The sequence below is a fragment of the Rattus rattus genome, chromosome Y, assembly GCF_011064425.1.
Source record: "Rattus rattus isolate New Zealand chromosome Y, Rrattus_CSIRO_v1, whole genome shotgun sequence".
Classification (NCBI taxonomy): domain Eukaryota; kingdom Metazoa; phylum Chordata; class Mammalia; order Rodentia; family Muridae; genus Rattus; species Rattus rattus.
Window position 1 is genome coordinate 453,403 of NC_046173.1, and position 72,089 is coordinate 525,491.

General features: G+C 37.5%; 1 pseudogene; it reads left to right on the forward strand.

The window, feature by feature from the left end:
* Positions 1 to 18,084: 18,084 nt before the first annotated feature.
* Positions 18,085 to 42,298, forward strand: LOC116889618 (annotated as a pseudogene).
* The last annotated feature ends 29,791 nt before the right edge of the window (positions 42,299 to 72,089 follow it).

Here is a 72,089-nt window from a genome sequence, read left to right on the forward strand (position 1 = left end):
TAAGGTTCTTAACTCATGAACTACATTAAATTATATATCTTCACATAATCCCAAGTGTAGCAATGTTTTTGACTTTCATTGAACTTGAATATGCACTTTGCTACCAACGCAAAATCTCCATTTCCTTGTTTTATAAAGACAGTTGACTATTACAATCATCGTGTTGGTTTCTTCTATTATAGTTTCTTGCCAGAATTATTTTAATTTAAAACTATTTTGGTTCAACTTTATAGGAAGTTCCATAGTATAATAAAATAATTCATGAATATATAGTTATATTTAAAATCCCAAGAGGATTTGACACATTTGTAACCTTTGAAATATACAAGATTTACTTCCCCCTTTTAATGGTATTCTTTCATTACCATGAGAATTGGATCACTTCCTGGGTGTTTTGTCTGCTTTTTAAATTAATTTCAAGTAGTGTATTTAATGTATACTGTGTGATGGTATCATCCTATGATACGTTCTGTACCTATCATTAAGGAAATTGGATTTAATTGTTTTTTTTAACCTTGTCTAGGTTTTTATTGAACATGAAAAAAGATCATGATTATTGACCCTTTTCCATAATTTACTGACAGATCTCAATTTTTCCTCAATATCTGGTTAGTTTTCATGATACCTCCTTACTAATCTATGGCAAATTAACTGCATTTTTCTTTGAAATTTAAAATGTGTGTCCTTAAAATTTTTCACATGCTGAATATAAAGATGAAAGCAGAAAGATGATGTAATTAAGATGCTTGGTGAAAGAATAATGAATATGATTAAGGTCAATTTAGGGTTGACTAAGGATGACTTGTAGAATATCTGTCAACCAGTAATAATTTGTACAAGAAGGCTCAAAATTGTAATGCAGACACACAGATAAAGATTTATTTACCAAAGAAAGGTACTGATTATATGTTTAAAAATCAGGTTTCCATACAGTGGATCTAAAATTGAGTCCCAATAATGGGCCTTCACGAAGAGAGAAGATCCTGGTGACACAAGATTTATAGCTCTGTTGACTCACCTTTCCACAAGAAGGTAAACACTGAGAGTTTTACGATTTTACCCTGTTAGGGGCATGATTTGAAATGACGGCAAGACCTATGATTATAAAACAGACAGAGGTAATAAACAGTCTCTGCTCCTCCAACATTCTACTGGTGGACAGAAGACCAAAGTTTTGATTTGTGATTTTTTTCCCTACTCTACAATTATACACCTTTATTAGTAAAGAACATAGTTTGATATCTAAACAATGATATTAAAAGTTGAATTTGTTTTCTTAATTAAATAACTATGACATTAGTCCATTGTTCCCTACCTCAAATTACTTGTAAAGTTATGAACATGTTTTCTATTCTTTACTAATTTACCTTTGTCCTCTCAGTTCCATAGCATTTCTGTTAACGCAATGTATGTGCATGGTGGCTCAATTTCTTAACCTTTCATTTCACAAACAGATTGCTTTCAGAGATCAAGGCTATTCCATTCTATATACTTGGTTAGAGGAAGTAACCATGTATAAGCAGAGATGCATGAATTTTTTTCCTGTTTCCTCTGTATCTCTCTCTCTCTCTCTGTCTGTCTCTCTCTCTGTCTGTCTCTCTATCTGTCTGTCTCTCTCTCTGTCTGTCTCTCTCTGTCTGTCTCTCTGTCTCTCTGTCTGTCTCTGTCTCTCTCTCAGAAACACACACACACGCACACACACACACATACACACACAGACAAATTCAGTTTCATTTATATTGTAACTAGACAGACTCTATGGACAGGACTAACATATACAACATTGTGGTATGTTGGGAAATCTACCTATAACTCTGTATATGTTTTGAGTATACTTTGGTTAAATTTACTATCTTTATTTACTTTTGAATATCCTTTTTTTATTTTGATTTTTTTCTGGGTGTTGTGATTCAATTCTAAGTCTTTAAGCATTCTGTGCAAGTATTATATTTATGCTATATCACTAGCCATATTTTGTTTAAATTTACTTTTTCAAACTTATTCCTTCTCTCCCTTACTGTCTCCTACCCAGTCACTCATTTCCGTAACCCTTCTATTAGTCCTTTTTCATCTTCTTCTCTGATTACCCATATACCCTACCTGATCATAATCTCATGTTAATATTTCAAATCTCTGCTAGGCAAGGCATTTTCTCCCACATTGAAGCCATAACAATCCAGTTTTTTTTAAATGAGTATATATCCCACATAGAAAGAAGGCATTTTGGGTGGTCTCTACACTGATTGTATCTGCTAAGTGTGTAGAAATTTAGGTCCAGCCAGTTTTTGGTTGTTGGTTCAGATTTAAGAGACACAAGTTTGTACAAGAGACGTGTATCTCTTGTTTTTCCTCTTGAATTCTTCTCCCAGAGCACAATCCTTCTTCCTATTATTCTATAAGTACCATTCACTGATCAATAGTTAAAATCTGTATCTTTCTGAATAACTTTATGTGGGGATTCTCTCCGAATATAACTTGCTCATGTCTGCATTTTTATTATCATTATAATGAACTAATTTATAGGAGAAAATGCAACTTAAGGATTTTGGCATCCTATACAATGTTTAAAGAATTAGAAACCTACTGCATTCCTCCCTATTTTTCTTTTAATGCTGCAACATGATAAAGATGTAATATCTAAAGAGAAAGTTACCTTCAAGAAGCATTAGAGTATTTTTAGGAAATCTGTTCAAAAAGTTGTAATTAACATGGAATTTTTTTTTAATTTTTGGCAAAATATAAGTGCTTTTTTAGATATGGATGAGAAACAGCGTGTTGTTTGGAAATAGAAAGAAGTAAGAACTTGAAGCCTAGATACCTCAGAAGACATGGGATTAATCTCTTCATTTCTTCTGTTTACCACATAAATGTCACAACTTCAGGGAAGGATGCCCTAGAAAACTTTGTTCAAAATAGCCCCTCTATTGTCGCTGTCTTTCTGCTTTACTAAGACTTCTGTGGCTTTTCATTGCCATATACCATTATTCATTTGTTTGTATTCTCATTGTTGAGAAATAAGAGCAGAGAGTGCTCAGTGCCTAGGATGAGAGCTGCCATAATATGTGAAATCACTGAGGACAAGGAACCAGCACAGATTGAGTTATGGCAACCTTTGTAGTTAAGGGCAGGTACAAAATAGAGTTTGATAGGTAAATCTCTATGATTGCATAACAGAGTCATTCGAGAAAGGAGCAACAAATTAAGCTAGTATTTTGCATTTGAAAACTGTATTTATGACTGAGTTAGTGAGGTCACTTGTGAAAATTTTGAAATTATTCTTAGATCTGCTGTTTATATACTTGAAAAAAGTAACACTTTCTTTTCTCTGAATACTAAAGTGCATTTACCAATTAATATGAAGCTGGCAATCATGATACAGAACACAGCAATGCTCTTAGCTTGACCAGTCACAGTCTGCAGTGTTAAAACAAGTGGACGTATTGGTCTGCTAAAATGTTCAGAGAAATATGGCTCAAGTATCAGATGTATTTTGAACAAAAATATGTTAGCCTCAACTTCTAGTTCAATTGGCCTCCCACTCAGATGCATTTGAAATTTTTCCTACAGATTTATTTGTACTCATTTCTGGTTCTTGATAGTAAAAATTTATGATAGCATCACTGAAGTCTGAACCTGACAGAAGATTTTGAAAAAGTGATTAGATATTTGAGTGAAGGGTATTGGTTGCTTCCTAGTTCCTCATCCACCAACATATCTTGGTTAGGGATTCCCTGAAAAAATATTTGTTACAGAGAGTGTTTGCATTGGTGTGTTTACAATTTATAATTTCTGGATAACTACTGTGATTTCATTTCATGCCTAGTATCTTACCGTTTCTACTGTCATACATCAAATGGGACAGCAGAATATGCCCAGTTATACCTGTTCATTATGTACATTTTAGGACCCTATGGTAAGGTCCAAATAGTTATGTATGAAGAATTCTCACTCACTGAGGCAGCTTTAGATATTTGAAATCTGAAATGACTTAACACAGGAAACATAAAATTCATATAGTTTTTCAAAAAACATTGGATGTTGTATTTGCAGAATATTCTTACAAATGTAAAAAAGTGAATAGAGCTAAAATATTAATGCTTTGTAAGGTTTTGGTCTGATTATTTATCTTCTCTATGGACAGTAGCATGACTCTTGGTTAGTGTATTTGTTTATTTTGGTGTTATCTATTTACCAGTGGTTTTTTACCCATATGTTTGCTAATATTCCTATTGAGTCTGTGCATGCAGACTACTCAAATCACGTGAGAATAATTGATCCTGACCCATTTTTTGTAGTTGCATTGTGACAATTGTCAGCATCTGTCCTGACAGCTACTTCAGTTTTATCTGCACTATGGATTGATCTTGGGATGCTTTTTGCCCTTGGGATTTGGAGGCAAGTTAGTGCACAGACAATGACACAAACTCCAAGATCATGTTAGAAATGTGAGCACTACCCCAAGCTCCTTTAATACACTCTTCCCATGTTCACATTAATTTCAATAAATTATCTATTCAAAACAGACTATGGTGACTAATTCACATTATTTGTAAAAGAAATTCTTGTTTTCTCCAGCAGTCCTCAGTTTGGTTCCCCTGCAGTAATGCTTATGTCATAGGCTGTCCTCATTTAAGTCCTTCTCAAAGAGATGGTTTTGCCGCTGCAGAAAACCCACCATTGAAATAATGCAGCCCTGCCATTCATCCTAAACTTCAGATGTTGTTCATGGTTTATAGATTTGTTTGAGTTCTTTTGATGTGACTTTGGAACCCTTTGTTTACTAATATCACGAACGTCCATCTGTGACATCTGAACATGTTTTTATATCAAATGTTTTTCTCTAAAATACTATCATGAAGCATTATATGGATTGCTTGTATTGTCTGGTATGTGTCAAGAATGGCAATGACTAGCAATGTGCTTGTTAGTTCTCACAGTTTGTGTTGTGATATATAGGTAGATTTGGTGACACCTAGAATTAGTAATTTTTCGATCCATATCCTTCCCTTTCTTAGAAGTCTAAATCACAGCTTTCAAGTTCCATGTTCTTTCAAAACACAGAATCTAATCCATTGCCAAGGCTTATGATGACTGATGTCTCCAGTATTCAGTAAGATCATGTTAACTCAGACATCAAGTCCATGCCTTAGGAAATAAAAATGTCTCATTTGTTAAGGCCACAGTATGCTTTTTCAAACTACCTAAGTTGGGTTTTCAGCACTGCTTCTTTTAAAACAAGAGACTTCCATTTCAGTATATCAGAAACTCTCTTCTGGAGTCTGTTACCATTGCATAATATGACTTGCACAGAAATACATATATCAGTTAAAACACTGGCACACATTAAAAAATATAAAAGAAATTTACTTGTGAAAATAAATGTAATGCTTCAGCCATGATTATGTTTCATGTGGAGGGCAGCTATGCCATAAGGTTTGTGATTTTTGATCACTTTGACTGCATTTGATTATTTTTTCAACAGATAAGACTTTTGTTTCAAGCAATGTATGAGAAAAACTACATATAGGTCCTCTTAATTCCTTCCTGTGGGGATAAGCATGGTATCTTCAAATCTGCTTCATCATACTCATGACTTTGCGATTTTGTGTCCAGTATGAGTATATGGAAACATTTGTGGAAGAAATGTTCTGTAGTAAAACATCACTAGTTTTGTTCATGGGACTCTTGGACAAGGTGTTAAATTTTCTATGGATCTAAAACAATGCATGAAGATATTTCAATCACCTTGTATCTACTGAGGCCTCTTTTGAGACCAATTATTTGGTCAGTATTATGAGAATATGCTATGAAGTGCTGTGAAGATTATATATCCTTTTTTAAGAAATAATTTTCGTTATAGAATTAGGAAGAACAATTTTCAGATTCATTTGAAAAAGCAACATCTTAGGAAAGTGAAAACTATTCTCTATGATAAAAAAAAGAACTTTGGGAAACTGCTTCTCTGACCTCAAGATATATTAAAAAAAAAACAATTGTAATAAAAATTTGAATGGTATTGGTCACAGACAGCACGTGGACCAATAGAATACCATTAAAGATTCAGAAATGACTCCAACTAACAATGATCACTTGATTTTTGCATAGGAACTAAAACTAGACTATGGAAAAAATAAAACATTTTCATAAAATGCTGCTGGTTGAAATGGAGGTCAGCATTTAGAAGAAAGGAAATCAAGCTGTTTTAGCTACTTGTACAAAGCTCTAGTTGACATGGATAATAGACCTCCACATAAAACCAGGTACTCTGCAGTTAATAGAAGAGAAAGTGGAGAAGATTCTTCAACACAGGCATATAGCAAGTTTCAATGTCTCACAAAATCATAAAAAATTTCAAAGATAGAGTGAAGTATTCATAGAATTCTTTCAGAATTTAAGTACCTGCATTTAGTGTAAAGCACCTACGTGGAATACATCCTGTAGCATGCCCCAGAAAATCAAAAGGAGACATTTGTTCTAAGTGTAACACTGTCAAACTTTACTTACAAAGTCTATTTCATAAACATTTGAGTGAATTCTTGTTAGTCTAAGTATTTAAATATAATTCAGTTTAAAATATGATTGACTAGCATTGCCTGTCAGAGTTTTGCTCACCTGAGAACTACATGCTGAAAAGTATGATTTCATTTGTTTAATTTGTGTAAACAACAATTTTATTTTAGAATACAAAGGACAATTAAGGACTTAAAGCAACCTTGCTTGCAATAATATTCAAAAAGTGAAGTTATCTTTCACAGTTCATGAAGGATAATATCCCCTAATATTTCTTTTCTGATAAAAGTCATATACATCTTTTGTACATTCTGAGCATACTACATTTGCAGCGACAGAAAACACACTGTATTCATAGAATGTACTTTAATGAATCCAAGGAAACAAGAAAAAAATGCTGTCAATATCCCCCATTTAGATCTCAGAATCAATTGTTTCACAATTGTGTAGTTATTTTTACATTTCCTCCTTTTCTCTTTTAAAATATTTACTTATTTATTTATTTATTTATTTATTTATTTATTTATTTACACTCCAAGAGATGACCCTGCCCTGGTCCCTCATTTATTTATTTATTTATTATTTATTTTTGTTTGTTTGTTTGATTGATTGTTTTTTTTATTCACTTGTTTCTTTACATTGATATTATATTTACTTCATTTCACATGGTATACTCTTTGAAATTTTCCCCTCTGGGATCACCCTATCACTTCTACATTCTGCTTGCCTCTCCTTGAATTCTCTAATCCACTCATCAACTGCCTCCATCTCTCACCCTGGTACTCTTTTATAGGGTGACTCGAACTGTCACAGTTTCAAGGGACTATCACTGATGACTGATAAGTCCATTCTAAGCTACATATGTGTCTGAGCCATGATTCCATTCATGTGTAATTCTGGCTGTTAGTTTAGTCTCTGTGAACTCCAGGGTATTTGACTCATTGATATTATTGATCTTCCTATGAGTTTGAACACACACTCACTTCCACAGTGGTAACACCAGCTTGGAAAACACCAGAAATGCATCAGTGTTGTTTTTCTCCACATCCTTACCATCATCTGTTGTGACCTGAGGGACAGGAAAGAAATGGACTTAGTAGTTATCTTCTATTGAACCATAATATTTTCTTCTAAATAGTTTTATGCTTATACTTAAATACAAAACAAAATTCCAAAATCCATTTTTTTAGTTCCAAAGTGATGTTCAAATTTTACTTCTTAACACATGGAAAATTTCATTTTTCTAGAGCTGCCTTAGAAAAGTAGAACTTGATGCACTTTAGATCTTTGTTCCAGAAACAAAGAATGATAATATTTAAAATTGGCATGTTCTACAATCCAGGATCTGTGTGTAGGAAAACACAAAGGGGTCTCTGGAACTTCAAAGACATTAAAACATGCATTACAGTAGAAAATGCAATCTTCACCCATTAATAAGACTTCTCCTTTTGTGAGTATTCAATATCTATACCTATGCTGCAAATAAGGATACAGTATGAAAGGGATAATATACATTGTCAATGCATTTAATACAGTTCTAGAAATTCAAATCTCCTGATCAGAATGCTCTGATATTAGCCTACATTTTGAATTCCAAATTCAGAAATGAGCTCAAATACATCTGTAGAAAAAATTACAACTCCAGCGTAGTGATAAAGAAATTCTACCACAGCATCTGATCCCAAATTCCCAGGGACTAAAGTCTTACTTATCACTGAGATAGATTTCCCTCTACATTCCAGCAGACTAGAATGTCCACAAGTCACACATTTCAGACTGTGCCCTGCTTGGGAGTAAACAAGAAGTACAGAATTCTTCGGTTGCCTTCTCCTAAAATGGCAATACCAATTAATTTTAAGTCTATACTAACCAGCTTAATCTACTCTCTGGGCCTCACAGAAAATACTGCCTGCATTTGTTTGGAGCTCGTGCCCTGTATTCAGGGTTCACTTAAGCAATAGCCACTAACATCCTATACACTGACCAGTCATTACCCTTATTTCTCAGCAATTAGTCTGTCCATAGAAACATAATTGTACATGGTCCTGAAAAGTCACAGCAACCTTGATAAGGCAAATGAGCAGTGACAATAAATCCACTAATATTTACTAAATGTCCCTCTTTCTTAGGGTCACAGTTATAAAAGGAATAATACTAGTGTGAATAACATAGGATGCTTACAGGTAGTAGTCTAGCATTACTGTCATCTGAGAAGATTCATGCTGCATGAGAGATGCAGATACCAACAGTAAAACAGCATTTGGGACATAGGATTATTATGAAAACAGGAAATTCATTGTAGCCTCCAATAGGATAGAAACTTAGTAATAACACTAACAGAGTGACTTATCTTGGACATTTCAGCCTTTAAGAGGTTGAATGACCAATCAAACTGCATATACATGTGAGACAAAGCCTTTCTGCATATATGTAAGAGATGCCTAGCTTGGTTTTCATGTGAGTTGTGAAAATGTAGAGCATGGGTTACTCTAACAGCTGTTCCCTGAACAGGGGAGATGTATTTACAACTAAGTTGACTTGTATTTCTGCCATAAATGGGATGGCACTAACATTGAAGAGACTTATTGTTCTGGGTAGGCAGTTACCCAGGGCTGCACCACCTGCTCAGTAAAAAAATTGGGAGGGTCATTTGAGGAATAGTTTGTGTGAGGTGGTAAACAGGAATTCACACTTAACAGCACATAAAGTGTACAATTAAATAAATAGACTTGGGGTAGAGTGCATACCTAGGATTCTTAAAGTCCTAGGTTTTATTCACGAAACAGAGAAAAATTATCAATAGAAGAAATAAAATAAACGCAGGAATTTAATCAAAACAATCTCCAGTTGACAGTCACATGTCAGTTATACACCATGCTATCAAAAAAGATGTCAGTCATGTCCCTATAGTTTATAGACTTGTGGGTTTTAAGTAACTAAATTATTTTTTTATTCATTGAGGCAGAATCTCTATTTTGTAGCATTACTTCCCCTGGCACATATTATGTAAAATTCACTGGCATTCAAGTCAAAGAGTTTCTTTGGAATTATCACCTGATAAAAACCAAAATGAATGCTATTCTTGGGCCAATTTCAGGCTGACTCAACAATTACAACACACATTTGTTTTGTTCTGTACAGAGTTTCCAAATAAGAAAGTTTGTACACAAACCTGCAAATTTATAAAAGGAAAAGAAAAGAAAACTGTCAGAAAAGGAAGAGGGGGCCTGGAAGAGATCTCTATAACCACCCGCAGTTTCTGCAATAAGTAAACCAGGGTGTCATTATACCTGGAGGTAATAGTTTTAATATTAGAAATGAGAATAATTTCACTTTAATTCCCCTAAACTAAAATAAATATCTTCCAACTACTGTCTTATACCTTATAAAGCAATAGTTTCATTCTATATTCATAGATCAGAAGAGACAAATCAAATTTGATTCCCTCATAGGTTAGTTAATATTAAATAGAAAATATCAATAGGTCTCCTTTTAATATACATGTTTGTATAGGGTTGTGTGTGTGGGTAATATTTTCTATCTGTATATGTTTACACATATGAAGGATATCTTTTGTAGTTTAAGGTTAAATCTAGATTTGGGATTTTAATATCTACTTTTACCTGAGATGCAGGAATCTAAATCAGATTGCCTAAACTCATTGAAGAATCTTATGTTTCCATATATACATATTTCTTCTCAAGGAATCTGTTGCAATGTTTACCACTTTAGTTTTCTAGGGCTTTTTCATGGTGACAACTCAACATTATTAGCTGACATCCCAAACCATAGGGTGGGGCACACATTATAGAATCAAGAGAGACCACCACCCCTCATGAATTCTAATTTTGCCATTCATAATGCTGCTGTCATCTTTAAAACAAGATATTTCTGCATTAAGCAAAAGGATGTCTATTACATCTGGCCTCAAAGTAACAACATTGCTCAATACTATTGAACAATCATGTACATGGTAAAGGTCAAGGGTCATGAGCAGAATAGCTATGTTCATGGAAAAGGAAGGATAGTAAAGAAGGCAGGGCTGGTTTAAGTGCAAGGACTAATAGGTCATTAAATATCCATCTGGTCCATCTGACTGCAGATTTTTTTCTTTTTTAGAACTGCCTCAAATATATGAAGTATGGTTTTAATTGCCTCATGTTCCATGCTGATTTTATCAACATCATTGACAAGCAAATCAGTAGCTTTCATGATGTGGAGGCAGGATATCTACTCCTGTGCAACAGGCTTTCAAGGGTTAAGCACATGTTTTCTATGAGTGAATCTACTATCTCCCGTATGAAATTTCAACCATACCTGCATTCATTATTTATTTATTTTCAACTGCTTGGACATGTTTGGGAGGTGATACTTCCTCCTCAAATTTGATTAAGTGTAGTTCTGAGTAGTAATTAATTTCTGATGTTATTTAAGAGGGAGTGTTTTCAGGAAGATTGAGATATTCCTAGACAAAGTTTGAAAAGTGAAGATATAGTCACGATTTTGGAAGAGTTACAGTGTCTGAAGAAAGTCTCCTTAAAAGGACACCTCAAGTTGTATTCAATACTTGTAGATTATTTGCACAGAGGCAAAGACTCTTCCTCATCACAACTGCAGCTCCTAATCTTGATATTCCCTTGTATCCTGGAGAATTCTGAGCCTCTACTGTGGTGTCACTAGTGTTGAACAAAGTACTCAAAGACCATTCAGATAGTAACTATAAAGATTTTCTATAGATGGAGTCGTATACTTGGAAGAGAATTTGGGGCATAGAGAATTAGGAGAGGGACTGGAGAAAGCTGGACATCCATCTCAATGTAAACCAACAAAGACAAAGTTGCCCTGAGGATGACAAGTGTGTAGTGTGAATGGGAAAAGGAGCTTCATGCAGAAGGTTGACTTGACCTGACATTTGAAGTAAAGGTAAACAGCAAATAGAGATTTTGCTAATGTAACATACTTTCTTGCTCATCATAATTCTGAAGCACATGGATCGTAGAATATTTGTTTATTTGTTTCCACAGTCAGAAGTTGGCAAGACCAACATTATCATACTGCCAACTCCTAGCTTTCAGTTTCATTGGGCATTAGGGGGTTAATATGTGGACAGAAGGAGAAAATATAGATTTATACTTACCAGTTCAGGGCAGAGCATCACAGCACTTTACAATCAATTGATTATTTTAGGTGCAATGCCATTTTGCCATAATCAACCTACAGATTAAGTATAATCCATATTAAATTTTCAACTCAATTATTATAAATGGTAATTTGCAAAATTACTTGGAATAAGATTAAATGCAGGATAACTAAAACTATCCTCAAAAAATGTAAGAAATTCTGTTGTAAGTATCATTCCTAACCTAAATCAATATCACACAGAAAAAGTGATAAAAAATGGAATGATATTGGAATAGAGACAAACAGTTACATCAAGGGAAGATAATTTAGAACCAAGAAACTAGCCCAAAGTCATATGGTCACTTCATATTTGAGAAATAACCTAACAGCAGTGGTGAATAGACAGTATTTTCAAAAAACGGTATTGCTTCAACTGGAAGTCAGCATGTAGAAGAATGCAAACCAACTCCTTCTTATTGCCTTGTGCAAGATCATGTACAAATATTTCTTGGAGTTTAACATTAAACCAAATACACTAAAACTCATAAAAGAGAAAATGGGGAAGAACCTAGAATATATGGGTACTGGGAAATTTTGCTTTAACAGAACACCAGTGGTTTATAATCTATTTGCAAAAATCAAGAAACAGAATATCAGAAAATTATAAATCTTCAGTAAGGTAAAGGATACTGTCAATAATATAAAGTGGAAACCAGCAGATTGGAAAGAAATCATAACCAATTCTACATCAGATAAAGGATAATATGCTATGAATAAAAAGAACTCAGGTAAGACTCTGAGAATCAAATAACACTTTTAAAAATGGGATACTAAGCTACACAAATAAATCTCTACTGGGAAGTAACTGAAGAAATGTTCAACATCCTAAATCATCTGAGAAATATAAATCAAAACACACTATGAGATTCTATACCATACCACAGACAATGTCTAGAATTAAAATCTCAGGTACCGATCAATGGTGGCAAGAATGTGGAGAAGCAGAACACTCTCCCATTGTTGATGGACCACCAACCAGTCTTTCTGGAAATCAGTCTGGAGGTTCTCTGAGAATTGGACATAGAACTACCTGAAGACCCAGTTATACCACTCCTGGGAATATACCGACAATGTGCATTAACATATAACAAGAATTCATTATCCAATATGTTAGTAGCAGTCTTATTTTTAAGAGCTAAAACCTGGAAAGTACCCAGATGTCACTCAAAAGAAGAATGAATACTGAAAATGTGGTATATTTTCAAATTAGAATACTATCAGCTTTGGAAAAAAATGACTAAATCAAATTTTTAGGCACATGGGGGAACTTGAAGATGTCATCCTGATTGAGGTAACCAAATCACAAAAGAATACACATGTGATACATTCAGTGATTAGCAGATGTTATCCCAAAATCTAATTTTACTCAAAGTAAAATGCTCAGACCACATGAAGCTCAACAAGAAGGATGCCAAATGTGTAGAAGCTTCTGACCTTGTAAGAACAGGAGACAATAATACTCACACAAGGTAATATGAAGACAGAGTGTGTAGCAGAGACAAAAATGTCATCCAGAGACTGTCCCCCAATGGGGATACAGCCTTTATGCAATCACCAAAACCAGACAATATTGCTGATTCCATGAAGGATATGGTGACAGGAACTTGATAAATCTATCTCCTGAGAGTTCCTGCCTATGGTTGAGAAATACAGAGTCCTGTGTTCTTAACCAGTGTACTGAAAACAGGAACCCCAATGGAGCAGTTTTAAAAAGCGACTAAAGAAGCTGAGTGGGTGTTCAACCTCCTAGGAAGGACAACAATATCAACCAGACTCCCCAGGAGTCCGAGATATAAAACAAAATAACTAAAAAGTACAATTGGTGTGACTCTGACTCTAGCCACATACGGAGCTGAGGTTCGACTTCTCAGACATCAGTCACTGCTTCAATCAAACCCTAGGTCAAGTCAAAGCACTATGTCCAAGTCTAGGAGAATGCATGGTGAGTATGTGCAAGGGAATGTGTGGGTGGGCGAGTTAGCAACATCAGAGAAAAAGGGAGGGACTTTGTGATGGGATGGTAAGTTTTGGAAGGGGAAACAAGAAATTGAAATAACATGTAAAGTGAAATAAAATATCTGAAAATTAACTAATTAAATTTCAATTTTTTAAAAAGAATAGTAAAAAGAGAAATGTATATCGGTGTGTGTGATCTTACATACTCACAACTCTTCTAACCACCTCTCACTTAAGGTGGTTCATTTAGCCTCCTTAGTCAGCTGTAGTAGGCGTCAAACATCTCTGAAATGTACCCAAATAGATCACATGTGCTGTAGATTAGATTAAACATTGGATCTTTGCTAATATTTGGGTTTTTGTCTTTCGGTCATGTGAATTGATAAGTATTTTATCACATTCTCTACCTGCATGACTTTGTTATCTAAAAACGTGTATTTTTGATGATGTAGTAGAATGTCTGGGCATCTCTACACTACCTGAATGGTTGTGTATTGTGTGTCATTACCCCAAGTTTCTTAAAACATAGGCTCAATTGTTCTGAATCAAGTTAGACCCACTAAACTTGTCGTATGTCTTGAGAGGTTAAATCTCTCGATCATATAAGCATGTGTTTGGAGACAAAGGAGATAAATGTTGATGTTAGATACCCAACTACATATAGAGTATTGTGCAATCTGAGATCAACAGGAAAAATTCTCAAATATGGGGCAAAAATCTTAGGTTGGTCACTGGGTTACAGTTATGTTTTCATTCTGTTTGGGCCCCGAGGTAGCCTATTCATCATATACACCTCTCACTATACAAATTCCCTTGTGTTCTCCTAGCTATACAGGATGTTGTATAACCACTACCAGAATTTACCACTAAACTGGTGAAGAAGTTAATGGTGGGAATAACCACACAGCTCCAGCTGATTACGTGTATTAGAAATGAGCTTTGTTGTTAATGTTTTACTAGTAGTTTTGTTACGATGTTTTGCTGGAAGGACAAAGATAACTGTTCCTCCTGCTTCTTGTGCATTATGTACTATTTACTCTTGTATTTCTTCTGTACCCCAGAGCTATTCTTCTCTCTCTCTCTCTCTCTCTCTCTCTCTCTCTCTCTCTCTCTCTCTCTCTCACTCTGTGTGTGTGTGTGTGTGTGTGTGTGTGTGTGTGTCTCAATTTCTTTTCCTGTCACTTTGTTTACATCTCTATCATATACATTTGTGGGTATACATTTGCATGTCTGTTTGTAGCTCCATATCCTGGGAGTCATGTATCACTGTTTTGGCCTGAGTATCTTTCTATCTTCCCTTCAGAACTGTGCTAATTCTGAGGCCTAGAACCACATTTTTAAACACCACTCCTCCTGGACCATGTGATCAGCTTGAAGGAAAATTGGAGTTCCTTTAGCAGTTTATAAAGCTCTCCTTCTGATGGATTCCATACCTGGAATTTTATGCAATATATGGTTCTGAAGTAATATTTTGCCAGGGTTTAGGATCCCTTCTGTGAAAACTGGATGTATAAGACCATGTCGGTGTTGTTGTGGTGGTGGTTTCTTCTGTTTTTTGTTCTTCGGTTTTCTTTGTTTGTGCTGAATTAAGAAGGCTACTGAGGGAGTTCACACACTCAGCATACCTTCTACCTGGACATCTAATTTCTGCTGTCATTTCACCAGGATATGAAATTTTTTAATCACTATACTGTCCCAGGACATAGCATTATCATACCTGGGGTCTGTGAGGACACAGTCTGTGTATTTGACAATTCAGATCTGATTCTTGGTTTTCTCTATTCATGAAGTCAGTCCATACAACAGATCAAATTATTTCTCTGAGAAGTAGGCGATGGTGAACATGTGGTGCATGGAGTGTGAGAACACAGATATCATAAACTACCTGATGGACCTAGGAAAGGGACCATTTTCTATTGCTAATTTCCTGCTAGGTAGCCCACAAGTTAAGGAATAGGCATTTCTGCAATTTCTTTTTTCAGGACTACAAATATTGAAGCTCTGAATCAATCCATTCTCCCCACAACCCCTCAAATTGCCTTGACTCTAACAGCATAAGAATTTTATTCAGAATGCATTGTACCCTAGTACTTTCTTACCCACATCCAGAACAACCTGATTGAAATGAAATACATACCAAAAGATGCTGGTCATTGTGCTGAAACTTATGTATAGGTAACATTTGTTGTTTTTCTATTAACTTAGGGAATCAAAGACAAATAGATTTTTCTTTTTTTCTGGTTTATTTTTGTAATAAGGTTTTTTAATTTACATATCAAATGATATGCCCTTCCCCCTTTTCTCAACATAAGCTCAAATTCCCATTGCAATCAACTTATTCTTGAAGGATATTACCCCTCCTATTCCCTAGACATAGGACCATCATAAGCTATTGTCTGTATAAAGTTTCAGCCCTAACAAGCAGACCAGACCTGTTGAGGGATAACCACACTAGTTCTAGTTCTGTAGGATTAAAAAAGGGTTAAAATATCACACACAGAAGCACACACACCTACACACACACACACACACACACACACACAAGTTGGTCTTTCTTGCTCTGTGAATGAAGTGTGTGTGTGTGTGTGTGTGTGCATGTACATGTGCACACATGACCATATGTGTACAGACATGTGCATTTCATGGTGCACATATGAAGGCCAGAGGAGAATCTTGGTTGTTGATGCTCACTCATCATCTAGATTGAAAAGGTTCTCTTTGTTTACTGGTGGATGTGCCAAACTAGCTGGTCATCAATATCCCATCTTGCAATATTTCTGTTGCTGAGATAATACATCATGACCAAAAGACACTGGGGAGGTGAGGATTCATTTCAACTTGCAGTTCCATGGCACAATCTTTGGAAGGATGTCAGGAAAGGAAGACAAGGCAGGAGCCTGGACACAGGCAACTGAAACAGACATCATTGAGGATCACTGCTTACAGTTTGCATACTGTTGCTTGCTCAACCTGTTTTTTTTATATATACCAGAGTAATTTGTTCAGGGGAGGCATTGCTCAAAATGGGATGGGTCCTTCCCCTCAATCACTAAATTTGCCCCACGGGTTTGCCTATTCCATGTTTAAGCTGAAGTTCTGCATTATTAGATGAATTTGGCCCAGTTGTTCTCAACATGTTGGCCATGATCCATTTGGGTATAACATATTATATATCCTGCGTATCAGATATTACACTATTATTCACATCAGTTTCAAAATTACAGTTATGAAGTAGTAATGGAATGATTCATTTGCTGAGGGTCTCCACAATACATGGAATTGTATTAAAATACTGCAGCATTAGTTTAGGACCACTGTTCTCGCTCTATCAGGCTGAAAAAATACCTAGCTTAGGAAAACATAGGAGCACTTGAATTAGAAATATGCCTCACCATTACGTGTATCTGGGCTCTGTAGATTCCAACTGTGATTCCCAAGCTTTCATAGCACGAGTTTTACCCACCTGGCTATTTCCCTAGCCCACACTGAGCATTCTTGAGCAGAAAATCCAAAATGGTTCACAATCTGAAATATATCAAACATTGTCTTGCTGCAAGTGAGAAATTTCTACAACTGGAATCCAAATATCATGCCTGTGTGAAAGATTATAGGTGTATTAGAGAAGTATATCTCATGAAAATGGTGGCTGTTACACTTGTTGGGTTCTATTCTAAAAGAATATATCATGGGTATGCACATATTCCATATTCTGTGTAAAAACAAAACCTTTTCTAGTTTCAAACAGTGTTTCTCTCTCTCTCTCTCTCTCTCTCTCTCTCTCTCTCTCTCTCTCTTGCTGGGTGTGTGTGTGTGGGTGTGTGTGTTTCTGTGTGTTGTATTTGTGTTGTGTGTATTGTGTGTGTGTTGTGTGTGTTGTGCATGTGTGTGTGAGTACGTTGTCTCTTTGTGAATGTTTGAAGTGCGATATCATAGAATTCAGTGACTAGACTCCACTAATTAAAATTAATATTGTTACTAATAATTCATTGCTAATATACATCAAATATATGGAGGTTTATATAAGGACATGATATGGGTTGAAGGACTTTGTTAACACCCGAAGATCTAAAGACTGTGGATGAGGGAGATTCTTTTCTCTGAAATGTGTAAACGAGGGTCCATTCATCTGACATATTGTCCACTCCCACAGTTTTTGCTGTTTCCCAGAGTCTAATATCTTTTTCCTACACCTTTAAATGTATGCAAGTTGGAGTATATTGCTTCATTGAGTAAATCTTGAGAGTGGGCATGGTTTGAATATGTTCACCCATGTGTTTTCATGAAATCTCTTACAACCCAGTTTTGTACAATGAAAACTTCATCTTCCTGGCAACATAGGTAATCAGATATATGAAAAACATCAATTTATTAACTTACTGTCCATTCTTAAAATTTAAAGTCCTCAAATGTGAGAGGATAAAGCATGAAGCAAGTGCCATGGAATGGCAGAGTATGAAGGAGCTGCAGGCCAAAGCCAAGGAGGAGGAAGCAGAGAAGCTGTAGTGTATCCTGATGTACAAAGAGATAAAGCTGCAGTTCGAACTGGGCAAACTGCTGGCTTCAGAGAGCAAAACCCTGATGGTACTCCACCAGGCAGCATCCTGGCCAGAAGCTGAGCTTAGAAAAACACGCAGCATCTCATAAACAAACTATGGCAGCTGCCAACGGAGAATGGAAAAGGCAGTAGTAGCACACTTTCAGGAGACCACCACAGGCTTGCCCACTGAAAAACTGCTGCACTGACCAAGGCCACTCACCCGCTGGCAGCAGTAACATGCCTTAATGGCAACTATCCCAAAAAGAGGACCAACTTCCTGTGGGACAAGGTGAATGACCAGTGGTCATGCATTCATGGCTACAAGCACACCTGGGATGACAAGGTTCCTGAGAGCTCTATTCCCATGGGAGACCAGTTTGCAAAAGGAATCAGGCCAAGAAGGAATGCATGGCTGAGAAGGAACTGAACCTTCTGCAGAACCTGCCCTTTGAGAACAAGGTACAGGAATCCAGCTCAGTGGGCCTGAGAAACCTACAAGAATCCTACAAGAAACCAGAGTAAAGAGGAGCAGGGCCACAGCATGCAAGTGGCTGAGGTCTCCAATTCTTTGCTGGAATGTTTCCTGATGTGCCTCTCCAAGAAGGAAGCATTCCAGGGCTCTGGCAAGAAGAGGAAGGTTCAGCACCTATTTGGGAACTTCATAGCCAAGAAGTCGAACCAATTGGAGCTACTCCAAGTAATGAAGAACAAGAAGCCGCAGATGTAGGTTAACATGGCCACCAAGGAGCAGATGAGCGAAGAGGACCAAGAGGAGGCTACCAAGAGAAGGAAAATGAGAAAGAAAGGCAGGAGAAAGGGGGCCAGAAAAGAATTTTAGGCAAGAAGCATTCCAGTCCACCTGTTTTGGGTCACCAAAAGAAAGGAGTGTGGCACCAAGGAGGGTAGAGGAGAGAGTACTGCTCTGCCCTCTGAACCTGTTCTGAAAAGCTACAACTGTGCATACTGTAGCCTGGTTTAGGAGATGGAGACTGACCACAATGAGCTTGACATTAAAGGGACAGTCGTGCCTGGTCTCAATCAGTGCTGGACTATGAATTAATGGTGACATTGACTGGAAGCTGGTGTATTTTAATAAAATAAGTATTACAAGAAATAATATGTTAAGAACCAGGAACAAGGTAAGGCCTGCTTTTTATTTTGAATTCGGATGCTAGGTAAAGGTTGATCAAATTTCTAATCCATAGTAGATTGGTTTCAACACTTTTTCATTATTTTTTTATGAAAGCTTGTATATTTTTCAAAGCAAGAAAAATGGGTGGAGATTGCAGAGAGTTAAAAATACACAGGTACCTCCTGTTGCTTTTAAGTTTTACTTTCAGTAGAATTTGTATGTAGCCAGTGAACTTGGTACCAATATGGAGTGTTCTGTCAGAAAAAGTTAGAAAGGATATTAAAAATACCGCTTGTACTAGGAAAACTCAAAAATTCTTTTGGAATTGGCTGTAATTATGAAATAGTCCTTCTTGGTGTTACTTTTGGTGGTGCATTTGTCCAATAATTTGCACCACAGTAAATAATGGTAATTAACCTTGTTATTTAAGAAAATGGTTGTCTCTTTGTCTGTAGCTAATGACTTTTGTTTAATTGGCTTGGGTTTTAGTTTTTATTAAATGCTGGTCCGGGGTTTGCTGTTGAGGCAATTAAGGCTTCCTGGAACTCACTCAGGCCAAGTGCTTTGGTTATAAATGAGGACCCACCCACAACAGATTCCACACTTATTTCTTTCCTGGATGTTTTTCCCTGATTACCTGTCCTTTTTTATCTTAATAAACTTATCTTTTCATACATAAAGAAAATTGAAGCTCTACCTCCTCACAATCATCCATACAACCAGAAAATTAGTGTAGATATCAGTGAACAAAGTTCAACAGGTACTGTGGCTTTCTGCTTGTGGTCTAATCAACTATTACTTCTCTGATAGCTAATTTTTGAATTCCAAGGTCTAGGCCCAATTTTTTGGGGGGTTGACACTAAGACTAACAAGGATAGATAGGGAATGAAAAAAACCTCAGATCTAATGAAAGCTCAATTTTCATGGGTTCAAAGTTCATGACAGAATCCCTTATACACTGTCATTGGGAGCTTCTGCCTTCTTACCAAGGGTCTGCAAAACCCATGATAAAATGCTGCCTAACCAAACAGGTGTAAGACTGGAAAAAAAATCATGTATTTAGTTCTTTCCAAATTATTGTCATTACCTTTGGCTACACAGTGGATCAGATAGTATCACAATGACAAGGCTCAAAATGAAAACTTGTGGAATGTAGGAAAGTCAGAATTCCAATGGATCTATTAGATAGTTCAGTGGAGTTCTCCTATATGCAGAACTACAGGGCCTGGATAATGAAAAACAATTGGTTAGAGATTTTGGCACACTGTTTAACTGTAAGCCTGAGAAACAGTGAAGGAGGTATTTAAACGTAAAATTATATAAATGAATCCCACCATATATGTGTTACAATAGGCCCAGGGTAAGTAGGAGGATTATGCACCATTTCATGGAAAATGATGAGAGTTTTGTACTGTAAACTGTAATGACTTTTTCATCATTTGTACGTAAATGGGACTCTAATTCCCCATGCACAATGAATTTCCCATCTATAATTTTATCATTTTCATTAATTAACCAGTTTGATTATTGATGTTCAGCTACTATCTGAAACAATCTTGACTGAGTGGTAAAATGTTTGGAACAGTGCCTGGGGGAATTTGGCACTATTTCTTGAACATATTCATTTTGGTGGGGAAAAAAAAAACTCTTCCTACCTAGAATAGGCTTCATTATAAACAACCATGTACACTTAATCTCCCCAATCCAACAAATAGCAGGGAAATCAGGTTCCAAGTCGTGACCATTGTCTCAGACCCTCATATATGCCCAGTTCTAATAGATGTATAATATCACTGTTCTAGATTTATATTACTACAAAACTTACACATTATTTAGATATACAGTGTCAGCCAACAAAGTCTAGTTACAACAAATTTAAGTGTGAGCAACTCAGTATTGTGGATCCCAGACAGGGAATCTGGTGAAGGTTAGTTACCAGAGCCCTGCCAATATTTTCTGGAAGAGTGATCTTTCCGGTGGTGTCCACTACCAACATTTGGGTTCAAGCTCTCCTTCTGTTCTTTGTATATTCTCAATTTTTCCATGGTTGTACCATGGAGCCTCAGCAATAGTGGATCACAATATGTCAGCAGAATGTCAATACATCCTTCTGTATCTTGGGCAAGCATGGGAAAGACGAGTAAGTGCCCTGTTAACCTCTAGCCTATATGTAGATAATATGTTAATATACTAAGCCTTGAAACCAGGGAACTCAGGGAGGAAAACAAATATTCACTAGGAGAGCTGAGAATTACTCTTCGATTTTAATGTCGTTCTGGAACCTGTGAAGACACCTCTTTCCCTTTAAATCATACCATGCACTTGTGCAGTAACAAAAGGATAGTGACTTTTCTCACATACAAAGATGTCTTCATTTTCACCATGTATTCTGACTCTAAGACTTGGGTCTGTATCATCTTTTTTAGTAAGTGCTGAAGCCACTTTGTAACTTGTTCCATGTTTATGAAGGTGTTACCATTCATGTGGTGCAGTGCACCAGATATGTTCATAGGATGTAGGTTATCCAATAATTCTAGACAGATTATTTCAGCCAAGTTGGTTTCCTCATACAATCAGTGATGAGGATGTTTTGGACATCAGGTAATAGAGTTGCAGGATTTACGGCAGTGGATCTTTCAGTCCAGGCTCCAGGATAGTTCAGAACCAGAGCCTGATATTATTTCACACATGCAATAAAAATCCAAAGGTCTGTTTTTCCTTTCAGGAGCCTCAACTACATGGTGTTATATGATTTCATAACTGCTTTTGTAGCATCTTGGATATTTTGTCACTAATAAGGATTGTAGAATGACAATGAATGTGTATAGAAATTACCAACAATAAAATGCTAAGAGATAAGAGCAGTATATGGACAATTGTATATGTTTATGATTCCAGAACATTCTATATCTGTGGCAACAACCATGATTACTATCTGTGTGTTAATATTTGAGATATACCAAAAATTTTTACTGGGCCAAAATTGTCACATCTGTTAATTGAAGTTCTGAATTTTTTTTATTTTAATTTTTGTCCTTATATTCTTCTTGATTTTCATAATTTCATTTATTAATATCGATACCATCATCATAAACATCATCATCAACTATTCTTATGATGATACTGGGATATGAACTCAGGACCTTGCACAAGATGGGTAAGTACTACTACTACTATAGTATCCTCTAGCCTGATTTTTGAAATTTTAAGTAAATTTTTTTACTTGAACAGTTGAAAATTCTTTTGTTGTCATGTTCTGTTTTTGTTTTGTTTTGACACAGTGTCTTGCTACGTAACCCAGATCAATCTTGAACACTCTGTGGAGCTCAAGCTGACATTAATATTCAAGGTAGTCGCACTTCAGAATATCAAGCACTGGGATTGTAGACATATGTTACTAAAACCTATATATATGTATATATATACACATATATATATACATATATATACATATAAATATGTCATTCTTATATATACACATATATATATCATTCATATATACATATATATATATACATATATATATCTGTGTGTATGTATGTATACATATTTTTTTCAAATAAGGAATTCTATACAAATTTTAAAGGTATCATTTTATTCTTTTAAGAATCAGTCGTATAATTTTTCTTTCTTTTTTCATTAAGAAACCTGGAGTCCTAACTTGAAATATTTTTTAGCCAAGAAATATAGAGGATAATAGAGCTTATTTGCAAATAAATATTGGTGAGGGAAGAAATGAAGATACTTAAAATTATAAAATATGATAATGGTTCTAGATATTAAGTAATATCTTCTTCTCTCTCTTTCTCTCTTTCTCTTTCTCTCTTTCTCTCTCTCTTTCTCTCTCTCTCCCTCTCTCACTGTGTGTGTGTCTGTGTGTGTGTGTGTGTGTGTGTGTGTGTGTGTGTGTGTGTGGTGTTTACCATTACATTTCAGAAATATATCCGTGGGAGTTGGTTCTCTCCTTCTAATATTTGGGTTATCCGGTTGGAACTCAGGTCATTAAGCATGGCAGTAAGCACCTCTATCCACTGAGCCATTCTGTCATTCTCATGGCAAGGCATTCAGAAGATGCATTCTTTTCCTCCTCAATCATTTATGTCTAATTCTCCATCTGTACCTGATGAGCAAATGGTTAATGAGGATCATGTCCCTCATTTCTCCATTATTTAATAACAGGAAGACTTTCTGAATGCAACTTAACTTTCAAGACTGAAAGAGAATATTCTGAGTAGATTTAAAAACTAACGCTTGCAAATGAGAGCTTCTAAAGACTGCCCATAGAGCACACATATGAATGTTTTTTGAATGCATACAGAATGGCTACTACTGAATGACAAACTAGAATGAAACTAGAATGGAGAGAGGCACAGGGAACATATGGTGTGGAGAGTAATGGAATTTTATAATAGGATGTGGTATGATATTTCATTGTAAATTAGTTTTTGTATGTATTCTTGGATAATTTTGAGCTCATACTTGTGACTGCACAAATGAAAGAGATCAGAGCAGAACAATATTGTAGACTCTGTACTAAGTTGGATACTGTTCAGCTGGTTGGCTCACATTGCTTTGTCTCTCAGTTCATGCAGTGATTTTATTCTTTTCTACTCCTTTACTTTCCTTTTGTCTAAGGTTCTAAGGATTGACTTTTGTGCTTCAGAATGCTATGCAAAAGTTATATTACCATGCTCTGCTGTGGCCTCAACAGTGTCCATGTTTACTGTCAAAAGTGAGATCTTTTAGGTGGCCCCAAATTTGCCCTTAGAGTGGAATTCCAGGAGAGATCTGGAGTCATGATTTGATATCTGTCTGTCTGCCTGGCAAAGCACTGAGAGCCATGCCCATGGGCAAAATCTTTGAACTGCCCCAGCCCCAATGCTTGCTCTTGTATTACAATTGAAACTGACACCTTTGCATTAAGGCAGTGGTTTTCAACCATCCTAATGCTGTGAATCTTTAATACAGTTCCTCATGCTGTGGTGACCACAACCACAAAATTGTTTTCATTGCTATTTCATAACTTTAATTTTTGCTACTGTTATGAGTTTTATGGTAAATATCTAATGGCAAGACATCTGATGTTTGAACCCCATGAGAGGGCCACTCGATACTAAAGGCTTTCTCACCCAGTAGGGTTGAGAATTAGTATAATAAGCCTATTTAGATACGTAAATAGAACTGTTGAAGGAGTCCTTGTGGATAAAAATGATGGACTGTTCATTCCTTCTCTATTATCACAGCTGTTTGAGAATATAATAAATCTCCATGGGTTCTGAATTCTGTGTTTGATTGGATGGGGGTAAGATCTGAGAAGCCTATCAAAGTGACAGATAGATTGATATTTACTCTTCAGCTTCTAAGTCACCAGTTTATTTCTTCTTCCTAGCAGCAGGTGTTTCTGTTTCATATACTTCTTCAATTTCTCCTAATCAGTGTCCTCTTTCATTGTGAAGGATGAGATTTGAAAGAGCAGTGTGTCTAATTTGGATTTCCATGCCCTTTAATTGACTTAGAAACTTGAGATCCAGTGTCTAGGAGACAGAAAAAGGACTCAAATGGAGATAAATTTGTGTTTGTACCAGGACTAAGAGGCAAGCATACAATAAATAAGATTAGAAGATTGTGGAATGTTATGATTTAAGTGTATGAATTCCTGGAAAAACCTCCAGTCCTCTATAGACTGTCAAATTTATAGGAGGGTCACTCTAAATTTTCACAGCAACACAGTATCACATTACTATTATTTCCCTGTGCCATCTATAGGTAGAGGAACTGGTGTTCATTTTTATTGATTATTCTACTTTTTGGTTGGGAAATCCTTCCTACTTTACAATAGTATGAGATAGAGGTTACTTATGCTTATGTTATAAAACTTTTCATTTTTTAGATCAACCCAAAGAAGAAGAAAGGAGGATAGAAAGTAACAAAGAAAAGATATTTCTTAAATTTAAACAACCATCAATTAGAGCTCTTCTTTCTGTAAATAAGAAGAAAAATCTCTTACATGAGAAGTACTGGTATGAATGATGAAGACAAACTTGACCAGCTTAATTTTTCCAGAAAAGAGAAAAAGAACACAAAGAAAAATTTTGAATATACACAAGCAATTCTAATTAACTCTAATGACACCTTTGTGTAGATTTGTTTCAAGTTTGCTTAACTAAGTTAATTTTTCAAAGTACTTTCTTCAAAATTAGCCCAAAGCCCCATTTTGTACATGTGTATTTGTTACATTAATTTTTTTTACAAATCCAAGGTAATGCAATAGGTCAAAATAAACATCTATTCAGGAAAAAGAAATAATTCTGAAATTCCTAGCAAAAGGTCACTTCCAAATTGAAAACCACAGTAGAAGCAAATATTGTTTCTCTCCAATAGAGTCTCAAATGGATATATAATAAAAACCTAATCACAGGTTGGATGATGAAGCTATAGCAGGAGATATGGGATGGGAAACTGATCAGAATATAGTGTAGAAAATAGGACTTTTATTATTTTTATAAAAAGTCCCCCACAAGAACAACAAGAATGTAACCTTGGAAAAAAAAAAAGAATGTAACTTCTGACTGTAGGTGACGTTATTATACAGGTGAAGGCAGGTATAGGATAGAACAATGCCTATCACTGGAAATGAATTAAGGAATGTTGGGAGAAAAGGTTTATAGGAAGGAAGAGATGGGAGCAAGAGGAGGGAAGAACTGAGAGAACGTAGCCGGAAGTGTTAAGATTTCTCTCTGTGTATTTACAGGTTGTTATGATTATTCTTAAGGTGTGAATGAGTGTAGGATTTTGTATGTTTAGATGACCAAATTATTTCTTATCAATTGAGTCAAAGGTTATTGTGTGGTATGTTCTTTTATGATTTAGTTGAGTTCAAGAGAATGATTTGTGTTTGGTCACTGGGCAAGCCACAGAATTGGAGATATATGTTGTTGTAGCAGAATTAGTATATATATATATATATATATATATATATATATATATATATTAATATATATATATATATTAAGGGAGAATTTGCCTTATTCAAATACATAACCAGTAACTTCATGTATATTTTATGTGATTTTACTGATTTTGCAGTGGAAGAGGGAAAACAATCTGGGCATTACTTAGGGTAATATCTTTGAGCAGGAGGAAGAGCCATCTAACACTGCTATGATTTTCCAAGTCTTGGAAAGGAAGGCAATCAATCCAGATGGGCTGCTACATAGTCCCAGCCCTTTATCAAAAGTTCTTTGATTTTGGCACTATTCTGATTGGCCAGGGCATCCTGGGAACCATGCACAGAGAGGAAGGCAAACCATCCGAAGTCAATGATCAATCAGAACAAAACAAAACCAAAGTTTTTCAGTAGGTTTAGTCCAGCAAGGCAAGCTCACATTCCACAAAGGCCGAATCTCATCTCTAGCTGGAATGACATTGCTCACTGTAGCACACTCGCACAGTACATCATCTTGGCCTACACATTCACTCAGCCACTTGTTCACACCACTTGTTCATAGCCTCTAGCTGCTCCCTTTGTTCCAGATGATAGGGCTGGGTATGTAAGCCTTTAATCCTAGTACTCATACTTCATACACATTTCCTAATGATTTTGGCAAGTTTAATCAAATACCACTGAGAGACAAATCCAGTACACATCTTTTGGAAAGTAAAAACATATCAGAATAATGCTGTCAAATTCCTTTGTAGGTCATCAGCCTGCTTACATTTCACTGCATAAGAAGTGCAGGCAAGACCCTCTGGCCTCTAAAACTGGCAGTACTTCCAAGAAGTCCTGTAGAGAAAATGTCCTGTCATTTCTAGCATGAAACATGTTGTTTCTGGTCAAACAGTTACTGTACTGGTCTCTGTGACAGACCTCTGTGCCTTGGCCCCTGCCAATCAACTACTCACTCTAGAAGTCCTAACATTGATAGTCTCAGGGTCTCAAAGAGTCCTGGGGACATCTCTTTGCCTCTGATTTAAGTCTATCTCTCAGAAATAACAAGCTTTCCTCAGAACGACAGGCAGCAGAAAACACATGCTTTCGCCTGTGTTAAGAAACATTGTGCATGGGACTTCCCTAAGACTTAAATTCCAGGTTCTTACTCACCTTTTGGGATTACCAAACCTCTTTGCTCTCTCTTATTTGCTTCTCCTGTCTGGCAAATGCTTTTTCAATAATTTCATTGTCACCCAGGGGCATTTTGTATGCTAAGCACTCATCAGACTTTGACCAGGACTTCAGCCCCAATGGTGTCTTTTATAATTTAATCCTTTTAATTCTATTTCTTGAAAAATCCTGCCCTATATGTGGAGAGTGATTACAGAGCTCACCTCCATTACTACTTGTCTTCTTGTATGTACTTGTGAAATATCATTTCTTAATTTCACACACACACACACACACACACACACACACACACACAGTTATTTTATTGCACTCGGTGAATGAAGTCATTTAAACCTTAAAAAAAAAACTTTGTTTGTTTCATGTATGTGGGTACACTGTCACTGCCTAAAACACACCAGAAAAGATCTCTGATTCCTATTACAGATACCTGCAAACCACCATGTACATTCCAGGAATGAAAATCAGGAACTCTATAAGGAAAATCAGTGCTTTTTACCCTTGAGCCCCTTCTTCTGCCCCATTTAAACTCTTTAAAATCTATTTGACAGTATATGGGTTTAATATCCTTGAGTAAGATTCCTTCCCATCATCTCTCTCTCACTTCACCTAAACCACCTCCACATTCTACTCCACCCTCTTCCTCTTCCTCCTCCTCTTCTTCCTTCTCTTCCTTCTCTTCCTCCTCCTCCTCTACTTCTCCTATGCCTTATCATTGCTCCTTCTCTCATATCCTTTTATTCCCCTGGTTTTGATCATAACACACTGAGTTTAATTATGACTTTTGTCCTCAGAGTGGATTGGGTTTCACTTTTGAGAGAGTAAGCCACTTCACAAGGGATAGCTCACTTAACAGAAATGACTTCCCCTCACCTCAGTAACAGTTAACTATTAATAACAAATATAACCTGTACAATTCAGTACTCAGTTGACCACCACTGCAATATGAAACTTCATTGGAGTCTTGGGGCTTAGACCTGTACCTTCATCACAGTTTATTATATCCAAGGGAATCACATCTCTTTGCTCATAGCAGATGTGGTGATATCACTCCTACTACCTCCAAGGATATGTGTGTGTGTGTGTGTGTGTGTGTGTGTGTGTGTGTGTGTGTGCCTGTGTCCTTTAGATTTCCAAGTGCAGTTTACTGCATATAACAAGAAGAGCTGCATTGTTAATAAGGAGTGGCCATTCCCCATCAAGTCCAACCCTCTCCTAGTGTGGTTTAGACTCTGGTCCGAGGAGAGCACAAGAGCACTGTAAGTATTAAGAGTATCTGTCATTGGGAACAAAATCATTCTTATGTGTGAAAATCCAGGAAGTTGGTGTATGAAAGTGAGAAGAGCAAGTACGCAACACAAAAGCAATAAAGGACAGACAAACTGCCACAAAAGAAAAGAGCAGTTGGCCAAAATGAATAGCCTACATCCAGCACAAAAAAAAGGTGATTCCCAAATTCATAGATTGCATTTCAAGGACATTTTTCTCAGAGATACAAAATCGTGTAGTCCTCTGAAACACTCATCATTGTGAAATTGTAACATGTGTGATGAGGTCAAGTGATACATATAACTTCATTTACTATACTCATTGTTTCATACCTAGAAAGGAATCACATGTGAAGACAGGAGTTTCTGTGGGAGGCTTGTGACTACTGAGCACTGTGCCTTGCTGGCATGTCTTTTTTTATCTTAATAAATCTTACCTTGCATAAATAAAAAAATGATAATTCACACATCCTCACAGTCTCCCTATACAACCAGAAAATTAAATAGATCAGTGAGCAAAGTTTCCTTCAGTCACAGTTCTTTTTGCTGCTCTGTGGTCTCATAAACTACTGCTTCTCCAATATTTACTTTCCTCATTTCCTAGCTCCAGGCTTCTTATGGAGGCAAATATCAAGGCTTTTATGCTGGCCCTCTCCAAGTGCTATATGGTGTTATATCCCAGGGCACCTTGACCTGGATTGATTGTTTCTCCATGATCATTAATATGTTCCAATCATATTTTTCTTCCTAGTGCAACTTATGATAGCTCATCTATTCCTTATTATGCACCCTTTACCTACTATCCTGTGAGGAGGGGGACACACATTCTTCTTACTTCATTATATCTTTCTGAAAACATTATCTGTCTTCAGGCAGAAAATTAGCTACTGCAGAGACGTGCCTTAACATAGCTTTTACTTCCTCGTGCTGTGCCGATATTCTGTTTCCTTCCTCTATTATCACAATTAAATTTATGTTAGTGTGTCGGGCGCCCTCCAGTGGAGAACAACGGTACTGTGCATGCGCAGGGTTTGCACCTGGTGTCAGTTGGCCGTGAATATGCTAATGAGGGGCGGTACCGTGCTAGTGAGGTGATTCATTCTCCGCCAATCCCTGGAGGACAAGTAGTGGGGTGATAGTGGGGTGACCTGTGCCCCACCAATCCCTGAGAGATTATTAGCATACTGTTGTGTATATAAGGCGAGTGACTTTGCCACTCGTGGTCCCCTGTCCCTGTTCAAGAGACCTGTACAGTAAAGGCTTGTTCGCAGAAGAATCCTGTTGCCGCGAGTCATTCTTACTGGCAAGACGTTGGGCGCGCGACATTAATGGAGAGTTTTCCTGGATGAAGCTGACATTTGTGTTGTCTTGGGGTCTTATAACACCTGTTCCTAGTCTCTGTTGAGAACTATGAGCCAGCATGCATACATGATTATTGGGGAAGTCAGAGGGACAAATCAGTATGTAATAAAAATAATAAAAGGACAAGATCAAGAAGGAATGGGATACAGAAACATTACTGTATCATCTATATTAAGATAGATTAAATTACTGTATTGATCTGTATATTGTATTTTGGTCTTTACTATCTCTTCCTGGAGCAGTCCTGAGCTGAAGTCAGATGCTTTTTAACTATGTTATATAGTATCTGGTGCAACAATTGTAAATAAGGTATTTATTTTAAAAAAATATCAAAAGGCCTATGAGATGTTGTGTTTCTGATTTATTTTGCAAACTTGGTAAGTTTTAATTTTACTTTATTAATTACTTCAAGTGATTGGATACTCCTTTAATGGACCAGTGTACCTCGTGGAATTTTATTTCCTCTGCTGATTCATTCACCTTATCCTTATTGATGGTCCATCTTTTGTTTGTGAAGTGTGCTATTAAATCAGATACTGTTTTCTATCTCTCATTTGATATTTATAAGGAAGAAATCATCTACATATAAATTGATAGTGACTTCCTGTGATCTTTGAAATGAGTCTAATTCCAATCAAATTATATTATGTACTGTGACTGGATTGTTCTTATATCCTGTGGGACCCTGGTTATTTGCTATTCCTATGAAAATATAGTTATTTCCTAGAATTAAGGTGTAAAGGAATTCCAAACAATAAGTCTGTTAAATTTACAGTGATTAGCCAATTAGTTTGCCTTTTGTCTTATTCTTAGGAAAATGTCTTCTACATCTGGTAATAGTCCTTTCATTTGGCCTGTAAGGTTATTTATGTTTCTATACTGTACTGTAAATCTCCATTTGCCATTCAATTTGTTAACTGGCCAAATGGGATGCTTTGTTTGAAGCTCTGTGTTGGGTCTATGAAGTTTTATTTCAGTAAGGTTTCTATGGTTTCTTTTTCTTCCTCCATCTCCCCTTTCATGGGGTGGGCCTGGGAGTGAAACACCATCCCAGATGCCACCACTGCCCGTTGTGCTTTCCAGGTCAGGAGGGAGGCAGCAGAAAGTAAGGAGTCAGCACGTTTCCGAGCTGCAAATGTCCACATCCTTTGCTGTCTCAATTTGGTACAAGCATCTGCCTTCCATAATGGCTCCAATGTGCTGCACTAGAACACGTGCTGCGCCTTTCCTTTATATGGTGAGGTGTCCTGCGCTACATCTCTCCAGCAGGAACGACGCGGCACACACAGGATCCTACTGCAGAAAAGCTTTAATGTGTCTTGAGAGGGAGAGCATAAGCTTACAATGCGGAGATGCCGAGTGAGGAATAACCGTCCCTTATATAGGAAACTATGCTCTCCTAGGACGATCACACTCTAACTGGTCGCTGCCAATTATGCCAGATGACGTACCAAAGCGTACGTGTCCCTTTGTGTAGGGAAGTTACCAGGCGCTTGCGTATTGCCCTTTTTACTAGGTGCGTTCTGCCGGATGCCAGTGCCATCTTGTAATGGATTATGTGAGGACAGCTCCTTGGACAGCTCCTCACAGTGAGGAACACTGGATAAGGTTCAGGGTTTATGCTGGGGCATGGGTGCATCTCCTTCATCTGATATTTGGGGTGACAGTGCCTTGGTGGTATATTTCTGATTGGCAAAGAGCCATCTGTGAGATCTTACCTGACACTGCATTGTATTAGGATGGTCTTTATTATTAGAATGCTCAAACACATAGTCCAACAAATCCTAGCCCAAAGCAGATAAAATTATGGCATTTTCAGTGGTTGGAAACTCCACATGTAAGTAGTGATGTTCAACATTTTGTTTGAGGTGGAATGTGGGTGCTGTTGGATTTCCTTCTACGTTCCAGAACACAATTACCTGTCAACAGCCAGGTATTCCTAACTAAGTATAATAGGGACACTTTGTCCTCATACTTCACCTCTTTCCGCTCTGTAAAGATATTTGTATGGAATGTGCAAGGTCAGTTAAGAATGATTTTTTCTGTCTTTTTAATTTACTGGATTTATTTTTACTTAGTTACATTTCAAATGTTATACCCTTTCCTAGTTTCCTCCCCATAATCCCCATTCTATCCCCACACTTTTCTTTGATGGTGTTCCCCCACCAAACCACCCATTCATTCCCACCTCCCAACTCTCACATTCCCTTCACTGGGGAGTCCAGCCTTGTCACGACCAATGACTTTTTATCCCACTGTTGCTCAATAAGGCTATCCTCTGCTACATATGGAGCTGGAGCCATGGGTCTGTCCATGTGTACTCTTTGGATGGTGGTTTAGTCCCTGGAAGCTCTGGTGGTTGGTATTGCTGTTTTCACAGGGTTCCAATCCACTTCAGCTTCTTCAGTCCTTTCTCCAACTCCTCCAATCGGAACCCCATTTTCAGTTCAATGGTTGTTTGAGAGCATCTGACTCTGTATTAGTCATGCTCTGCCAGAGTCTCTCTGCAAAAGCACCTGACAATATGAGGTAGCTAATTGGATAGGCCCTGTAGAGAAGCAGGAAAAATTCTTGATTGCAATAATAGAAAACAAAAATCTAAAAAGTAAACTCAGGTGATTATATTAAGCACTCCAGGTCAGGTCCCAATCCCAAGAGTAGTTGGACAGAACAAAACCAACTCAATGGGTATTTTTTGTACACATTTTGGTCTCATATTGATATGTTTGGAATCAGTACCTCACTTTTCCAGTTTGGCCTCTATTCACAGCATATGAACTTCTCCACTTCTATTTCTCTCCCATCTCTACATCATACTTGTTTTTGGGTGTTCCATCCTCCTCCCTGCAACTCAGGAGACATGTCTGCCTGTGTGCTTACACCTTTATCTGATTTCTTCCTTGGAAATTGGAGAGTAACCCTGGGATTTTCCTGGTGTTTCCTTCCCATGTCCAGTCCTTAAGAGAATCTGCCACTAACAATCATATTATAGACTCACTCCTGATTTTCAGCTTCTAAACTTCTGGTCACTTCTATTATCTGCAATTGGTTTTCCCTTCTGTATTTAAATGTTCTCTTTTAAAGAAGACTCAGGACAGGCGAGATATCTCAGTGCTTAAGGATTTCTGTTTTTATGGAGGAATGACATTCAATTTCCAGTACGAATATCTGCATGCTCCAGATAAGTTCAATTACAGAAGACTATGTTTTCTACAAGCACTTGAAATCATATATACACACCCACTCTGAGAAAGACATACATACAATTAAATCTTAAAATACAATATTTTTAAAAAGAATTACTTCACTTGGCAATATTGGTCAATGTATTTAATCTGAGCCCTAGGAGCCAGATGCTGGTGTAACTCAGAATTTGAGGCCAGCCTGGTTTCTAGAGCAAGTTCCAGAACTCTCTCAAAGAATAAAACAATAAAAAAAAACATTAAGTATACATAGCAATATGTTGCTATTAGGAAAATGTGTAAGACATAATGTGTATTCAACATAGTTGAAAAGGTAGTCTCCCTTGTTTCTTTATAAACTATGACTATTAATATTAATGATCACCATGATCATGATCAACTTGTACCTATCTTTAGGATTTCCAGAGAAGTCTAATTGAAAAACAGAAAGCTCACAAAGATTGTTGGCATAAAGTAGGCACATAAACTGAACCTAAAACGAGAGGAACATAAGGCCAGAAGAGTGACAATATTCATTTCTTTCTCCTTCTTGACTGTAAATTCAGCATGTTGCACAGTTTTAAGCTTCTGCCACCATATTTTCACCAGGATATACAAAGTAAACTCTCTTCGTTTTTCTTCTTAACATGAATTTTTTCCCAAGGAAACCAAACCACAAACAGATACATACATACATAAATTCATATGTATGTGCATACACATGTATACATAAATATATACATATACACTAACTCCTTCCATTATTTCACTTCCACTTTCTTTTTTTGATTGACAATTGATTACATTCAATTGTTCAATTAGTCCTTCTTCAAGTTTATATTGGGTGGCAGAGTTTCTGCTTTCTGACTGAAATAAAATAAAAGTAGGAATTCAAAATATAATAGTTCTTTGAAAAAACTGTTAGATAATGTTTTGATGGGGCAAACACATAAAAGAATGTGTACATGAAACAGACACAGGTGAAAGGATATTATGTTAATGTAAGTAAGCAAAAGCATACTTGATGAAGGATTCTTTATTAACAATACAAATGTATTGTTCTGACCCACATTGTGTAATTGAACTGCATATGTTGGGACTACATTGAAAGAAATGCTCCCACAAATTTCTTGTGGTATGATGCAGTTTTCTACCACTTCTGTGAAATCAGGTCACTTGTTAGAATGACGTCAAACATAAAGACAAACATGATAGGCAAGACAGGTGCAGAGGAAGGACAAGTGGAAGGCATGTGATGTTTGGAGAAAGTATAAAAGGGATTCGACTGACAGTGGCAGAGACTGAGTTTGGCTTGCGTATAGAGGTAGATGTGCAACATGTATAAGTCTTGCATCTTCCCTGCTCTTCACTTCCCTGAGAGTGACACAGCAGAGAAATTCTGACATTCTTCCTGGTCCCTCCTGCTGACACAAGCCAAGGCAGAGACCTGGCTGTATATGGTAGGTAGTTCTACCACTCTGTTCATGTTTGCGATCCCAACTTTATTGGACTCATGGTGTATCTGTGGAGTGGATCAAGGTGCTGCTTGCTGTTGCCCTGTGAGCTGACCTGTTAGATTCCAGACAACCAAGAAGGGAGTTGCTCGAAAGAACCAAGCTAAATATGTCTACTTCTCCTTTATCCTTTTAATTTTTCTGTACCTCAGGTAGATGTTGTCATGAAAGGCCTTCATCAGTGAGTATTTTTTACATATGCCTGAGACCAGAGTTCAGTCTCTAGGACCAATAGAAGAGCAAGGTATCTGACTCATTTAGGACACTCTTTTCAAAAATATGGAATCAAAACAGATAAATACATCTCTTTGCACCATATAACCTATGGACTTTTACATGCAGGGTCAGGGCCCTGATGAAATTGAACCATCATCATAAAGAGTGTCTATCCCCACTGCAAAATTCTATGAGATCTTAGAATTCAATTAAAGGTAACTATCAAAAAGATGGTTTCATGATAAAGTATTGAAGTTGCACAAATAATATACTTAATGTAATTTAGGAACCCACAGTTGTCAAAGAAATACATATAGACAGATAATAAGAGGAGGTTTTGTTTCTCTCCAAAAAGGGAGGTGGGAGACTAGTAAGAATTAGCATAAGAAATCATAAAAGCAAGCATAATTAGTCATCATAGGAATTTAATAAGGGGAAGAATGAAAAGACAATAGACTAAATTTTGGAGGCAGCATTCATAATCACAGTCTTTTAAATCATATGCACATGTCATCAAATACATCACTTAGGGGGGGAAAGTTTCAGACTACAAATGAAAAAAAGAACTGAAAGATTTGAAAGATCATTTCAGGGGGGATTTAGTTCAGTGGTAGAGTGCTTTCCTAGCAAGTGCAAGGCCCTGGGTTCGGTCCCCAGATCCAAAAAAAAGAAAAAAAAAAAACAAAAAGATCATTTTCATTACCAAGTAAGATGGCTTTGAGAAATGAAGAAATGAAGAGCTTTCAGTTCAGAAGCCAACCTGACATGCAGGAGGCAAAATTAAAGGAGTGTAGTGGTAGAAGCTATTTCTTTTTTTTTTTTTAATTTTTTTTTTATTACCTTGAATATTTCTTATATACATTTCGAGTGTTATTCCCTTTCCCGGTTTCCGGGCAAACATCCCCCTCCCCCCTCCCCTTCCTTATGGGTGTTCCCCTCCCCACCCTCCCCCCATTGCCGCCCTCCCCCCAACAGTCTAGTTCACTGGGGGTTCAGTATTAGCAGGACCCAGGGCTTCCCTTCCACTGGTGCTCTTACTAGGATATTCATTGCTACCTATGAGGTCAGAGTCCAGGGTCAGTCCATGTATAGTCTTTTAGGTAGTGGCTTAGTCCCTGAAGCTCTGGTGGCTTGTCATTGTTGTACATATAGGGTCTCGAGCCCTTCAAGCTCTTCCAGTTCTTTCTCTGATTCCTTCAACGGGTCCTATTCTCAGTTCAGAGGTTTGCTGCTGACATTCGCCTCTGTATTTGCTGTATTCTGGCTGTGTCTCTCAGGAGCGATCTACACTTCTGCACTTCTTTGCTTCATCCATCTTGTCTAATTGGGTGGCTGTATATATAAGGGCCACATGTGGGGCAGGCTCTGAATGGGTGTCCCTTCAGTCTCTGTTTTAATCTTTGCCTCTCTCTTCCCTGCCAAGGGTATTCTTGTTCCCCTTTTAAAGAAGGAGTGAAGCATTCACATTTTGATCCTCCGTCTTGAGTTTCATTTGTTCTAGACATCTAGGGTAATTCAGGCATTTGGGCTAATAGCCACTTATCAATGAGTGCATATCATGTATGTCTTTCTGTGATTGGGTTAGCTCACTCAGGATGATATTTTCCAGTTCCAACCATTTGCCTACAAATTTCATAAACTCGTTGTTTTTGATAGCTGAGTAATATTCCATTGTGTAGATATACCACATTTTCTGTATCCATTCCTCTGTTGAAGGGCATCTGGGTTCTTTCCAGCTTCTGGCTATTATAAATAAGGCTGCGATGAACATAGTGGAGCACGTGTCTTTTTTATATGTTGGGGCATCTTTTGGGTATATGCGCAAGAGAGGGATAGCTGGATCCTCAGGCAGTTTAATGTCCAATTTTCTGTTTCTATAAGGCAGAGTACATGCCATCTAAGCAAAGCACTAAGCTCAGATGTTCTTCTCTTGCGAACTTTTTTAACAAATAAGAAGCATAAAGGTGAAACACGAGGAGGTCATGATATAAAAAGTTAATAGAAAAGGAGACGGCTATAACAGAAAGAGATATTGCAAAATAGTAGCTACAATTAATCATTTGTAGGGAACTTGACTGCCAGAGAGGGTTTTTACACAGACCTTTCCTTTTGAAGTATTTAAAGGTACAAGTTTTGGCTGCTTGTTTGTTTTTGTTACTCCTCACATGCCCACTTAAATAATTACAGATTCACAGATCCACTTGTGTCAGAGCAACAGTGCAGTCTAGGAAAAACCTCAGTTTTGCTACTTCCTTTCCTATCCTAGGTGTTGTGGGAGCCTCAACTTACTGTACAGACAAAGCCAAGTCCAAGAACCACACTACATGTAGCCAGTCCATCAAACAGCACAGAAATGGCATCAAGAAACACCAGTCACTAAGATATGAATCTCTTAGGGCAGCTCATCCCAAAATTCTGAGGAACATATACATTGACAGGAAGCCCAACAAAGCAAAGATAGTGAGTGCATGAGGAGAGGCCATCAAGGATCTGATGAAGCCTGAGGCCATCAAGCCCAAGGTGCCAAAATGACCCATCCAGAACCGTTGCTATCTGACTTTTATTGCTCACTTGAAATTTGGGAAGAGGATTCGAAGCTAGGTGGCCAAGTATCATAGGGTCTGCCAAAAAAGCCAAAGGTTCAGAACAAGGCAGAGGCCACAGCTCCAACTAAGGCCCAGGCTTCAGCTCCAGCCAAGGTTCATAAAGGAGCCTATATCCCTCTGAAAGCCTGGAAGAAAAGGATCCTGCCAATGTGAATACTGATGGACTTCAGTGACACACCTACATACACACTATTTGCAAATGAACAGTTTACTGTGCTCCTTATACAAATATTCATGAGACAAATAAAAAAATGTTTTGTTTTGTTTTAGGAATGGGAGACCAGGGATATCTGAAAGTGAAGAGTAAAGGTGAGAGACGTTTTAATTATGAGGTCTCAGTATTAGGGGTTGGGTATTTAGCTCAGTGATAGAGCACTTGCCTCACAAGTGCAAGGCCCTGGGTTCGGTCCCCAGCTCCGAGAAAAAAAATTAAGAGGTCTCAGTATTGAAAGAGAAGCATTGACAGTGAAAGAGACATCAGAAAATGGTGGAAGAATCAGAAAATGTACCTTGTTTAATCACTATGCACAAAACTTATCTATTCTAAGATCCCTTCTTTGTTGAACAATCTTGGGAAGTTTCTGTCCATCTCTGAAGTTGGAAATTTGTGGAAGATCATTGAAAGGCCCCTGTGTCAGTCCTCAGCTAGAATGGGAGCTTTCTAGTAAGGAGGAAGTAACACCTTGAGAAGGGAAGTAAGAATTTAAGGACTAGTACCTCAGAGTTTGAGAATTAAATTCTGATGTTCATAAACTACATCTGGTCAGATCCTTTCTGGGGTGCAAAGAAAATTTTTCTCTAGAAGTCTAATTCTCCCGTGCCATTGAGGAGGAGAAGCTTCTGAATACACACATAAACACACACACACACACACACACACACACACACACACACACACACACACTCAGAGAGATTTATCTCTTTTCATTTAATCTTATCACTTTTTTATGCATAGTTAGACTGGTACTTCTCTGTGGAAAGAGCAGCAGCTTCACAATGCTCTGATAATGAATGGAAATTAGGAAGAGGGACTCTGTGAATCAGTCCTGTAGCTTGCCAGTGCCTGAGCGTTCTGGGACTACACAGCACTTCATGTTCAGGGCATTTGAGATCTATGTTGAGTTCACAGCACCAAGACATAAACATTGAGAGTGGGGAGAAAAAACAAAGAGGATCTAGCATTCCTTTTAAGGGAGTCCTTTACCTCTGTATTCCAAAAGAGAAGTTTGCTATGATGGAGCCACATCAACAGACACTATGAGGAATGACTTGACTAGAGTGCTTAATAAAGACAGAAAAAACAAAGATGACTCTCACATTCTGGCAAGAAAACCAACTGGTGTCATTGATTCTGTTTAGAGATAAGTGGTAGTGGCCAAGAGAAACAGTTGTATGTGAGGCTATTTGTGTTTTTCTGCCTGCCCTGTCTGGATTGGCTGTAGCTTTTTGTTTGTTTCTTTGTATGTTTGTTTGTTGTTCTTTACTAAGATCTAGTGAGGTGAAGTAAATGGGGGTAAAATCAGCCTTTGTCAGTTAAGATCTGAAAAGCAAACCATAGATTTAAACATCACACCACACTTAATGTAATAAATAACTATTATTCTGCTGAAGTTGAAAACATCAACAGAACTGCTCAAGTTCAGTTTTCAAAAACACTGACTAAGAATGCACACTTAAACAATATAACTAACATTGGCCCACTTGATGTGAAGCACATCGATTGTATGGTACCCACAATTACTTGCAGAAGAAATGAGTTACATGTATAATTTCTGTATGCTGGTCTCCAGGAATGTATACAGCAAAGTACTCAAAAAGCAAGTTACTGTAACAACAGCATACTTGGGACACTCTGAGTAGGTATCTCAGGAGAGTTACCAGTATTTTGATGGTTGAAAAGCCACAACTTAACAGTTGACCCAATCTGAATACATAAATGTCTCTCATGCACAATAATAAACGCAAAAAGGAGATGGGGATGGATCCAATAGCACACCGAGACATCATTAGAACTGTCAGGTAGGGAGGTGCTAACTTTAAGAACATTTTTAGTGGAGCATGACTAAAGTTTACACTGGGATGCTGACAGTCAAGAGAGCTGAAGATGGTCATTGTTCAGTTCCTGAATTTTTTATTTTCTTTTTTGAAAATTTGCTCCTAACAAGAGCTTCTCCTCCATCCTAAGTTAAGTGATGGACTTTCTTGCCACCTTTCTTCACAAGGTGAAAATTTGAGACTTACTTAGAATACTATAATTATATGTAATAAATTTAATTTATATTGTGACTTAAATAGAATACAAAAAGTAATTATATAAAAGTCATAGGTTTAATCTGTACATCTACCAATAATTTAGTTCAGTCCTTAAATAAGGATTCAAGGATTACATGACTTTAGGCTGAATCCTCTCTTACACCAGGCTAGGACATGCCACACACTTGCACCTTCGTACTGTGTCCTTTTGGCACTTATTAAGCTTATTATTATGGACATGGTGACAGCAGAGCCAGCAACAATAGGAGGGAGCAGATTCAAGGAGCTCCAAAAGGGGCTTGAAGGAGTATAAAAGCTGCTAAGCACATTCCAGGACCCTGTGCCACAGTCCCACAGTCAGGCTCCAACTTAAACTTGTGAAAACTATTCTCTGTTATTAGGTAAGAATTCTCCATCACAGAATCTATTGCATGAAAACCCAAGGAATATTATCTGTATTTAAAGGAAAGAATTTATAATGCGATGAGGAGATACCATTCTGCATGAAATATGAGACAAGGTGAAATATTTTACTACTCAAAACTGAGGCTATCAGTCTCATCACTATCATATCCTGGAAATAGAAACAGGCTAATTCTAAGGCCAAATCAAGGACATAGAATTCCCCAGATTTTAAGGGATTCATACACACACACACACACACACACACACACACACAAATATAATTAGAATACCAAATAAATACAATGATGTGGCATTATCTCAAGGTACAGTGAATAAAATTATAGAAAAAGCAATGATACCCTGTGGCCAATACTGTCATATACTGTGAGGCAGTAAGAGGGAATAGGCATATCCAGCTGCTCACATAACCTATTGAACCCAAAGCACATCCAGGTCAATTACAAAAATGGGTCATAAAAACAGCCCCTAGAAATTCCTACAATCCAACACATGTACAATCTTCTTAAAGCACAAAATGACAGTCATACACTACTACTCATATTCCCAGTCTGTGATTCAGGCCAGACACTATGATTTACTTTTTATAAGGAATCAAAATAGCCTGTGCCCCCATCACATTCCTATCTGAACTTCACAATCTGTGTTTAAGATGCAATCAGGAAAGTGATTGTGAACCCTAGGATACCATGGAGATATAGCCCACTGTGATGTGAGGAAATATGGGCTTAACATACATCACAAGACAGTCACAAAAAACATGCAATGTGAATATCTGTCCTTTATGTTCTTTCAGGGGTAATATGTGAATATTCTCTCTTTCCTTTTGCATCATGTGGAGATTTTCAGGTTTTTCAAATGCTTCATTCTCTCCTCCATAACAGGGGTGGTGGAGTGTTGAAATGATACCCTGAGGAAAATTCTGTTGGTAGAAAACCCAAGTAAACTAGCATATATTAGGACATAGTGGCAGGAAAAATATGCTTGGTGTCAAAGAGAAATCTGAGCACCAAAAGTTCTAGAAGTACATTGAAACCCTGACAGAGCAATAAAGCTATCTTTAAACTGAACACAGTTCTTACTATTTCATTACCACTCAGTTGCTGAAGATACGGAGAATTGTTTAAAGTTTTGATAGAGGTAGAATATTTTTGATCCATCCCAAAGATTTAAATACCTTTGCTGAGGGAGATTTTTCTTCTTGAATTGTATAAACACATGGTCCATTCATGTGACATACAATCCAATTCCCACAGTTTTACTGTATCCCAGAGGCCAATATTTTTCCTACACATTTAAATGTATGCAAGTTGGAGTTTATGGCCAATGAATGGCCAGTGGTGACAGCCTTGTGGCTACATGTCAGCCCAGAATGACACTCAGCATGGCTGATCGAAGTACCTAGGAGCACCAACCCCATAAAAGACCAGTTCACCAAGAGGATTCAGGCAAAGAAAGAACACATGGCCAATAATTAGCTGAACCATTTGTGGAACCTGGCCCACATGTACAAGATGCAGATGCCCAGCTCAGCCTGCTTGCACCCTGTAAGACACCAGAGTAAGGAGGACCTGCTCTGCAAACATTCAAATTATCCAACGTCTGAAGTGTTTCTGAGAGCCTCAGGGACTAGGGGCCCCAAGGAAAAAGTACCCTGGGGCTTAGGTGAAGAGAGGACGTTTCAGGCTCCTTTTGGGGACCTTGCAGCCCAGAAAAAGAAACAATTGGAGTTATTTCTTGTCACGAACCGCAATAAACCTCAACTGGATGTGTCGAACCAACCAAATAACAGAGGATGAGGAAGATTACTAATCGGAGGCTGCTGCAGAGTAGGGAAATAGAGCAAAAGTCAAGAGAAGGGGGGATAGCCAGGTAGGACCTCAGCAAGAGAAAAGGGTATATTGTCAAGTCAGGGACAGAAAAAGAAAGGAGGCTTATGAGGCAGGCAGCATTCCAGGCCACCTGCTTTAGGTGTCAAGAAAAAAAGGAGTGTGGCCCAAGAGGGAAAAGCAGAGGAAAGAAAAGCCTCCCTGGAATAGTTCTGAAAAGCTAAAACTATGTACTGTGAGTAGCTGGTTGCAGAGAGGTTGGTTTCATTGAGGTTGATATTGCATGGACAGGTTTGACTCTTCTGAATCAGTGTGAATTAATGAAGACACTGACTTGAAGTTTGTGTATTTTGAGAATATGAGAATTACGGAAATAATATGTTAAGAACCAGGAAGAAGTTAAGACTTGACTTTCTATTTTGACTTTGGATGCTAGGTAAAGTTTAATTAAATTTCTAAGTTATAGTAGATTGGTTTCTATATCTTGCATTATTTTGTAAAAAAGTTGTATATTGATCAAAATGGAGAGAATGGGTAGAACCATAAAGCATGTAAAGGTATACTAGTTCCTTGGTGTTGTTTTAACTTTCATTATCAGTAGAAGTTATATGTGAAGCCAGTGACCTGGTTACCTCTACGGATTGTACTTGCAAGAAAGCAAAGTTACAATGGTTATAAAAAGGCCCATTATGTTAGGAAAATTCAACAATTCTTTTTGCACCAACTATAATTTAAGTATAGTCTTTCTTGATATTTGTTCAGGTAGTACATTTGGGCAAAATTTTAGAACCACACTAAATAATGGTACTTAACATTATTACTCAAGAAAATAGTTGTCATTTTGTTTGTAGCTGGTGTCTTATTTCTTTTTTCCATTGGCTAAGGTTTTAGATTTTAGCAAATGCTGGGTTGGAGTTTGCTATGTTGCCATGCAAGGCAGCCTGGAACTCACTCAGAACTCATGCTGAGATTAAATGAGTAGCCTCAACCAACAGATTCCATGTTTACTTCTCTCCTGGATATATTTCCCTATTTCATTGTCTTTTTTATCTTAAACAACTTATATTTGCATTGTAAAAAAAATTAAAGCCCCACATTTTCACCATATACCATAACATCAGAAATTTAAACTAGAAATCAGTGAGCAAAAATTCAACAGGCACTGTTGTTTCCTGATCTGTGGTTACATCAACCATCACTTCTCTAATATCTACCTTCCCAAATTCCAAGGTCCATGCCCAAATTAGCTGTGATTTGGACCATGATCCTCTTTTCACAATATGCCTAAGAAAAACAAGGATAGATAGGGAATGAAAAAGCCTCAGATCAAGTGAAAACTCAATTTTCATGTGTTCTTAAGTCCTGAGGGGGTCCCTTAGACACTGTTGTCTGAGGGTGCTGCCTTCTTGACACGACTGCTGCTGGACACTCCTGAGTTCCCTACAGTATTTGACTCCCTTGTCAGTCCCCTCTTGGTGCCTTGCAGTGTTTGAGCTTTTCTGAGTCCTGCTGTGGAAGCTTTTTTCCTAACAAAGGAAAGCTGGGCACAAGCAGTACACCTGGGCATTGGTCCATTCCTTCCTTTCTTTAGATATCAGTTTGGTGTTTTGTCCTGGGAATTGGTCTGTCTTCCTGGATTTCTCCTAAATAAATTTGGTGCATGTATTTGTTCTTTCCTTACTGAAGCCTTAAGCCTGTGCTTCCTGGAATTTTCCACAAGGTGAACTTGGGGTATATATTCCATGAATAAAGCTACTGAATTAGCATTCTTATAATATGAATGATCCAGATATGTGTGTTTTTAACTCCGCAGGCTTACACCCAGGTCTTCGTGCCATGTTGGAGTGGGCATTGACAAATGGAGGTGTCACAAATATCAGGAAAGAGGTATTCTGACAGGTCATCCGGGAAAAGCATGCTGAGAAGGAAAGAGTGAAAGTATTGGGGTACAATGGGTCAGAAATGGCCTAGGTGATTTGGGTTAGCCAGAGTAAATCTTGTAAAAATAAAGGGCAAGGGACAAGATCATGGTAAAGTGTTTTACTGTATGTGTTCTTTTAGAGTTTTATGTTAGTTTTTGGACCCTGACTAGATATAGTTTATACATCCTAGAGAGGACACAGAAGGGGTTTTTAGAAAATGAGTCATCCTGGACTCCTCATGCTTGTTTTGGAAAAAGAGAAGGAAAATGAGTTTAAGCTTTTTCAGAGCTCTCCTAGGGACAGAAGGAATGCAGGAGACATGTTTCCTCTTTGGTGGCTCCTATTGGAGAAGTGCTTATTTCTACTTCTGGGTTCCATGGGTAGGATATCTGGGTCCCTTTGGTGGTACACTATCAAGATTTTCCCCCTCTATGTCTCTTGTCTGTCCTTGGTGTACCAAGCTCTCCATGTCTGTCACTTTATGTCTGTGGTTTTCCTTTCTCATTGTTTAAATGTTTTGTGTTTCATGTTCATAAGAAAAAATGGTAAAAAGTTTATCTGCCAGTTGTTCACATCTTGATTTTGTTTTAACTCATTTCAAAAAAGGAACATATAAAGAACAGTTTTCATTGGCCTTTGGAGCCCTACACCTATACTTAGAAGCGTAGGTCATCTGGAGAAGTTCACCAGGAGCTAAGTGTCTGTTCCAGCTGAACTTAGAGGCATAATCAGATTCTCAGCTACTATGATCAGAGAACTGATGGCTGTTTCTCTTACAAAATTCCTGACTTTGATTACTGGACTTAGTGGGTGACAAATTCCTTCTCTAAAATCACAACTAGAAAAGGTAAAATTAGTGTTTGGTCTAAATATTAAAGATATGTGTAGCCATTTCATTTTTGTTTCTAATTGGTTTTAAATGTATAAATGAGCCCTACATGCCTTGAATATAGTATATTGGTTTTAAGCTATAGGATATGCTTAAAAATTGTAATATTGATAACAGAAAGTCACCTTAAATCTCGTGATTTCGATGGAGTCATTCTATAAAACACGTGGAATGAGCTAGTCCAGGGAAACTGATCTAAATTGGGACAATATCCTTATTTAATTCTTATCCTAGAATTTAAACTTATAAAAATGTTAGGGCAATGCTTCTGTTAATGTATTGGAGACCGCAACATCATGCTCTCATGCATAGGAATTTTCAGTCAAACTTTGTATCAGTAGGGATACACTCAGTGTTTTGGACAGACTCAAACTTAGAAAGAAGATTGTCTCATGGAGGTTTACTTTATCATTCCAAAATTGTGGTTGTACTCTTGTATTGCAATTAGAACTTACAGTTTGTGCCAGTGTTTCATTGGCTAAAAAACACCTATTTGTAATTAAGAAAAAGTCAAACATCTAGAGATTGCTATGGAACTTGTGAGAACAGTATAGCCTGTTTACTTACTTACTCCAACTGCCATTTCAAGATAAATGTAGAAGATTATTATTATGCCATTACTTTATATCCTGGCGATAATGAAAGGTTTTCATTTAGTGAGCTTCCTTACAAATTTAGAGAAGCCATTAAATGATATTAAAAACTTTTACAAAAGAATGGCTAATATTCCTACATTATGTAATTTTGTCACTGTAATTGTCCTTTTATGTTAAATTTTAAAATATGGATAACAAGAAACTCTTAGAGTGCATATGGGACCCTACAACTAGGCATACTTCTGCCAAGGTGAAATAGAAGGATCCACATATTGGCATTTGTTATGATCCAGTTCAGATATTTTATATGGAGAAGAGGTCATATTTGCATTTTTTGTGCAGGATATTCCAGAAGTGTGCCAGCTGCCAGAATGGCCATTCAGACATGCTGATGGGAGCATGAAGATTCAGGCTTTGTGGTTTGGGTCACTTGAGTCACTTCTATTCCCTTGGAAGATGAAGTTTCCTCTCACCTTGTGTTTGCACGGAGATTTTGTCATTGTTGCAGTCATTATTACCCTGGTTATGTGTCTGGTTCCACCACTACCTGCTCTCCAAGGCTCCATATACTGCTACATGTCAGAGAAGAAGCTGTTACCTCAGCCTCTCCTCATTCCTTCGGCAGCTATTGCCGCTATGACAGGTGGTGTGATTTCACAGTCTGCAACTTTGCAGGAATGCCATCTACATGGAAGTTTTCCATGGTTGTGGGGATCTTAGGCATGGTTCCATTGCTTGCCAGTTGTTTGGGAGAAGGTCGGCTGATATTGAACTGTCTTGGTAAAGGCTTTGACATTTTCACTGCTATTATAGCAGACATTGCTACTGCAGCCACTGTGTCTGCAGTGTCTGGAATTGCCCTCCCCCAATCTGTTGTTAAGGCAAGAACAAAGAGCAAACTTTCAGAACTAGTTGCTGACAATTGGGAATTCTAAATATAAGTCAACAGGAACAGCTTGACAATGGATTTTGGTGTTATGGCCCTTGGTGTCATGGCCCTAAAGCAGTGTGCTTTGTGCTTCTCATCACATGAGCAAACAGCATTGCCAGTCTTAGGCAGTGACTAAGCAGGTGTTGCTCTCCTTGGTAGGAGACAATCCCTCTGCACTTATTGAGGTCAGCCTTCACAAAAAGCAGTAAGCCAAAGATGGGGAACTCTGTGGGACCAATCCTCACCTAAGATAGGAAAATCTGAGATAGGCAGAGATTTTCCAGAGACAAGAAAGAGCTTACCACCCCAAAATTTCCTAAGACAGTTACTGATTAATTAAAATAAAAAAATAGGGGGAATTGTTGGACCATCCTGTGCCCCTCAGCAGTTTTTGCCCACATTGTCATACCCTTCTGGGTCCGCTGCAGTGTTTGACCTCTGCTGACTGCTGATTCGGGTAGAAGCCTTTTTTCCTAACAAAGGAACGCCCTGGCCCTGCAGCTTCACCGACACACCCTGGCATACACCTGGGCGGTGGTCCTTTTGTTCCTGTCTTTTGTTCTCAGTCTTTGTTCCTGGGACTTGAGCTGGTCTTCTTGGATTTCTCCCCTGTAAATTTGGAGGCACGTGTTTGGTCTTTAGTGCCTGAGGCATTAAGCTGGTTTTCCCACTGTGCTTCCTAGAATTTTCCACCCGGTGAACTTGGGGTATATATTTGGTGAACAAAACTACAGATTTGGCATTCTTATGATACGAATGACCCGAATATGTGTGTTTTTAATCCCGCAGGTTTATGCCTGATTCTCATTGCTATGTCAGAGCAGACATCAACAGTCTGCATAAGCCATGGTAAAATGCTGACTAACCTCAAAGGTGAAAGAGTGGAAAAATCATGTAAATAATTTCTAAATTGATTTCCTTACCTTTGGCAACACACTTGAACAGGTAGTATCACAATGACAAAACTCACAATGGGAGTGAGGGAAGGATATTGGGGAAGTCAGAATTTTAATGTACCTCTGAGATAGTTCAATGAATAGCCTATATGGAGAACAAGAGCATCTGGATAATGAAATAAATTAGTTATTGATTTTGGCCAACTGCTTACCTGTTAGCCTGAGAAATAATGAATGAGGTATTTCAATCATAAAATAGACAGATAAATATCTCCATCTATGTGGTACAATAGGTCAAAGGTAAGTAGGAGGCCTATGCACCCTTCCTTGGATACTAATGTGAGTTTTCTACTGTAACCTGTAATGTCCTTTTCTTTATTGTAAGTGGACCAGAACTTTGAAGTCCACATGGACAATAAATTTCCCATGGATACAATTATCATTAGTTTTAATTATTCAGATTTGACTATAAATGTTCAGCTACTATGTAAAACAATCTTGAGGGAGTGGTTATCATAGTGAAAAAGTACCTGGAGGAACTTGTAGCTATTTTTTGAATGTTCTCAGTCTTGTGGAAAAAGCATATTCCCACATAGAAAAGTCATTATTTAAAACAATTGTGTACCCTTAACTTCCCCTTTCTGACAGATATCAGTGAAGTCCTTCTCCTAGTCTTGACCATTGTATCAGACCCTCATATATGCCCACTTCTGAAAGAAATATCGGTGTTTTAGATTTACATTATTACAAACCTAACACATTGCTTAGATATACAGGAACAGCATTACAAGTCTAGTTACAACATATTGAAGTGTGAGCAACTCAGCATTGGGGAACCCAGACAGGGATCCTGGTGAATGTTAGTTAGCAGAACACTGCCAATCATTTCTATCATAGCAATCCTTTCTGTGTTGTTCAACACCAACCTTTGAGCTTAAGCTCTCCTTTGATCTTTGTACATCCTCAATTTTCCCATGGTTATACCATTGTGTCTCAAACAACAGTGAGTCGCAGTATGGCAGCAGAATATCAGTACATTGCACTGTCTATTGGGCCAGTTTGGGGCAGACAATCAGTGCCCTGTAAGTATCTGTCCTTTATACAGACATTAACTTGATTTCCTAACACCTGAAACCAAGAAAATCATGGGGGAATGCAAATATTCACCTGGAAAACTAAGAATTACACTTTGATTTTAAGGTCCTTCTGGAAAATATGAGGATACTTCTTTCCCTTTAGCTCATACCATACACATGGGCAGTAACAAAACATAGTGACTATTCTCTCATGTGATGGCAGATATATATTTTCACCATGTATTCTCGCTCTAACTCTAGTGTCTATAACATTTCATTTGCAGTAACCATTGAAAGTCCTCTTTGTACCTGGATCCATGTTTATTGAAGTTGTTACCATCCATGTAGAGTATTGTTTCATAACCTTCTTTAATATGTAGTGTATCCAAAAGCTTAGAGAGATGATATAGACCTTGTTATTTTCATCATACCATTTGTTAGCATGTGTGCATCAGTTTCAGGTAAGAGCATAGCAGGATTGATTGGCAGTGGATTTTCAATCCAGTGAGGGTGGTTCAGGAATAGTCCCTGTTATTTTATCACACATGCAATAAAAATCCAAGGTTCTTTTTTTTTCCTTTGAGTAGATCCTCAACTGCCTGGTGTTATATGAGTTTAAGTTTCTGACACAGAGTTAACTTCTCTAATAGTGGTAGTAAACACAGTTCTTAGACAGGTGGGCAAGCCTGATTTTGCAGGGTTCATTCACTTGGAAAGGAACATTGCACAGTGATTGCATTTCACTATAGTGAGTTGTTACCCACAATTTGCAGTAACATGTATTTCATGATCTTATTGATGAAAATATTCGGAGACATATAGAGGTTCTGAGATTAGATAAAAATTAGCTGTATTTAAAGCTACAAAAATGTTTTGTACACTCTCCTTCCACATTAGAGACTTAGTGAATTGATTTAACTTTATATATTGTATTTGTCTATAATTTCATATTTTTTCTAGATTCCCAGTTCTGTTCAGTGTAACCTTTTGTATTGAGACATAATTTTTTTTTAATTTCACCATTTTATTTTGCTATTTCCCTTTCCTTTACTGATTTTGTTACTGTGGATAAAATCGCTCTGTTAACTAGTTAGTTAACTAGTCTAAAGGTTTCTCCATCGTATAAATATTTCAAGGAACAAGTTTATTTCTTTCTCTGTGTTTCTATTTCAATGAATTCAGCATTGTCTTTATGTTCTCCCTTCTATGCTTCTATGCTAGTGTGCTGTCCAGGGGCATTTAGTTATGTAGTTCCTATGCCAATATAGAATAACTCCAATTACTTTATGAACACACAGTGAGGATCCTTTTTACCCTGTATATCATAGCATATATATGCAGAGTAAAAAAAATGCATAGTGCTTTTCCTGGTCTATAATGACAGAATTTCCTTTTTCACAATCTGAACCTCTGAGCTAAAGTCATAGGTTTTACACTATTGGAAGAAAGACCTTCCTATAAGTTTTGAGTCCAAAACATTTCAGTTAAAATAACTGATGGACTCCATATATATTTGATTCTACATTCATGATGATGCTCCCATCTAATAAAAAAATTAGTCAAATTTTTCATCGGTTGAGAGAAAGCACATTAGGTATAGAAAGATACCTTGGACCATGGTTCTTATCTCATACCATCATTAGTGAGTACTGCACTTAAGTCATAATGAGGCCACAGAGAAACAGGATTGATGTCAGTGGGTTTCTCAAACTGTAATCCAGGATGGTTCATGAGGAGCACCTGCTATAGTTCACTAATGTATTAAAAAGCCAGAGCTCCCATGTCTCTATGAAGGAAGACACAACTCTTTGTCAGATATGTGTTTAAGTTCCTAAATGAGGCCCAGCTTATCTGCTTCTTTCAATAATAGTGGTAACCATCATATCTCTCACCAACATGGACCAGAATGACATTATAGTATATAGGAGTTTAGGCATGAATAATCCAGGGTAATTTCATGGACTTGAGTTTTGTTTAAACACCCTTTTATTTACTAACTTTAGTTTCATGCAAAAAACAACAACAAAAAAAATAAACCACTTCAAATGGTTTAGAAGCATCTGGAAATTCTAGGTCTATATAGAAATTCATCTCTGTTAAAAGACCTAAGCACATTTGTTCACATCATTCCATATTAGGGAATACAGTCCCTCATTTTACTGGTGTATAGAGGCTTTGATATATCTGTAAGCCCTAGTATCTGGGGTATAACTTGTCTCTTAAACTGTTATTGATAGTATGTCAGTATTATATTGCTAAGTTTTGCTTCCACTAAGTTGATATCTAATGTATATGTTCTTCTGATCAGTTGGATTTTTGAGCTAAAATTTGTAGCACATTGCCTTACTCTATTGCAGTTTTCTTCCAGGCCCTTTATAATGCAGTTCAGATCACAGATAGAGGAGATCATGTACATATTGAAAGAGTGGGTCATGAGAAACTTCTGAAAAGAGGGAAGGAGGTCAGCACTTCCTATATCATCAAACAAGGCTGGAGAATTTTACATCGTTGAGAAAATCAGTTCTAAGTTAATTACTCACTTTAACCATGCTCTGAATCTGTCATTCAAAAGTTATTGGATTAACTTTGCTTAATGTCAGCTTGGAGAAGTACTGTCTGGATGTATCATGTAGTGCAGGGCCACATGTTTTTTGCTTAGTCAGAACTATGTGATGTTTTGAAGAGACCAGCATCTGGGCATAATATCTTATGTTTGGAGAAAATAGAAATAGGACTCATAGACAGTGTTGGGGTGTTTGCAGTGCTAGATTTGAAAAGCTTCCTTGGTCCCAAGTCTTTGTCTTCACTGATTTTCACTTTTCTGAGTGAAGCAAATAGACTTCTTCTTGACAGAATTCTCTTGATGTCTCAGCTGATTCTGTCACAAGGCACATAACTGAGCATTCCAGAAGCAATATTCAGCAAACCTTCAGCAAACATCAAATTAAGTTGAGAGAAACATGAAGCAATCCTACTAACCTCAGGGACAAAACAAAGTGGTCTCCACTGTTTATCTATTTACAAAATAGAGGACCAGTTTCCAAGTTAATTGAAATTAGAAACCACAGGACATGAAATGACACAAAGTAGACTGAAGAAGTTAAATTTCACTCTTTACACATGATGTTGTATAAATAAGAAACCAAGATATCCTACCAGAGTAATCCTGTACTTGAAAAAAAAACTAATTTCATCAAATTTACTATACATACAATTAACTCAAACACAACAGTGGCCTTTCTCTTCACAAAAATATTTTTATAACAATAGATGGCAAACCAATGTAATGGGCAAGAATCCAATAGTAATCCTAAGAGTGGAGAGAAAATTTTTATTTATTAAAGGATGACAGCACCATGTTAAGTCATGTGATCTCTCAAGGGCAGGGTATTTAAAAAAGAAACAGGGAAGTAGCCTGGGCTGGCCGATTGTAGGTCCCAGGATGTGTGATATGTAAAGACAGCTCAGAGAGTTAGAGATTAGAAGCCGAATTTTTAAGAAAACCTTTTAGAAAGCCATTCATGATACTCATTATTTTTAATGTGGGCTATACAGGAATTTTGGGTTGAAATTCTAGTTAGACAAGCTACTTCTTAATTACAGGTATTATTAACAAATAATTAAATTTGTTTATTGAAAGAAGAGAGTAAAGAGATTACCTAAATCAGGTGGGGATTTTTATCCATGGTTCAGAACTTAGATAGTGAAAAATTAGTCACTCCCTCCAAGTAGAGAGTTCTGATGAATGTCTGTAAAGCCAGGGAGAGTAAATGCAGCCATATATAATAGAAATTTTAAGGTTAAAGTAAGATCTGTGGCTCCAGGTAGAAAGCTTAACAGATGGATATATTTTGAGTAATGTCCTGAGTTTTAAGTTGCTTATTGGTTTTAGAATTAATAGAAGATGTTTAAGTTTGTTTTAAGGAGAGTAAAGAGATTACCCAAATCACGTGTAGATTTTCATCTATGGTTCTGAACTTAAATAGGGAAAAATTGGTCACTAACTCCAGAGAGTTGTAATAAATGTCTGTAACACCAGGGAGAATGAATGCAGACATATTTTATTGAAGTTATTAAGGTTAAAGAAAATGACGCCGGGTAGAGAGCTTAACAGATGGATATATTTTGGGCTAAAGTCCTGGTTTGATGTGTTGCTTATTGAAATTGCAATTGATAGAAGGTATTTGGTTTTGTTTATGAATTACCCCACTAAAGGACATATGGCTCATTGATGCTGGCTAGCAAGGGTCTGTGGTTATTTTTATATCTCCCACAAAACTCAGATTGTCTTAACATGGGCTACATAAGAATTTTAGGTTAATTTCCTGATATCACAAAGTACAAAAGATTACCACGCTAATTATTTACCTTACTTCCTTTTTAAAAAAATTGTTTAATCTTCACATGGGTGTAACTTTGAGTTTTATGGTTATATTATTACTCTGTGAGAGAGTACAAGATACAAGCTTTTCTGGTTACAGACTATGGAACACAGTATTTTGGGGAAATTTTGTCTTTGTGTTTTTAAAAAGTGTGATCAGGCTCTGAAAGCCTCACAGAGCCATATTGATCAGATTTGGTAGAGGTACGAAAAAAATTAATGCAGGAGAATCAAACAAAAAGAAATTTTGATTCTATACTTTGGCCTTAAAAGTTGGATTTTACAGAGTGTGCCTACTGAGATTCCTGGTCTCAAGGACTTTCAGCTGGATCCAGTCAGGGCACATAAGCTACAGCGTTTGCTTCATTCTTCCTACCCCCAACCTCAAAGAATTTCTCAACGCCCATGTACAGCTTGAAGAAGTTATAGAGGATTCGTCACCCCAATTCCCTGAAATTTGGGGTGCTGAAAGTGGTCATTTTAAAGATGTTCTTTTGAAGAATTTAGAATTGGTTGTAAATTAACAGGGAGGATTTAACTAGATTGAGTTTTACAGGTTTAATCTCATTTTTTAACTAAACTAAAGTCATATATTTGCTTTGATATAGAATTTATTTATTAAAAGTTTAAAGTACAAGGTTTAGAACCAGCCTTCATTGGTGTCATTACAACTTCTGAGTTCATTACATATGTGTGTTAAGGGAAATAGCAAAACATATTGCTGACTTTCATGAGAGTACTTTGAAGATATTAAGATATAAAGACAACAGTACAGATTGTCTTATATAGGCAGATAGTTTTCAAAAATGTCAGAAATCCAAAAAAAAAACATTAGATTTAAAGTTATTTATCTTTTCTTGAGAAATACCTGCTCCTGACAGTTCCCCTTTGGTAGATTTAAGGAAGAATTTGATCATCTCTCCCTCCAGATGAGGCAATACTTTGTGGCTAGGCAGCCACTTGACAAAACTGTCTGTTTTATCTGCAGAATAATACTGTCCAAAAAAGGACAAATTATGCAGAATAGTTGACTGATAAATTCTGCCAAAACTGAGTGATCAGCCCTTCAAAATCTACATTTCAAGAGTCTGCCAGTTGATTTTGGGTAAGAAGGCTGAAGACTTGTATTGTGGTTTGCCCTGAAGTTATCTGGATTCTGATGCTAATTCAACTTCCCCAAGGGAGAGCTGCCTAGTCTTGAATCAGAACTCCGGTGACTTCACCAGAACCACCTCCCCATTGCATTTTTGTGGCTGGGATGTGTTTCTGCCAAGATATTGTTAAGTCTGAATTCCTCTGCCCGGCTCTATTCTGGAGAGTGCAGCGGCTTGTGCTAGTGGAGCCCTGGCACACTTTGTTCAGGAGGGCACAGAGGCATGCACTATTTGAGCCTTGGTGGTCATGCTCAGTTCCGGAGGTGTGCGGCGAGAGTGGGAGGGAGCAGGAGGGAGCAGGAGGGAGCGGGAGGGAGTGGCGCCCAAGAATGACAAGAGAACGAGTCTGATGCAAAAGCAACAAGCAGTATTCACAAGCCTTATTTGGGCAGAGCTCTGGACCAATAAATACCTCATTCAGGAGGTAGAGGGATTGGCCCCAAACCGCAAAATAGAAAGTATATATAAGGTTTTTGAGAAGGAGCGGGTAAAGAATGGCGGGGCAATACACGATTGGTCCCCGCCCTTATTCAAACTCAAGCAGGTCTTGAGCTTGCAGAAGAGTTATCTGGGGTCCCACAGATATTCTTTGTGGCTTTTCTCAGAGCTCTAGATGCAGGGAGGAGGAGCTCATTTTCTCAGAACTCCCCCTGGAGGACAGCTATCTAATCTCATGGCTTCAGAGTTCCTGGAACAAACCTCCTAGTGCATGAATTATGTTAGAATTAATTTGTACAGGCTGAAAGCTGCGTTGACCTTGAGAGGTGGGGCGATAGGGCTGAGTTTTTTAACAATTTTTCATTCCCCCACTTTTAGTAACTAATTCTAATCTTAGAATTACAGCTCCTCCTTTAGGATTTTGTAAAGCTCTTTATACTGTTGTTCATGATTAATAGGTGCACAGCACTGGATTCTTTTTCTTTAACAAAAAAGTTATAAACCTATTAATCGCTCAAGGCCCAACGGGTAAGAATCAGAAGCACAGGCAATTAGGGGTTCGCCAAAGCAGACAACAGAGTGGTCCGGCCAGGGAGAAAGGGAGAAACAAGATCAAACCATCTTTGTTGTACTGGTGGCTCAGGGGGACATTACCCAAGCATGGCCACGAACCAGAAACTTCAGTGATGGTTAATTTGACCTGGTCTTGCCAAGCACCTTTACCATGTGTGCTTTAGTGGCTGTAGCTCCCTACCAGCGCTATCCCCTCATAGTAGGGTGAACTGGCCATTAGACACAGCCAATAGAACTCTGTGTCATTAGGATTGGACTGGTTGAGAGCTTGGTAGGCCCCAGACATGAGCTTAAACAGTCTATTTCCAGTGGAAGAGTGCCTTGTAATGGGGGAGGGCACAGTATGCATAAGGGTGGACAGAATAGAAGGTACACTAGTGACTGGCGAGCTAGTATTGCTGTTATGTTCTCTACAAGGAGACATGGGTGCTTTCTCAGGTGGAGCTGCCGGAGGGGACACTGGAGGAATTGGGGCCTTATTGGGGCCCACTGGACTGTTAGGGGTGTTTTTAATGCCAAGTTGAATGTTAAGGATTAGCCCTAGATTCCAGTCCTGAGGTGGAATGGCATTTAGTATTTTATCAGTGATATAATCCCATTGGGGGCTGGGAACCCAGTCAGTGTCCCAAGTGGTCACACATCCCCAATTGTGACAGTAAAAATTGGTTTCATAGCCACAACTTCTAGCCCTAGAATGACAGAAGGCCCAGATGTACATAGACTCCCGCAGCCTGGAGTGCTAATATTGCACGTCTCAACCTGCAACCTGGGTCCGTAGCTGAATCAGACTATTCGGCGGCCTGATCCAAGAGGGCAAAAACATCAGCAGTACCCCAGTAATTGTGTGTCCCCAGAGCACATGAGTGCACCTCTAGGGGACCCCCCATCAGGGCCCTTCCCGGTGTAGGGTTGAGAGACATTAGCTGCATCTCCTTTATGGTTGATTATTTTTCAGATGAAATTTTTTAGGCTAGTGAGGTTGCCCTGTTTCCATTTCCTACTGGATGCACAATTTAAGAGGGTTATCAATCCACGCCACAGTCCATTCATCTTGACTGAATGCAGGGGCCTTCTTCACGTGTGAGGCATGTACCCAAGTAGGGATCCCTTCTACCTTCACGGCAGTGGGGATAGTCAACAGTACCACATAGGGTCCCTTCCAGCATGGTTCAAGGTTCCCCACATGATGTCTCCGTATCAGAACCATGTCTCCATCATGGAACTGAAGAGATATCTCAGGGGTCTCTGGGGCATAGGCTGCTGTCAGCTGTGACCAGATTTCTTTCAGTATCACCTTTAGGTCTTTTAGCCTGGCATACAAATCATTATTACTATGACATGTTGGTTTTATTATTTCATCTAATATACTCAGAGGAGCTGAGACCTCATATAAGATCTCAAAGTGGGTAAGGCTGAATCTGGAAGGGGTATTTCTTGTTTTGAAGAGAGCAAGAGAGTGCTACCCAGTCTGTGCCAGTCTCCATGGTCAATTTGGTCAGGGTCTCTTTTAAAGTTTTATTTATTTTCTTTATCTGTCCTGAACTTTGAGGTCTGTATAATGCAATTTTTAATCAACCTCTAAATATTTGGCCACACCCTGGCTTACTTTGGCAAAGAAATTAGGGCTGTTGTCTGACCCGATTACCTTGGGCACTCTAGATTGGGTGAAGATTTCTTTTGTTGCTTGGTGGAGAAAGCTTCTATCTATTCCTGAAAAGGTATCTACAAGAACTAGGAGACAGTTGTAACCATACTCTTTTTGGTTTTATCTCAGCAAAGTTCACTTTGACTTTCCACCAAACTCTCTAGGTCTCTTTGCCCTGTTTGTTCTCTGGGGAGTATAACTTTCACCTCCAGTGTGCCATTGTCCTTTTATCTTTTAAGCAATTTGTACCTTCTCTTCTGTTGTACATTTGAAGTGAGGCCATCCCTTAGTCCGAACTCTGTTCCCAGTGGCTGTCTCTTTTAGGGCTGTAAATGGATAGGCTCCTGCATAGCATTTCAAGTCACCTACTCTTACTTTTGTGATTGTCCCATGTCATTGAATCTCTTCCTCCTGACGCCTCTAATACCACAGTTGCTGGTTTACATGGCATCCAAGAGAGATGGTAAGTCATCTGTAGAAGTGATGTGCTGGGGGCACTGCATGCTGACCTAATGGGGGGCAGTAACCATTTAATTTTTATTTTTATATTTTTACGACAACAGACTTGCACTCACATGTTGCTAACAGGGGGGTGTGCTGATGGCGATTTGTCTCTACATCCTCTCAGTTCTAGAAGCCATGTTAGGCTTCCTATGTATTGATTTGGAAATTCTCAGATAACCAGATATGCAGAAATTAATAGAAGAAAAAGTTCAGGAAACTGCCTAGAACACATTGGCATGGGAGAAATTATTCAGAACAGAATACCAAAGGACCAGACTCTAAAATCAACAATTGATAGATGAAATGTCAGAAAATTGAGTATATTCATGAAGGCAAAGGACAATGTCAATAGGGCAATACAACAACCTACAGATTTGAAAAAGAGTTTTACCAACACTATATCTGAGAGAGTGCTAAAATTCAAAACATATGAAGAACTGAAAAAGTTAGACTCACAGGCCACAAAATAACTCAACTTTTAAACTGGGATCAAGAGATAAACCAATAATCCTCAGCTGTGGGATCTCAATCCCCAAGAAATACATCAAGAAATGTTTATCATACTAAGTTATCAGAAAAAAGCAAATCAAAACGATCTTGAGAATGTACTTTACACCAGTTAGAATGGCTAAAATAAAAAATAAGGCAATAGCAGAGACGGCCACAATGCAGAGAAAGTGGAATATTTCTCCATTGCTGGTGGGATTACTAGCTGTATAGCCAATTTGGATACAAATTGTTGGTTCAGAGAAAATTTCAAATTGCTTTATCTGAAGACCCTGCTACACAACACACTTCTGGCTATTTACTCAAACATGATCCACATATAACAAGGGCATGTGGTTGAATATGTCCATAGCAGTCTTACTTACATGAGCTGTATGCTGGAAACAACTCTAATATACCTCAACTGAAGATTTAATGCAGAAATTGTGCTATATTTATAAAACAATGGAATAATACTCAGGTATTAAAAATGAGGACATCAAAAACTTTGTATGCAAACGGATGGCACTGGAAAATACTGAAGTAACAGAGATTGAAAAGGACATAATATGGTATGTACATAGTGAAAAGTGAAAATAAGTTCCAAAGTACAGAATACCCACTATACAAATCATTGGTCACCTGAGTGTTAACAGTGTAAAAGGCCAAATTGTGGATGCTTGAAACCCACTTAGAACAGGGAACAAAGTGATCATGGGAGACAGCGGGGTATATGGAACTAGCTAGAGACAGAGAAGGATGGAGAAAAAGGGAGTAGTAACTATGGGAAGACAGAAGAGTAAAGCAGAGGAAAAGAGGAAGGAATAACAATAAGCAACAGTAGGTGGTGTGGAACTTGGGTAAACCCTGGAAAATCCCGACGCTAGGAATGCTAGAGGTTCATACAAATTAATAGGATAATGTTAGCTGAAATAAATAGCAACAGGGAGAGAGGACCACAAGATTCTGCCTTCTGAACCTAGACAGCCCCCCCCATTTGATGGATGTATGCACCCACATATTAAAAAAAATTATCATTATTATGGCTAAAATCATGCAAAGCCAGAAAAAGAAGCAGATGCTTACTGAAAGGCCATCCAGAGACCACCCCTCCATGACAACTGTTTCATTAGCAGATTATAAGTCCTGGAAATATTCCTATTGTCAATATGAGCTTGCAGTGAGAGCCTGATAGGTGTTTCCATGGAGGGGCTCTCCATGCACCTAGCTGAGTACGATGCAGATATTCAGAGTCAACAATTTAACTGAGCCTTATGACCTCAAAAGAGAGTTAGAGGAACACCTGAAGGAAGGGAAGGGGATTAGAACCCAATATGAAGAACATCGGTATCTGTTAACTTGACCCTTCAGAGGCTGAGGAACTTTAAAACCCACTAAAGTGTATACTTGGGCCAGTCCATGGCTTCTGCTACATAGATAGCAGAGCATATGGAGAAGACAACTGACTCATCTGTCATCTCTTAGCAGGGAGGCAATTGCTCCTGTTGAAATTTGATATCCCAGAGAGACACCTTATCTAGAGTGCTAAAGGAAACTGTGTTTGTAGAAGGGCAAGCCATCTCAGAAAAAAATGATGATCAGAATGGCTTCATGAATTCAATGAACAAAGAACAATTTGAGGAATGACATTTTCAATGTAAACAAGCTCTCTGTCTCTCACTTTCTGTCTCTCTCTGTGTCTCTCTGTCTCTGTCTCTCTGTCTCTCTGTCTCTCTCTCTGTCTCTGTCTCTCTCTCTCTAAATATATATATGTAGGTATACTGAAATATAAACTCCATAAATTTGTGACTTATTTATTATTGAAATTTCACATAGATAGATGAATGAATATTTTATTGTCTGTCCTTGCATATATAATAAATTTTAAGTGACCTTTATAAAAAATTGAAATAAGGGCTTGGGGATTTAGCTCAGTGGTAGAGCGCTTGCTTAGCAAGGACAAGGCCCTGGGTTCGGTCCCCAGCTCCGAAAAAAGAAAAAAAAGGAAAAAAGAAAAAAAATTGAAATAAAAATTTATATTTCTACTCCATTAGGCTTCCATTCAATGCCTTTAATGTTCCTTAATATTAAGTGTCCCTCTCTGTATTCCCTGCATTTTCACTCTCTTCCCTTTCTCTTCACATTTGACATTCCCATTACTGATAGGGTCCTTCAGCAATCCATAAGCAAATTTGTACTTCTCAATATGAGGACAGACTAACCCACTTCTCTAGCTTCTACAGTAAACTGATCATTTAGTTACACAGAATGAAGAATTAACATTAAGATTAAAGTGAATATGTATCCCATTTGTACTTTTTGATCTGGTCCAACTCTTTCAGGATGACTTCTTCAAGATCCATTTATTGTCCAGATAATGACATGCTTTTCTTTTTCCTTTTGCAATTATTAAGCAGCAATCCAATCTGTAAATTCACCACATTCTCTTTGTGCATTCATCTGTTAATGGACAAGTTGAATATTTCCAAATTCTGAATATTATAATAGAGCTTCATTGAACATGGTGGAGCAAGCGTCTCTTTGCTAGGATGAATCATCATTTGCATATATGCTCTGGAGTTGTATCTCATGGTATACCCATAACCACCTTCCCAAGAAACATTATACTGATTTCCAAGGTCCCTAAAGAAGTTTGTGTTGCCCCTAGGAGAATCGAAATGTTCCCCTTGCTCCATAACCCAGCAAATGTGAGCTCTTTTATGTATTAATATGCTACGTTTTTCTAAAAGGTATGAAAAAATATCTCATAATAATTTTCCTTTGCATTTCTGTAAGGTCTATGGATGATAATTACTAAGGTTCTAAGTAATTTGAATTTTTTAAATTGTGAAAATTATGCTCATATATATAGACCATTTTATTTATGTTTTTCTTGATATATGGTGTTTTTGTTTTATCAATATTTTTTATATAATCCCATTGTTGTATGTGTACATGGAAATAATATTTACTATTTCTGTAGAAGACCTTTTAAAATTTATTAATGGCAAATTAGATAATGCTTTCTCATTGAGCTCACAGAATTGGCAGACATGTTGTAGTTAAAAGAATTCCACAAAGTTACTTAAGGAAACATCCCTATATAATAAAACATGCTCTACATACATAACATTGAGAAATATACATTAAACATTTTATTGTTTGGAAATTCCCACCCATGTATTTTGATGATGATATTCCCATTTATGCCTCCTACATCTCTCTCTAATTCTTTGAATCCTATGTTTGCATATCTTTCACAATAAATTACTGCATAATAACCCCATGATAAATCCCTACAAATAATTGTTCAACCTTCCAACAGAAGACAATAATTGTCCATAGTATGGCAGTTAGCAGTAGGAGCCCACAGGTCTTTTCACTGCATTCTTGACTGTTGAATGGCTTGTAGCTCTGCAGGGTACCACAGATGCAATGTGTCATGAGGGCAACACTCCTTTTATCCTGAAAACATTCTTTCCCTCTGATATACCCTCAGTTTTGGCACCTACAGTCTCTTTCCTCCATCATTTGGGATGGCCTTTGATCCTTCTGGAAGGGGTATAACATGTATATCAAACTCATCTTGGTTGAAATCAATAAAATGAGGACAAAAATATAATGAAAGCAGGAGATCGTTCTTGGAAAATATTAACAAGATTTTCCTAAACTTTGGTCAAGCTAGGTAAAAGTATAGGTGAAATTAATGAAATTTAAGGGAAGAAAGAAGACATGGAAAAAACACAAGTATTTTTATATTTACATTGCCAAAAGTAGAATATTCTTTTTAAGTATTCATAATTTACTGGATGTATTTGATATACCAGTATTAAATCAGCTCAATGTGATTAATATAAATAGCATCATAATAACCAATGACATAGTGGCAAGTTTTTAATATCTCCCAATGAAAAGATCATAGGACTTTATATATTCTATATTACAAATTGATTAGACAGTTAAAGAGCATTTAAAGTTTCTTAGACTATTACATAAATTGGACAAAAAGATCACAAACATTACAAATCTATTTTCAATCTGTTAATACCCAACAATTGACAGAAAAATAGGGGAGAGAGTGAAACATAGGGAGAAAGAGGCAAACAGGAAGGGAAAGACAGGGATAGAATAACAGTCATGTGACAGAAAAGAGAGGAAGAGAGTATTACAGACTAATTTCTACATATACACACATATTATCAATAAAATACTTATAAACAGATTCAAGACAAAATTAAAAAGAAAAACTTCGGCCAGGTAAGCTTTCTTAAGTCCAGACATACAAGTTTGATTTATCATACACTTATCAACAATTTTCTTCTACTACATAAAATAATTAAAGGTACAACAGGCAACATCATCATATTAGGTGCAAAAAAATGGGCCTATAAATAATCCAATATTCATTCATGACAGAAGTCTGTGAGAAGCCAGAGCTATAGAAGATATAGTTCAACATACCAACGGCAAGATCCAACAAACCCAAAGCTAGAATCATGTTGAAGAGTGAAAAATTCAAAGCTGATCCACTACAATTAGGAGTAAGACATGAATAAACACACTTTTCATAGCTATGAAGTACAGTATGTGTATTTGTAGCTATAACAATATGACAGCTGAAGAAAATCTAGGGGGAAAAATTAAAAAATGGAGAAGTCAAGTGATCTCATTTACAGATTATGTGATACTATTTTAAAACCTCTAAAATGTATAACATACATTAATACATTAATAAGTAAATTGATAAATACATTAATAAATGCAGAAAACAATATAAACACACAAATGTCCTTAGGGCTTCCTTTATGCCACAGTAAAAACATTCTTCAAAAAAGTCTGTGAGAAATTCCCCTACTAACTGTTGGAAATTAAATAAAAAATATTGTGGATTAAAATACAAAAATGCTAACAGAATTATGAATTAGCTAGAAGTAATCCAACATTGAGACAACTCTGTTAAAACTGATGTATTGAGAAACCTCAAAGGCTTAACTAAATGGAAGATTTCTTGTTCCTGTTTCCTAGTATTGCTGCCTCCAAACTTGCTACTCTGACACTAGGAGAAACTTCAAATTATAATATAAAGCATGTTTGTTTTGAAAGTAAATGGATGCTTCTAGTTGTTCTTTTCAAAGAAGAGCACACAGTGTTCTTCCATTGTTTATCCTATTTAAGGGAGGAAGTAGTTTCCATCTCAGAATGCACTGAATGACCAAAAAGTGATCTGTAGAAATTCAAGACCAAAATCTAATGGCCTGGCAAAAACTCTTTTTGTCATGTCCTATGTCTTTGCTATTTTAGGACTTTTTATTTTTTTCTAAAGATTAATAATTTACCCTCTCTTACCTTCATTTCAGGAAACAAATACTATTATATTATAATTATCTAAATTTCAATCCACACTTTTAGGGAAAGAATAGACATTTTGAGTTGTTTTCTCGGTCCTTCTGATGTCCCTCAAAATGTGAGGTAAGTTATTTAGCCATATTTGGAGGATCTTTGCTCATAAAGAGCCACTGAAAAGTCATCAGGACCACGAGGAATAGGAAATGTACATGTATCTGTTCATTCCAGTCATTTATATCTTTTGATCTTTCATGGTGACAAGTGCTAAAATATATTATTGAAGCAGGAAATATGAAAAGGATTGCTATTCATGGTCTTTAACATGGACTTCAACTGTATTAACTGAAACCAAAAAATAGAAGGCACAACTGTGAGGGATTTCTGCTAAATTCAGTCTGAATCTGTGAGGTAGGAAATAACACTTTTAAATTTACACAAATCTAAGCCAGATAAAATGTAGACCATTCCTAATTCCAGAAGCATAACTTAGGAATGAAATAAAGAAGCTGTTATTGTAACTTGCTTTCACTCACCTTACTAGCATATCTATATTTTTCAAATGCAATCAACCACCATATTCATGATTCAAGAATATACTGAGAAAAAGTTCAGACTACAGCCACTTGGTTCACTGAAGAACCCCTAGATATTTGGACTTCCCATTCATAATCACACATTGTTGAATTACCTGCTAAAAATTCTTGAATTTTTACAAAAAATCCCTTTAGATGGACAAAGAGTTTCATCATATAAATTCTGTTGGATATTTCTGACTACTACATGAGTTATCTAGTGAGAACTATTTATAATACTGCTTGCCTCCTATGAGTCCTAGCTCATGGAAAACAATGACTTCATGAAATACTTAGGCAAATAGATGGAACTCACAGCTATCATTCTCAGTGTGGTAACTTAGTCACAAAAGAACACTCTTGGTATGCACTCACTGATAAGCAGACAGTAACCCATTGTCCCTCAAGAGACCTCTCGACAGCAAGAAAACATGACATAAGAGTCCTTGCTGTAGCAAAACTTTATTGAAATCTTAAGGAGAAGCCTGGCGTGCCCGCATGTCGCGGCTTATATACACCCTAGCGCGGTGCATCCACACCTGATTGGTTGGTTACCCATGATCTCATTAGGCACGCCCCGGAGTGGGCAAAGACCTGGCACGAAGGCACTCTTGCATACAAGACACAGTTAACTTCCCAGTGAAGTCGGCTACGCAGGCGGAGGCCAGTGCCATCTTGTAGTGGTGGAAGCTATCCTGGCCTACCACGTGGGGTGCAGTGGAAGCCAGCGCCATCTTGTGGTGGCAGCGGCCCTCTACAACCCATAAGCAGAGAACTCCAAAGATACGATTCACAAACCACATGAAGTTCAAAAAGTAGAAAGACCAAAATGTGCATGCTTCAGAACATAGAAAGGAGAGCAAAAATAAGCACAGGGGGATATATGGAGAAAACATTATCTAGCAAAGAATAATGGAAAAGTCATTCAGAGACTGGCCCAACTGTAGGAATCCAGACAATATACAAGCACCAGACCGAGGCAAAAATGCAGATACCAAGAAGTGGATGCTTTGAGGAGCCTGATAGAGCTGTCTCCTGTGAGGTTCTGCCAGAGCTTGCCAAAAACTGAGGCAGATGCTTACAGCCAACCACTGAATTGGGAATTGGTTCCCCAGTAGAGGAATTGGACAAAGGACTGAAGTAGCTGGAAGGGATTTGCAACCCACAAGAAGAACACAATTTCAAAAGACCAGACCTTGCAGGACCCTCCAGGAATAAACCACCTCAAGAGAACTTAGAGATGGACCTATGACCCCATCTGACATCAATAGGAGGAAAGACCCTTGGGACTCTCAAGAGTCAATACCATAGAGTAGAGAAATATCACGGTGGCAGAGAGGAACAAGGGTGTGGTTAGGAGAGAGACCACACTCATAGAAGCAGGAAGGGTTTGGGATATCAGGTTACTTGAGGGAAAACCTAGAATGGGGATAACATTTAATAAGTAAACCAAAAATTGAAAAGAAGGCAAAAAATAAGTATCAGCTCACTTGCGTATTCTCAGGGATCACATTCCTTAAAGTAATTTTTTTTTTGTGGTATGCAATGCTCCTAGTTTCTAGAGATTCAAGGCAGCAAAAACAAATAGCCAAGGAAATCCCTCAAATGAAACACAAACTAATTAATCTTCATGATTATTTCAGATGGAGGAAATAGACCATAACTTAGGAATATTAGTTAGATTTCTTAGTTTCTGTGGGTTAACAACTTGCACCTCCATAAAATGTTAAAATCAGAGGATAGTGTGTGGCAGGTTTGTACTTTTCTTAAACCACATGGATCTTATGGAAGGAATTCAGGTTTGGAAAGATGGAAACCAGTTCCTCGACTTGCTGAGACAACTCACATTCTGATCACTTCAGTCATGGTACTTAAGTAGCTCTGTATGTGTAAGGTGGTACTGTGTGTAAATCTCTCTGTCATTCATAAATAGTCGATTTGTCTTGACATTTTTTTGACAGCAGAAATCTATAGGCAGATGGAATTTGTTCCTCCAAACATCATGTCTCTGACATATGGTCTTAAAAGTCATGTCATTCTGGAAACACATTAATCACTTATTTATCAGAGGAAAACACTTCATATTATACTGTAATATCTAATGTGGTAAAAGAGCAGGATTTACTACCCTTCACCCTTCCTAGTCTAGAAAACAAACATTCTCCACCAGAGATGTGTGTTCTCTGCTGAAGACTCCATATCCCAAATCTAGTATGAATCTTGCCCTTAACACTTCTTTGATTGTGCATCAACAGGTATTACTCACCAGCTCCACTCCCAGAAGAGTTCTTCACTTCTTCATTTCATCTGAAGAGCCTCAATCTGCAATACATTCCAGAATGATATATGAGAGAACTACTCCAAGCTGACAATGCTGAGATACTAAGGCATGATACTGAGACCACTAATGCCCTTTCATGTATGCCTGACTGTTTAGACAATTAGCATGACTACTCCTGCATGTGTCCCTTCAGATCTCAAAAAACTTTTTGCTTTATTTGGGTGTTATCCAGTCCAAGTAATGAAACACACAAGAAATAACAAAAGTACAGGACAGGGACTGTAACATTGCTCATCTATATGAGAATTTGAATCCCAGAGGACCTAAGGGGCAAATAACAATCCTCTGTCACTTCAGGTCTGGGTGAAATCAACTGCCCTTTTCTGTGTGCTGGCAGAAATGATTGCAAAGAAATGGAGAACGTGGTTTAGTGGAATAGCACCAACATGGAGGCAGGGTTTGTGGGGAGAGAATAAGGTGTTTTATTAGTGGAAACTGGGAAGGGTCATATTTGAAAAATAGATAAAAATTATCCAATGAAAAATGTAAAAACCCGAAACACCTCCACAACAAAAGAAGCTACAATATATATCAAATAGAACTCAGCAAAAATATCATTATTAAGAATAACTAAAAACAAAGCACAAACAATAATAAAACTTCATTCCTACAAAATTGGTGGAATTATTGATATCTGCAGTCATTGCTGATTTTATATTTCAATGAATCCACAGGAATATATCTCTGTGTGTCCTGAACTCTTTTAATATTCCCATATTCAATCGCATTATTTTCTCTAATGTATTAGAGAAATACTTCTCAGTTTCTGCTTTGGTTGTGATAATGAAAGTAGCTAAATTTAAGAGTGCAAGGATACAGCAAGGATATTTTTCATCATGAATTTGGGATCCACAGAGCATACACACAAACAACATTGAGAACACAGTTTCCTGTGCAGCTCTCCCTGGCTGTAAACCGGTGATGAAGCCTAAGATGCATGAAAATTGCAGAAAACCACTGTTGCCTTACACTTGTGCAGTTATAGGAAAAAGAACCACACGTGACTCAGGAGGTTATTATGAGAGAATCTTTAGAAGTCACATTTTTATTTAAAGGCACTCATTAATTTATTCACCAACAACCTAAAGTGGGGAGTCAATGAGTTCAATGTATATCCTTAGTAATATAGCATTTTAATTAATAAAACAAAAGTTTACAGATAAATAACAAAATTTGCCATATAAACATGGAAAACCAAACACATAAAAAAATCAAACTTCAAACCAAAAACCAAATACAGTAGGTACGATAGGCAGCTTTTAATTGCTGCAGGTATTGCAACATACATCTATAGCCCGTTGCTGCCTTTGCAGACATAACAGATCATCAGGTAAGATGGTACAATTCTCTTCGAAGATGTGTGAAGAGATGCCCCATCCAGGGTGGTGGGTTTTTGATGGACAAATCCTCAAATGGTTAAACATGAGGAATGTTCCATGCGATGCCTCATGCTCTTTCACGTGAAGCACAAATTGGTACTACTATGAGAAATCAGATTCATGAGGTTTCTACATTTTTTGCACACTCATTGCTCCTGGTGGACAGTTCTGACTATGACAGCTATAGTCCTGGTCTGTGAACAGTGCAAACATCTGCAGCATTATTTAAGAATATGTGGTGGAAAAGACCTGTCCTGTCAGTTATAAAAAACGTAACAGCACAAATCAGCTGGATAATACAGTATGATATTTCATCTGAGATCATTCTCTCGTGCCCAAGAAAATAGGGGAAGTTGTCTCACAGGGCTGCATATTTTCTCAGCTTTTAAAAACTCCTAGAAATAGAATTGTGAACAGCACATTATACCAGTCATCTTTATGTTTTATAGTGTGATATCATGTTGCAATGTCTCAATGTCAGTAGGAGAGATGTGGCAACCTAGAAAAAATAGTGAAGGCCTTGGACCTTGGCATCACTAAATGAAGGCAATTATTATTCCACTGTAGGAATTCGCCTGGGTTCCCACTTGAAAACTCAATATCTTCAAGACCCAGAGAATCAATATTTGAGAAAGCACATGCACACTAAAGTCACATTAAATTCCAGCAAGAATATGCTGCTTTTAATCTTCCCAATGGAATGCACTGAAATCTAAAGGAGATGTTCATGCAGAAAATAAACTGTATCACTCCTTTGTTTATCAGTATCATAAAATTATTTGGGGGGAACTTAAAGGCAATGGGCTCAGAAAATACTAGAGAGCTCGGATGGGAGGAATGAGTATCCAATAACTAGGATCTATATGGATCACATATACTTCATGGACATTTCTTTTAAGATGTACCAGAACAATAGTGTACATAGTGAGTACAATCTTTAGACAGCTCAGGCAATAAAGTGCATTCCCCTGAAAACTAGAATTTAGAAATAGGGTATCTTGGCAGGTTATACAGACCTGCTTAGGAAATTCACAAGTCTCTGCAGAGTAGGCTTAATTTCAGACAATGGACCATTGGTGGTGACATAGGAGCTTCTTCAGTCCTCTGACTAACTGTTCCCAGTGGATGCAAAATGAGCAGCATTTACCAATAGGGGTTCCCGTTACCATATCCTACTTGACATGGGAACCAAAACTATAAGCACAAACAAGGAGGAAATCTCCCCAACCACAATCCAAGGAAAAACTCTTTGAATAGTAGTGAGATACAGTCAAGATATTTCTGTAGCTCAGATAAGACTGACTAATTCAATGCCAAATGGTTGCATTTATAATTAAACTAAAAAAAATGCACAGAAGGGTTGGACAACATTGGACGTTTTCACTTTCTGACTGATGGACATCCGGACAATTCCACTTCAAGGCCAATCTGAGGTTTACCACTGCAAAATTAATGTACCAAAGTTTGTGTGCTGACACCTTCTTCTTGTTCTGGAATTGCAGCATCAAAGGTTGAATTTTCAGAAGATTTGTACATGGGTTCTCATTTGACAGACCCAGCAATGTCTGATGTTCATCACTTTTGTAAAATCTCCTTTAAGATGACTTCAATCAGATCAAATGATTTTGAATAACAATAGGTAAGAGTTACAGCAAAGGATGAGTGCTTTGGACCTTTTGAGCCTAAGGTTCTGTCTGAGGCAAGGATGTGATTAAACCTCTGCATAACTCCGGAACATCTTCTGGTTGCAGATTCAACTCTACTAAAATTAATCTTTCAAATAAAAAAGTCCAGGTCCACCTCCACAGCCAAGGAATGATGAGCCAAGTTTAGGCCAATCTGGAAAGAAATTGATAGCAGGTAAAGATTGAAATATACAGGACATTGAGAAGATGCAAAAAGCCACATGACCTTCTAGTGTTCACTTACTATACACCAATACCAAAGAAGGAAAAGAGCCCTTATTCAGAGGTTGCAGCACTCATGTACATGGATTTCACACTGCACTTTTTCCTTACATTCCTGTTCTTCACTCCTGTTTTTCTTCAAGTAATGCCAGTGTTGTTGGATAGTTTTCCCATTATAAATAGTTACAATAGCAATCAAGACCCATTAAGAATAGTTTAAAACCTGATTAGAAAATTTTGTTTCCCTTTTCTAGAATATATATATATATATATATATATTCATATATATATGTTTCCCCTTTTTTCTAGAATGAATATATATATATACATATATATATATATATATATATATATATATATATATATATATATATGTGTGTGTGTGTTCATATATAAGTTATCTGGTTGTTTACTTTTGTCCAAAATATTTACAAGAAAAATCCTAGAGACTCTTTTAAACACAGGCTCTCTGTTACGCTTCAAATATAAAACCTGATCCTCATTTTAGTACAAAGACAAGAATGTGCTGACACATTCTTTTCCTAGTGCTGGGGTTATAGCCCTGAGCATTAGTCATGAGTTTTCTTTTGTGAGTTGATTAGATTTGTACAACTTTCATTGATCTGCCAGTGCATTTTTGGCAGGTCAGTCATCACTTGCTGTTTTTGCATCATTAGCATCTCGGACTCAAAGTTGTTCCTGTGGTACGGCTTATTAAAAGGATCAAATAATTTTATGAACTAAGATCCAAGGATTACATGAATTCAGACTGAGTCCTGAACTACCCTATCCTAGTATTTGCCCCACAGTCGCTCTTTAGTTCTGGGTCCATTTGGTTCTTATTAAACTTATTATTTGGGACCCCTGAAAAGCAGAGCCAGCAAACAACAGGTGGGAGCCATTTAGCGTAAGCTCCTGAGAGAGCTTGAAGGAATAGACTATCTTGCCAAGAACATCCTGGAAACTGAACTAAAGACAAGACTCTGATTTAAACCCCTGAAGACTACTTTCCTGTTCTTTGGTAAGAATTCTCAACCAAAGAATCTATTGCTATAAAAATGCCAAAGGAACACAATCAGCATATATAGGAAAAAGAATGTATAACACACACCAGGAAATTCAAATATGTATCCAAGGTGAGAATAAGTGAAATGTTGTACTGCTCAAAATAAGGTTATCAGTCTCATCACTATCATACGATGAAAATTGAGACAATCTAATATTCAGGCCTAATAAAAACATAGAATCCCCAGATCTTAATAGGATATACACAGACACACTTAAACACACACAAATACTCACACAAACACACACACACCTACACTACACACAAACACACACAAACACATAAACACACTAAAACACATGCTCAAATAAAATTAGAATATCAAATAAATGGTATGTTGTTGCATTATCTCAAAGGACAATGAATAAAATAGAGAAACCAAAGATACTGTATTGCAAATCCAGTCACACACTGTGAGGCAGCAAATGGTATTATGCCCTTCCAGCTCATCACATGACCTATTGAACACAAGCACGTCCAGGTCAATTACAACAATTGGTCATAAACACAGCACAGAGAAATTCCCATAAGTCAACATCTATTCAGGCTTCTTAAAACACACAATGAGAGCTCACACACTACAACCCTTATTCCCAGACTGTGATTCAGGCCACAGTCTATGATTTAATTTTGTAGGAATCAAAATAGCCTGTGCCCCATCACACACCTATCTGAACTTCACATTCTATGTGTAAATCAGGAAAATGATTTTCACTATGGGACACCCTGGATTTGTAGACAACTGCTAAGTGAGGAAATATGGGATTAAAAGACACCTCAAAACACTCAAGTAATAACTTGCACTGTGACTACCTGTTATTTAAGTCCTTTCTGGGGAAATATGCTAGTATTCTCCAGAGTATTTTTCTCTCATTTTGCATTTTGTGGAAAGCAATTTTCACATTCTCCAAATTCTACATTAACTCTCCTCAACAAAAGGTTTTGGAGGATTGGGATGATGCCTTCAGAGCAAACACTGTATGTAAACACAAGTAAACTGGCATATATGAGGACATAGTGCCAGCAGAAACTATGCTTAGTCTTAAAACAGAAATCTGAGGATGACCATTTCAAGAGACCCACTGGATCTCTCCAGAGCAAGAAGATACTTTTAATCTGAACTCAGCTATGTCTCTCTTCCCCACCATCCTAGCAATATGATGACATATGCCATCAACTACATAAGTCACACTTCCTGATGCCATTCCTCTGGCACTGAAATGCAAAAGGTCGCCCAAACAGGAAGAATTGGAGGACATTCTCAGCTAATATGAGACAGGTATGCCCTTGATTCCAGACTACTTAACATCTTGAATCTGTATTCATGTGTGTTTAAGTACAAAGTAAATGACAATTTTTAAATGATCAGGAGTGTTTCCCTCTTCCTATCACTTACCCATGTAGCCTACAGGACACTGCTAAGAATGAAGGGCTTCCACAGCGTATCCTGGAAGAGACACTTTGTTATTCTTACAGAAGCTCATCCTAGTATTCTTTTGACACTCCCCATGATATTAAAGATCTCCAAGGAAAGCTGTGGCATACATTAATTTGTGGCTCTCCTCAACCTAAGTGGTCAGGAAATTGTTGACTAAATGTCACCCATTTAGTAAGACTGGGTTCCAAATCACATGTCATAATCCTGCAAGAACCAACTGAAGCCAAACTCCTCCAGGAATTTACCCAACCCCTGCCCAGTACTCATATGGGCATTTACTTTAGGACTATTCCAGTTGGTTTGTTCTCAACATTATAGAAGTCTGGCCCTTTCTACCTTAGTCTAGTCTCTTAAGTATATGATTCCCCTTCCAAAAAGAGACTGAGCACCCCTGAACAACATGCCTGCTTCTGGAAATAATTAATCCTGAACTAACACGGGCACTTGTGTCACCTACAACA